Source organism: Ranitomeya imitator, chromosome 4 (genome assembly GCF_032444005.1).
Source record: "Ranitomeya imitator isolate aRanImi1 chromosome 4, aRanImi1.pri, whole genome shotgun sequence".
Classification (NCBI taxonomy): Eukaryota; Metazoa; Chordata; class Amphibia; order Anura; family Dendrobatidae; genus Ranitomeya; species Ranitomeya imitator.
Genome location: NC_091285.1, coordinates 209,714,233 through 209,786,321, shown reverse-complemented (window position 1 = coordinate 209,786,321; position 72,089 = coordinate 209,714,233). Strand labels below are relative to the sequence as shown.

The 72,089-nt window shown below is 44.4% G+C and overlaps 1 protein-coding gene across 1 annotated transcript; it reads left to right on the top strand.

Moving 5' to 3' along the window:
* Nucleotides 1-28,989: 28,989 nt before the first annotated feature.
* On the top strand, nt 28,990-58,092 carry LOC138674037 (uncharacterized). The gene is made up of 4 exons (XM_069762008.1): nt 28,990-29,137; nt 53,372-54,493; nt 57,042-57,347; nt 57,885-58,092. The coding sequence occupies exons 2-3, from the start codon at nt 53,774-53,776 to the stop codon at nt 57,063-57,065; spliced, it is 744 nt and encodes a 247-aa protein (XP_069618109.1). The 5' UTR covers nt 28,990-29,137; nt 53,372-53,773; the 3' UTR covers nt 57,066-57,347; nt 57,885-58,092.
* Nucleotides 58,093-72,089: the final 13,997 nt, after the last annotated feature.

Below are 72,089 nucleotides of genomic sequence, written 5' to 3'. Positions count from 1 at the left end.
TGGCATTGTAAAACATTAAAGCTTACTGAACCTCTGCCTGTGGTGGTTTTATCTAAATCCTTGTGGCTTTTATATTCTAAGGGTTTATGGCCCCTCGTCTGATGACTCCAGGATATCTTAGTTTCGTCCGACCTTGAAAGCTGGCCACTTGAAGGGCTGGGTGAAACTAGAGTTACTACATAGTGTATTTCACTATATAAGACCAGAGAAACATGACTAAGACAGATGCCAAAACTGGGGTACCTGTGCATGTACAGTGTGCTCATACCTGCATAATTGGGGATGCCCATGCAGTGTATGTAATCTCCCAGGGGTTCTCTGACTTGGTGTTGCTTCTCTGATTTTCCAGATGGATGATGTTTAAAAGCCTTTTTGTGATGATGTAAGTACACTGTAAGTAGTTAATCTTTATATATACTTAATCATTATATGTATGTAATACAAATATATATTTAACCTTTGTATGTTAACATATACAAAAGTGTACGCACTCACACTATTCAATCATACTTTTCCTTGAATTTTGTACTTTTAAATAAAATTGTGTTGTATTGCAAGTATTAGCTTTCTTTAAAGCCATATCTGAACCTTAGTGTTAAAAACTTGGCAAATAAAATTACCAAATTTTCCTGTAAATCATTCTGCAAAGAGGGAACCATCATACCATTAAAAAAGACAAATAGTTGATCATCCTTCAATGTAGTGCATCCTGGTCTCAACATATTATCAAGATTCCATTACCCTTTAGAAAAACATGAAAGGGTTTGACAGCTTGAGGTTTCATGGTACACAATTTTTTAGTTTTTTTGTTCAAAGTAACAGTCTCCTATCTCCAATCATTTCATTCAGACTGCATTATTGAGTATTCTCAAAACTGAAAACAGACATCATTTTGTGTCACATTAGTAAACTTTATAGTCTTGCAAGAATTTAAAGTAATCTGTTTCACTCGCTTTTGGACTGATTGGTGATATTTTTTTATCAGCCACAACTCTGAAATGTTGGCAAGTTTTGGTGGAAGAGAAAAAAAATCCTTTCTTGTTTTTCCTTGCAATCAGTTCTCCTTATCTCTGTGTGATTTTATATGTGATTTTTTATTTGAACATTGAGAAATGGATTTGGTAGGGGAAGAACACACTTTTCTGACTTTGAAAAAAAACTTTTGGAACCATGCCTTATTTAACGCCCACCATCTTACAGTGTACGATCTGTGCCTACAGTTTAACAGTCCACTGAATGCTTTTCTTTTCCATCAGAAGACGATTTCAGGGAAGCAACATTATTTTCTTTATCTGATACAATAACAGTCAAAAAAAAATATCATGATCTTCAAGTGTTTCTCAGGAGAAAATGCACACTTTTCGTGGAGGTGTAATTAAATGCCCTTTACTTTTATATGTTGGAAATCTTGCACTGAAGCCACATTAATAATCACTTGGGTAGCTTAAGTTAGACCTTTTATGTCTATCATTGGCGACTTATGGATGTACAAAATGCATATTGTGAAGTGGATTTTCATGGGCCCAGTATGTGGTTTCCAAGGCGTCATGGGGTGCATATGACTGACTATGCAGCAGGGCAGGCCTTGCTGCCAATGTGTAAAACAAAGGAATACGGGAGTACAAAATGCATATTGTGAATTGGATTTTATGGGCCCATCCAGTATGTGGGCTCCAAGGCATAATGAGGTGCATATGACTGACTATGCAGCAGGGCTGGCCTTGCTGCCAATGTGTAAAACAAAGGAATACGGGAGTACAAAATGCATATTGTGAAGTGGATTTTATGGGCCCATCCAGTATGTGGGCTCCAAGGCATAATGAGGTGCATATGACGGACTATGCAGCAGGGCTGGCCTTGCTGTCACTGTGTAAAACAAAGGAGTATGGACTAAAAAATTAATATTGTGAAGTGGATTTTCATGGGTCCATCCAGTATGTGGATTCCAAAGCGTAATGGTGTGCATATGACTATGCAGCACGGCAGACATTGCTGTCACTGTGTAAAACAAAGGAGCACGGGAGTACAAAATTAATATTGTGAAGTGGATTTGGGTCGCCCGCCAGGGCCGTGGGGTACTCAGTACCGGGTCCAGTAGTTAAGGGGACGTGTCACTGCGGCGACCTGGTCCATGGCCCTGGGCGCCCATGTAAAGGTAAAATTGATTAAAGTTTATGTTCGTGATGCCACCTGTGGTATTCGGTCAGTAGGGACCGACGCTGCTTAAAAGGGTCCTCTGGGGTGATGGTATGGCAGCTAGATGGTGTAACTTCCCACAGGTGAAATAGGTCCCCAGGGCTTTCGGTGAGTAAGTGAAGATGGTGCAAGGTGCAGTAAAGAACAAGGACACAGGTTTGCAGTCACTTTACCTGGTTTACTGTAGCTTCAGGCAACCGCAGTCCAGGGCACCAGATCACAGGACAGGCAGGGTCTGGCCGGTTTGGTCCTCACAGCTCCTCTCTGTCCACCATATAGGTTAGGACACAACCCATATGACAGGTGAAGCAGGTCTTTTCACAGAGTCTCTATCACGACTCAGGCCCTATAAGTATCACTGTGTCTCCTGGGTGTAAAGGCACAGATGATTGGCCTCGGGGAGACCAAAACATCCAACACCGCGGAGACACCATCACGTGTTTCTCAACGCAGTGATTCCAGAACACTGCCCCCATCCCTTATGGGAAATATGCAGATGCAAGTAAAGAAGCTGCGGAGACACCATCACGTGTTTCTCGACGCAAGCAGTGAATAGCCAGGCCTTTCCCCGGGAAGGAACAACCACGGGAAGGGCAGCATCCTATGAAGGAAAGCCACCTATGCCAAGCATGGTATCCATCCACAGACAGCTGTTTCGGGGTTTTTGCCCCTCATCAGTGTGGAGTAGGAATCTGGCTATTAGGAGCAGTGCCTAGTAAAAAGGCTATAAAGGTACAGATGATTGGCCTCGGGGAGACCAAAACTTCCAACACCGCGGAGACACCATCACGTGTTTCTCAACGCAGTGATTCCAGAACACTGCCCCCATCCCTTATGGGAAATATGCAGATGCAAGTAAAGAAGCTGCGGAGACACCATCACGTGTTTCTCGACGCAAGCAGTGAATAGCCAGGCCTTTCCCCGGGAAGGAACAACCACGGGAAGGGCAGCATCCTATGAAGGAAAGCCACCTATGCCAAGCATGGTATCCATCCACAGACAGCTGTTTCGGGGTTTTTGCCCCTCATCAGTGTGGAGTAGGAATCTGGCTATTAGGAGCAGTGCCTAGTAAAAAGGCTATAAAGGCACAGATGATTGGCCTCGGGGAGACCAAAACATCCAACACCGCGGAGACACCATCACGTGTTTCTCAACGCAGTGATTCCAGAACACTGCCCCCATCCCTTATGGGAAATATGCAGATGCAAGTAAAGAAGCTGCAGAGACACCATCACGTGTTTCTCGACGCAAGCAGTGAATAGCCAGGCCTTTCCCCGGGAAGGAACAACCACGGAAAGGACAGCATCCTATGAAGGAAAGCCACCTATGCCAAGCATGGTATCCATCCACAGACAGCTGTTTCGGGGTCCTTTTACTAGGCACTGCTCCTAATAGCCAGATTCCTACTCCACACTGATGAGGGGCAAAAACCCCGAAACAGCTGTCTGTGGATGGATACCATGCTTGGCATAGGTGGCTTTCCTTCATAGGATGCTGCCCTTCCCGTGGTTGTTCCTTCCCGGGGAAAGGCCTGGCTATTCACTGCTTGCGTCGAGAAACACGTGATGGTGTCTCCGCAGCTTCTTTACTTGCATCTGCATATTTCCCATAAGGGATGGGGGCAGTGTTCTGGAATCACTGCGTTGAGAAACACGTGATGGTGTCTCCGCGGTGTTGGATGTTTTGGTCTCCCCGAGGCCAATCATCTGTGCCTTTATAGCCTTTTTACTAGGCACTGCTCCTAATAGCCAGATTCCTACTCCACACTGATGAGGGGCAAAAACCCCGAAACAGCTGTCTGTGGATGGATACCATGCTTGGCATAGGTGGCTTTCCTTCATAGGATGCTGCCCTTCCCGTGGTTGTTCCTTCCCGGGGAAAGGCCTGGCTATTCACTGCTTGCGTCGAGAAACACGTGATGGTGTCTCCGCAGCTTCTTTACTTTCCTGGGTGTAAAGGCAGACAGGTAACTTGAAGTTCAGCTGCCCCGCTGGTTTCAGCTATGCCACTTAAAGTTCAGTACGGTCTTCCGGCTACTGGAATCTGCGCCAACCAGGGAGGTAGCTGATTCACTGCTCTGCTCAGCTGGTATCACTCTCCTGTGCCTTTTCTCTCCTGTACAATTTCCACAAGTTGTTCGTTCTTTCTATGTTCTCTTTTCTCCAGGAGCTGAAGTACCTCAGACTATATGGCCCCTTCAGACCTTCTGACACTTATGTTTGTCTGCTCTCTTCTCTGTCCTGTGACAGTCTGACTGAAATCTCCCTTTCCCTCCAGACCAGAATGTATTTATAGGGGAGTATACCCTAAACCAGGCTTAGAGCTCCCCCTTCTGGCCTGGAGTGTGAACGTGATGTGTGTATGTGATTACCTGGAGAAAAATATCTTTCATCGTTTCCAAGAGTGACCTTACTCTCCCCATGGGGAAAGCAATGTCACTGTGACGACCAGGATCCTGGGCCGTCACAGATTTTCATGGGCCCATCTAGTATGTGGGTTCCAAGGAATAATGGGGTGCATATGAATTGGTAGCAGGGCAGGCCTTGCACTCAATGCAACATTTTTTCAGGAGGCCCTCTTGGACATCTTATGAAAGGGGTATTGTGGTGCGTCGTAATTTTTGGCATCCCATCCACTCATAGCATAGGCTTCAACAGTTTAGGAGACCCACAGTTTAATATTGGCCCTTTAAGAAGATTAATGCCGCATGATGCACCAGTAAAAATAGGCTCTGTGACTTTATGAGTCCCTCCTTCATAAATGAAACAAGATGTGTCTGCTTATGTGTCACACACCTCATGGCCAGCTAGGGTTGTTAAATGTTACAATGACATTTCCCTGTGAATGCATTTGTAGTGGTTGAAAGCAATGTTACAGTTTAAAAACGCTTAAAAAACGCTGCGTCTGAACTAAGCCCAAGTGGTGGAGGAATATTTTGGTCTGGGGTTAAATATTTGGCCTTACAGGCAAGTCATTAACCTGCAAAGGATGTATCTTGACATATTTCCCAGCAAAACTCGTTTTGGTTTCGTTTTAATGTGCTTTTGTGGCACCGGGAAAAATGGCATGAATCTCGGAAAAAATGATTAAAGCTGTGAACTAGGGGTCAGGAATGCTTCCAGGGGCGATCCCCATGAGGTCCCTGTGTCATTTGAGCAGTGTTTCCATCATTTTCAGACGTTTTTAGACCTTAAAAGGACCCCCAAGGGGGATCACGGTAAAAATACTCGGGTCTCCCATAGACTTACATTGGGCTAGTTGCTCGGGTAGAGTAAACGAGTATTTCAATTTGCTCGACATGAGCAACGAGCACCCGAGCATTTTAGTGCTCGCTCATCATACTAATGATGTTTGTAATATTTAGTCAAACTTAGTCATCTTTTCATATTTTAACTGTGAATTATTCTCTTGCATGCAGCATTTTGCTCTCTTGCATTACTATCTTGTTATTTATGGGCAGCACGGTGGCCTTGCAGCCCTGGGGTTCTGGATTCATATCCCACCAAGGACAACATCTGCAAGGAGTTTGTATCTTCTCCCCGTGTTTGCGTGGGTTTCTTCCGGTTTCTCCAGTTTCCTGCCACACTCCAAAGACATACTCATAGGGAATTTAAATTGTGAGCCCCAATGGGGACAAGTTTTACAAACACGTGGAAAGCCTGTGTTCACACGATGCATTTTTTGCTGCGTTTTTAAACGCAAATTAAAAGTTGCTTTTTGAAGAACAGACAAAAGCTATGAGATTTCAGAAATCTCAGGCACACACTTTTTTTTGTTCCTGACTGAATTAGCTAGCTACTGCATTTTTTCACACATAGAAATCAGTGGGTAAGTACAAAAAAAGCAGTATAACAACACTGACATCAGTTTTTGCCGCAGTTTTGGTGAAAAAAAAAACGCAGGCACAGTAGGATTTGAAACACATTTATTTTTGTGATTTTTCCCACGTTTAAACTACCATATTTTTTCGGACTATAAGGCCGGCTTCACACTTGCGAGTTTTACGGACGTAAGAGCGCAGAAACTACGTCCGTAAAACTCGCAAAAAATACGGCACAATTATTCTCTATGCCCCTGCTCCTATCTGTCGTATTTTACTGATCAGTATTATACGGCTTTCTACGGCCGTACAAAATCGCAGCATGCTGCGTTTGTCACCGTACTGCGCAAGAAATACGCCAATGAAAGTCTATGGAAGCGTGAAAAATACGGATTTCACACGGACAAGCAGTGTGACTTGCGAGAAATACGCAGCGCTGTTAGAGAGAAAAGCCGGTAATTCAGTGCGGTGTACAGTAAAATCACACTGACAGCTTACAGTCCAATAGGTAGAATAAATGTGTACACATAGAATAGGTATATATATATATATATATGTCAGTGAGACACATATATGTATATATATTACTATTTTTTCCAGCGCTATACAGCTTGAAAGCCGGTAATTCAATTACCGGCTTTTTCTTTCTCCTTCCTAAAAGCCGACATGATTTGAGACATGGTTTACATACAGTAAACCATGTCTTCTCTCCATTTTTTTTGCAGATTCCACACTACTAATGTCAGTAGAGTGTATCTGCAAAATTTGGCCGTTCTAGCTCTTAAAATAAAGGGTTAAATGGCGGAAAAAATTGGCGTGGGCTCCCGTGCAATTTTCTCCGCCAGAGTAGTAAAGCCAGTGACTGAGGGCAGATATTAATAGCCTGGAGAGGGTCCATGGTTATTGGCCCCCCCCTGGCTAAAAATATCTGCCCCCAGCCACCCCAGAAAAGGCACATCTGGAAGATGCGCCTATTCTGGCACTTGGCCACTCTCTTCCCATTCCCGTGTAGCGGTGGGATATGGGGTAATGAAGGGTTAATGCCACCTTGCTATTGTAAGGTGACATTAAGCCTAATTAATAATGGAGAGGCGTCAATTATGACACCTATCCATTATTAATCCAATTGAATGAAAGGGTTAAATAAAACACAAACACATTATTTAAAATTATTTTAATGAAATAAAAACAATGGTTGTTGGAGTATTTTATTCTACGCCCAATCAAATCACTGGAGACCCTCGTTCTGTGAAAGAAAAAACATAATAAACCAACAATATACTTACCCTCCGCAGATCTGTAACGTCCAACGATGTAAATCCTTCTGAAGGGGTTAAAACATTTTGCAGCAAGGAGCTTTGCTAATGCAGGCTGCTCCTCGCTGCAAAACCCTGGGGAATGAGTCTAAATATAGATCAATGAGCTATATTTAGCTTCATTTGCGGTGAGGCGCCCTCTGCTGGATGTTCATAGATCGTGGGAAATTTCCTAGAAAGCTCCCAGGCTTTCTAGGCAAGTTCCCACGATCTATAAACAGACCCTATATTAAGGGTCACCAATCTAACCCAAGAAGAGGTGCGAAACCGGCTAAATAAGATTAAAATAGATAAATCTCCGGGTCCGGATGGCATACACCCACGAGTACTAAGAGAACTAAGTAAAGAATCCTCTTCTATGTTGGTGGAAAAACCTTCTCTCCTCCAGACGCAAAGAATGCCCCCTTGTGCCCGTCACCTTCCTTGGTATAAACAGATCCTCAGCGAGATATTTGTATTGTCCCATTATATACTTATACATGGTTATGAGATCGCCCCTCAGTCGTCTTTTTTCTAGACTAAATAATCCTAATTTCGCTAATCTATCTGGGTATTGTAGTTCTCCCATCCCCTTTATTAATTTTGTTGCCCTCCTTTGTACTCTCTCTAGTTCCATTATATCCTTCATGAGCACCGGTGCCCAAAACTGGACACAGTACTCCATGTGTGGTCTAACTAGGGATTTGTACAGAGGCAGTATAATGCTCTCATCATGTGTATCCAGACCTCTTTTAATGCACCCCATGATCCTGTTTGCCTTGGCAGCTGCTGCCTGGCACTGGCTGCTCCAGGTAAGTTTATCATTAACTAGGATCCCCAAGTCCTTCTCCCTGTCAGATTTACCCAGTGGTTTCCCATTCAGTGTGTAATGGTGATATTGATTCCTTCTTCCCATGTGTATAACCTTACATTTATCATTGTTAAACCTCATCTGCCACCTTTCAGCCCAAGTTTCCAACTTATCCAGATCCATCTGTAGCAGAATACTATCTTCTCTTGTATTAACTGCTTTACATAGTTTTGTATCATCTGTAAATATTGATATTTTACTGTGTAAACCTTCTACCAGATCATTAATGAATATGTTGAAGAGAACAGGTCCCAATACTGACCCCTGCGGTACCCCACTGGTCACAGCGACCCAGTTAGAGACTATACCATTTATAACCACCCTCTGCTTTCTATCACTAAGCCAGTTACTAACCCATTTACACACATTTTCCCCCAGACCAAGCATTCTCATTTTGTGTACCAACCTCTTGTGCGGCACGGTATCAAACGCTTTGGAAAAATCGAGATATACCACGTCCAATGACTCACCGTGGTCCAGCCTATAGCTTACCTCTTCATAAAAACTGATTAGATTGGTTTGACAGGAGCGATTTCTCATAAACCCATGCTGATATGGAGTTAAACAGTTATTCTCATTGAGATAATCCAGAATAACATCCCTCAGAAACCCTTCAAATATTTTACCAACAATAGAGGTTAGACTTACTGGCCTATAATTTCCAGGTTCACTTTTAGAGCCCTTTTTGAATATTGGCACCACATTTGCTATGCGCCAGTCCTGAGTAGGCGCATCTTCCAGATGTGCCTTTTCTGGGGTGGCTGGGGGCAGATATTTTTAGCCAGGGGGGGCCAATAACCATGGACCCTCTCCAGGCTATTAATATCTGCCCTCAGTCACTGGCTTTACTACTCTGGCGGAGAAAATTGTGCGGGAGCCCACGCCAATTTTTTCCGCCAGTTAACCCTTTATTTTAAGAGCTAGAACGGCCAAATTTTGCAGATACACTCTACTGACATTAGTAGTGTGGAATCTGCAAAAAAAATGGAGAGAAGACATGGTTTACTGTATGTAAACCATGTCTCAAATCATGTCGGCTTTTAGGAAGGAGAAAGAAAAAGCCGGTAATTGAATTACCGGCTTTCAAGCTGTATAGCGCTGGAATAAATATTAATATATATACATATATGTGTCTAATGACATATATATATATATATATATATATATATATAGACAGTATATATATATATTTTTTTCTTTTTGGGACACATGGATCATTTCTATAGCGGTATGTTGGTTTTGCAAGCCTGCGAGAAAACCACGCAGTACGGATGCCATACGGATTACATACGGAGGATGCCATGCGCAAAAAACGCTGACACACCCTGCCTACGGAGGAGCTACGCACCACTATTTTCGGGACATTTCAGCGTATTACGGCCGTAATATACGGACCGTATTTTCATACACTGAGTGTGAAGCCGGCCTAAGACGCACTTTTTTCCTCCCAAAACATGGAGGAAAATGGGTGTTAGGACTGGCGAATGCACCGAGTAAATAATAAGGTGCGTTCACAGTCTGGGGTCCACCCAGGAGAGAACCCGCTGCTGGCAAATGGCGGCACTAAATGGCGGTGGAAACTAACTCTGTTACGTCACAGAGCCGTAGTACCGCACCAAAAGTGCAAGCAAGAAGTCACAGAACTCAATTCCAAGACACGGGATTGGGTTCGTCTAGACCACTTGCGCTCGACACTGCAACTGGGTGTCAGAATAAACTAAAGTAATAAGAAGCACAAGAGTGCGAGCAGTGCCGCACTGGCGGACGCCACTAACCACCCAGGCTTGGGTTGGAAAATGCTTTAATAATGCACGGCGCCGCACTGGCGGTCACAGCATTAGACGCTGTAACGTATGTTTTGAGCTGAGACATTGTAAGCTATGCTTAATGCTGATAGCTCAGCCGGGCGCTAGATAGCAGACATCCACCTTTTGCGGACAGTCATACACGAGGGAGGGGATGTTTAAAGAACGACTTGTACTCATCAACACACATACGTTTTCAAATGTACACTAGCGCATGGCCGTGCGGCCATGCAAACCTTTTATAGCTCCAGCAAGTACAGGACCTTCCCAGAAGAAGCAATGGGAGGCTGCCACAAAAGTTGAGCACCTTCAGGACCTTCCTAGAGGACCAATGGGGTTTGCTGCAGTATCTAAGCAGGTGACCCTTGATCTTTAATGGGAGATCTTGCCCTGGGCATGCTCAGAAGGGAAAAAGCAGGACTTAGTCCCAAAAACGTTTGCTCGCCGCTGCCCAGTACTGGCTACAATGGTAGAAGCTAGAAAGGCAGCAGTAACCCTTTTCACAGAGTCAGACTGAGCAAGACGTAGGGACCGACGTCTCCGGTGAGCAGCCTCCACTGCAGCAGGAGAAGAATGGGAGACCGCAGCGGAGATTCCCGCTGTGCAGAAATGGGAACTCGACCCCTAACAATGGTAAGTTGCGTCTTATAGTCTGGATGTACCGGCTCTGGCTGTGAGGAGGTGGGGGAGCGGCAGTGGCGGAGAAGCAGGTCACAGGAGATAGGAGCAGGTGGCTGCGACTAACTCCAGTGCACGCTGCTAAAGAGAAATGATTATTCAATGCATTCCATGCCCATAGAAATAGAGGGCAATGAATACTCATTTCTCTTTAGTAGCATCCTGGCATGCATGGCCCCATCCCCATCCTGGTGTGCATGGTCTGATCCTTACCCTGGAATGATTGGCCCCCATCCCCATCCTCGTATGCAGGACCCCCATCTCTGAACTGGCATGCATTGGCCCATCCTTATCCTGGTATAATTGGCCCCCATCCCCATGCAGGTATGCATGGCCCCATCAGAAAAACATACCATTGCACTTACCTTCCTGCGCTCCCTCGCAGCGTCTCGTTCTCATGCCAGTAGCTGCTTTCTGCTTGTAAGCAGCGCATGGCAGGAACATCATATGCTGCTTACAAGCCGAAAGACACCTGCCGGAATGCTCACTGCTCTGCACACCGGGACTATGTGCGTGGAGGGCAGTGAGTATTCATTGTTTGCTCTTTAGTAGCTTGCACAATGTCAGCTGTCGGCTTACTGCAGCTGCTGGGCGGTCACATGCGCCCGCTAATTAAGAGAAATGAATATACACTGCTCTACACTCCCATGAGCATGGAATGCGGGGAATATTCATTCTCTATAGTAGTGGGGCCACAGCATCGCCTCATGCCTACAGCCACCGCAAGCTTCCTACAACAGCGACTTTGCCACCTGGGAACCTGCTTCACTGGAGTCGCTCCCCCCAGTAAGCTACCGTAAAAGTGGACCATTTTATTAAAAACATTTTTTCTTATTTTACGTCTCAAAAGTTGAAGGGTATCTTATGGTTTGGTGCTTCATTTAATCCACAAAATATGGTACTGATTTGATTTAGATTTCTGTTTCAGTCAAATTGCAGTTTATTATTTGATGCAAATAAATTATTAACATTTCTATTTTGAAAGCATTTCAATTTTACACCATTTTTTTCCACACCTGCGTAAAACATTTGCGCAGTACTGTAAATAATATATAAAATATGCTCAAATAATCCCTCCCAGATCCCGAATAGTCTACCTGCAGTGTCCATGTCTATGTGTAAATGGAACAATTCCTGGATATCACCACACAGCCTGCACCTGGGTGCTGACATCATGTGCATGACCCTGCCATTTTGTAGACTGCAGGCTTCAGTTATTTATTGCTGTGTGCTCCCATATGGCAATAGTTAAAAGATGCCAGCCAATCAAAGGCTGGCAGCTTACTTCAGCGCACACGTCGCCGGTGTATGATGTAATTGTCATTCGCTCGCGCAGACACGCTTGAAATGGATGGAGGGGATGTCGCCGCTTTATCGGGGGCAGGTAAGAAGAAAGTGTTTATTTATTTTTATTGAAAGCGGTAAGCCACAATATGCTTGGACTGCAGGATGGAGACAGATGGGACAGGATCATGAGGCAGGACAGAGACAGATGGGTCAGGATGAAGACTGATGTGTCAGAAACATGGGGCAGGATCAAGGGGAAGGTTGGAGACAGATGGGGCAGGATTGAGACTGATGGGGCAGGATCATGGTGCAGGATGGAGATAGATGGGGCAGGATAGAGACACATGGTGCAGGACCATGGGCAGGATGGAGACAGATGGTGCAGGAGCATGGGACAGGATGGAGACAGATGGGGCAGGATCATGGGGCAGGATGGAGACTCATGGGGCAGGATGGAGACACATGGTGCAGGATCATGGGGCAGGATGTAGACAGCTGGTAAGGGATGGAGACAGATGGGGCAGGAACATGGGGCAGGATGGAGACAGATGGGGCAGGAACATGGGGCAGGATGGAGACAGAGCAGGATCATGGGGCAGGATGGAGACACATGGGGCAGGATGGAGATACATGGTGCAGGATCATGGGGCAGGATGAAGACAGATAGGGAGAGATGAAGACAGATGGAGCAGGATGGAGACAGGTGGGGCAGGATCGTGGTGCAGAATGGAGACAGATGGGACAGGATGGAGATAGGTGGGGCACAGGGCCGGACTGTCATCGGGCACTTCTGACAAATGCCAGAAGGGCCGGTGCCAGTCGTGGGCCGCTCAATCCGCCTCCCACCGCCGCCGACTCACCCCCTGCCGTCGCATTCAACTATACCGGCGTCTATGATGCCGGTACAGTTGAATGCAATGATGGAGGAGAGAGTGTCCGCTGACGCTCCCTCTCCCATCATTCCCCGCTCTGCCTCTGACACTGCAGGTGCGCGATGACGTCATATCATCGCACACCTGCTGTGTCCCGGGCAGACTGCAGCCGCTGAGACAGGAGCAGGAAGCAACGCGGGGCACGAGGAAAGGTGAGGAGAGTGTTTTTGTTTTTTTGTTTTTTGCTGGACTGTGGGGACATTCTCGGGGGGAGGAGGAGAGATGTGGGCTGTGCTGGATATACCACTGTGCGGGCTGTGCTGGATATACCACTGTGCGGGCTGTGCTGGATATACCACTGTGCGGGCTGTGCTGGCTATACCACTGTGCGGGCTGTGCTGGATATACCACTGTGCGGGCTGTGCTAGATATACCACTGTGCGGGCTGTGCTGGATATACCACTGTGTGGGCTGTGCTGGATATACCACTCTGCGGGCTGTGCTGGATATACCACTGTGCGGGCTGTGCTGTATATACCACTGTGCGGGCTGTGCTGGAAATACCACTGTGCGGGCTGTGCTGGATATACCACTGTGCGGGCTGTGCTGGATATACCACTGTGCGGGCTGTGCTGGATATACCACTGTGCGGGCTGTGCTGGAAATACCACTGTGCGGGCTGTGCTGGATATACCACTGTGCGGGCTGTGCTGGATATACCACTGTGCGGGCTGTGCTGTATGTTCCACTGTGCGGGCTGTGCTGTATATAGCACTGTGTAGGCTGTGCTGAATATACCACTGTGCAGGCTGTGCTAGATATACCACTGTGCGGGCTGTGCTGGATATACCACTGTGCGGGCTGTGTTGGATATACCACTGTGCAGGCTGTGCTGTATATACCACTTTGAGGGCTGTGCTGGATATACCACTGTGCGGGCTGTGCTGGATATACCACTGTGCGGGCTGTGCTGGATATACCACTGTGTGGGCTGTGCTGGATATACCACTGTGTGGGCTGTGCTGGATATACCACTGTGCGGGCTGTGCTGGATATACTACTGTGTGGGCTGTGCTGTATACTGCTGTGTGGGCTGTGTTATCTACTATGCGGGCTGTGCTATATACTATGCGGGCTTTGCTATATACTATGGGGAGTATATTATCTTCTATGGGGAGGCCATGTTATGTACTATGTGGCTGTGGTATATACTGTTGTGGGGGTATATTATATTCTATGGGATGGGGGAGGTTTGGTTATATACTATATTATGGGGAGGTGGGCTGTATAATATTCTATGGGGTTACATTATACTCTGTGAGGTGGCTGCATTATACTCTGTGGGGTGGCTGCATTATACTGTGGGGTGGCTGCATTATACTCTGTGGTTGCCGCATTATATTCTGTAGGGTGGTGGCTACATTATACTATATGTGGGCTGCATTATACTGTATCGAGGACTATGGGGAATACGTTATACTATATGAAGAACTATGGGGTGCATTATACTATGAGAAGTGAATTGTACTACATGGATGGCTATGGCGGTGCATTATACTATATGGAGCACTATGAGGAGTGTATTATACTATGTGTAGGACTGAGCAGTGTATTTTAATATATGGAGGACTATAGGGAGTGTATTATACTATATGGAGGACTGTGGGATGTATTTTACTAAACAAGTAAAATGCTGCATATTCAGATTGTTTTTGCCAAAACAAAAATCATTGTTCTCAGCAGCACATTGCCGCTGTAAACTGTAGATGTGCTGCTGATAACATGATACTGTATGGTGATCTGTTAGTGATCTGTTAGTGATCGTTCTGTCCCATCATTCTTTCTCAGACGGGGGAAAGAGGCCGGGAAACAAGTGTTGAAAAACTTCAGTATTGTCGATCAAACTCATTTAGCGGCCTGAACTCAGCGCTTGTAAATACAACCGAAATGCTTTTGTGTGATGTGCAATATGTTAGCATTTTGGGCCCCATTTTAAACTTTGCCTAGGGCCCCACTTTGCCTAAAACCGGCCCTGCCTACAAGTGTACAAAGGTATTATACAGTCACCATGTGACAAGTGGGCCTGTGTAACGTCAAATGCCAGGGCTGAATTTTAGTCCCAGTCCGGCCATGGTGGGGCAGGATGGAGAAAGATAAGGCAGGAAGGAGAGACATGGGGCAGGATGGAGAAACATGGGGCAAGATTAAGTGGCAGAATGGAGACACATGGAGCAAGATGGAGACAGATGGGGCATGGTGGAGACACATGGTGCAGGATCATGGTTTAGGATGGAGACAGATTGGGAGGATGGAGACACATGGTGCAGGATCATGGGGCAGGAAGGACACAGATGGGGAGGATGGAGACAGAAGGGGCAGGAACATGGTGCAGGATGGAGACAGATGATGAGGCAGGATCATGGGGTATGATGGATAAAGATGGGGCAGGATGGAGACAGATGGGGCAGAATGGAGACAGATGGGCAGGAACATGGTGCAGGATGGAGACAGATGGGGCAGGATAGAGACAGATGGGGCAGCAACATGGGGCAGCAACATGGGGCAGGATAGAGACAGATGGTGCAGGATGGAGAATGATAGGGCAGGAACATGGGTCAGAATGGAGAAAGATGGGGCAGAAAGGAGACAGATGGGGCAGTATGGAGACAGATGGGACAGGATCATGGGGCAGGATGGAGACAGATGGGGCAGGATGGAGACATATGGTGCAGGATGGAGACAGATGAGGCAGAAGCATGGGGCAGGATGGAGACAGGTGGGGAAGGATGGAGTCAGATGGTGCAGGATCATTGGACACATGGGGCAGGATCATGGGATGCATTGGGCAGGATCATGGGACAGGGGAGGCAGGATCATGGGACAGATGGGGCAGGATAGAGACAGATGGGGCAGAATGGAAACCAATGGGGCAAGATGGGAGATCACATGGGGGCAGAATGGATATTCATGTAGGCAGGATGGGAGCACATATGGGGTCGGGATGGGAGAGCATATGGCTGGAGCCAGGAATGAGACACTTCCTTTTTTGGAAGTGCATTGAACAGCAAGGTGAATTGCTCATGAGGGAAAAAAGGCAAAAAAATCTCTTTAAATCTTCAGCTTAGCGAGTGTGAACGAGCTGAGTGTGACCTGAGCGTAAGCGCGAACGGCGGTAAGTGTGTGACTTGAGATTCAGTGAAGAGGTATTTGGAAAACCTTTAACAAATACCTGTGTGAATTGGTGTGAGTTGCTGAATTAGGAATAGCTACATTCACAAGGGGTTAATTTAGGGTGGGGGCTCATAATTAAGGGTTTATAAGGGGCAGCTGGTTGGGGCACAAGTCCTTTTTTTGGATTTCAGCTGAGGGGAAAGAGGAAAAAACAATCTCTTTAAATCTTCAGCTTAGTGAGTGTGACCTGAGCATAAGTGCGAATGGCGATAAGTGTGTGACTTTAGATTCAGTGACTTTGGAGTCAGGGAGTTTCCAAGGAAGGAAGTATTGAATTGCTGTCTGTGTTTTATGGATACTTTGCATTTATTTATTTTTTTTGGTTTAACGTTTCTGTCTGGTGCAATCCCCATTAGGAAATGTACTCCACTATTGTTAATGCCATCCAGTGCACATCTTGCCACATGTATGCAATCCTTGAGCAGCCGTTCGAGGGTGCATACTACTGTGCGACATGTGAGCATGTTGTGCATTTGGAAGCCCAGATTCTGAATCTAAATATGCAGCTGGCAACACTGAGATCCATTGACAATATGGAAAGGAGTCTTCTGCTCATTGAGCAGACGCTCAATGGGATAGATGAGGGGGGATGGTAGGATGGAGCTGCAGGACAGTGGAGCAGCAAGCTGGGTGACAGTTAGAAGGCCGGGTAGAGGGAAGAGTGCCAGGGAGGCTAGTCCTGATCTGACACACCCCAATAAGTTTGCTAAGTTGGCAGATGAGGGGGTGCCAGTACAGGAGTAGCACTGCTGCAGCTAGGCATGTCATCTGAAAGCCGGAGGAGTGACTGCTACAGTAAGGTGGGAAATAGGAGAGCAGGGCAGTCCAGACAGGTGCTGGTAGTGGGGGACTCAATTATTAGGGGAACAGATATGGCAATCTGTGTTGTGAATTCTGCTCTTGGGCTCCCTCCGGTGGTTATGAGTGGTAGTGCTGCGGTAGTTGGATCGCAGCATTTATCAGGTGTATCTATTTTTTGCAATTTGGGCTGGGCTATACAGCCTTGCTTGTTCCTTTAGTCAGTGCCAGTTGTCCATTGTTTTTGGAGGATTCACATCTCTTCTGGTCTCTCCTGTTTGCTGTGCTTTTCCTCAAAGATAAGTCCTGGCTTTGTTTTTGCTGTCCACCTGCTGTGGACCTTATAATTCTGTGCATTTTCATGTTTTTGTCTTGTCCAGCTTAGTCTGTGAAGGATTTTTTGCAGCCTAGCTATTTCTCTGGAGATGCAGATATACCCTCCATGTCTTTAGTCAGATGTGGTGTTTTGTATTTTCTGTGGTGGATATTTTCTAGTGTTTTAATACTGACCGCATAGTACTCTGTTCTATTCTTTCTTTTTAGCTAGTATGGCCTCCTATGCTAAATCCTGATTTCATTTCTGCGTATGTTATTTCCCTCTCCTCTCACAGTCAATATTTGTGGGGGGCTGTCTTTCCTTTGGGGATTTTCCCTGAGGCAAGATAGGTTTCCTGTTTCTGTCTTTAGGGGTAGTTAGCTCTTAGGCTGTGTCGAGGGGTCTAGGGAGTGTTAGGTACCCCCCACGGCTACTTCTAGTTGCGCTGTTAAGTTCAGGGTTTGCGGTCAGTACAGGTTCCACCTTCTCCAGAGTACGTCTCATGCTGCTCCAAGGCCACCAGATCATAACAAATCTGTCACAAAGACAGGGATTGTCGAACGGTGTGCTGCCTACCTGGCGCTCGAGTCCGACACATCGCTGATCGGGTTGACAGATTACTTGGAGGGCTTGGTGAGGACCCAGGGGTCATGGTGCACATTGGCACAAATTACAAAGTTAGAGGTAGGTTTAAGGTCCTTAAAAACGATTTCAGGGAATTAAGCTGCAAGCTGAAAGCAAGGACCTCCAACGTGGTATTTTCCGAAATACTGGCTGTACCACGTGCCACGCCAGAGAGGCAACAGGAGATTAGGGAGGTTAAGAATTGGTGTAGGAAGGAGGGGTTTGGGTTCCTGCAGAACTGGGCCAACTTCTCAGTTGGTTGCAGGTTCTACGCTCGGGATGGGCTGCACCTCAATGGGGAAGGTGCAGCTGTGCTGGGGGAGAAAATAGCTAGAAGGTTGGAGGCGTGTTTAAACTAGGGAATGGGTGGAAGGTATTCATTTTATAAGAGGAGAAGATAGTGCAGATAGAGACCTGGACACAAATAAGGAAGTTGGGGGTGGCGGTGGCATGAGGGGTTGGGTTAAAACAATTAATAATTTAAGAAAAAATAGAGTTACAGAGAGATACATAAGGTGTATGTATACTAATGCCAGAAGCCTCACCAACAAAAAAGACGAATTAGAATTAATGTTTTAATACTGACCGCATAGTACTCTGTTCTATTCTTTCTTTTTAGCTAGTATGGCCTCCTATGCTAAATCCTGATTTCATTTCTGCGTATGTTATTTCCCTCTCCTCTCACAGTCAATATTTGTGGGGGGCTGTCTTTCCTTTGGGGATTTTCTCTGAGGCAAGATAGGTTTCCTGTTTCTGTCTTTAGGGGTAGTTAGCTCTTAGGCTGTGTCTAGGGAGTGTTAGGTACCCCCCACGGCTACTTCTAGTTGCGCTGTTAAGTTCAGGGTTTGCGGTCAGTACAGGTTTCACCTTCTCCAGAGTACGTCTCATGCTGCTCCAAGGCCACCAGATCATAACAGTACAACTGGCCAACAATGAGTTAATTGCATCTCAGAAGAAGGGAGGAAAGATTTTGAGCCATTTTTTTTTCCTTAGCCTGTTTGGTCTGTTCCTCCCTCTTAATCTCTGGGTGGCTGCGGAACCTAGTAATAACATGAGTGTTCAGGAGTTAGTTTCTCGTGTGGATCAGCTTGCTGCTAGGGTACAGGGTATTTCAGATTATATTGTTCAGACTCCTGCCTTAGAACCTAGGATTCCCACTCCTGATTTATTCTTTGGTGACAGATCCAAATTTTTGAGTTTCAAAAATAACTGTAAACTGTTTTTTGCATTGAGACCCCGGTCTTCTGGTGATCCCATTCAGCAGGTTAAAATCATCATATCCCTGCTGCGTGGTGACGCACAGGATTGGGCACTTTCCCTGGAAACTGGCAATCCTGCTTTGCTTAATGTTGATTCTTTCTTTCAAGCATTGGGGTTATTGTATGATGAGCCTAATTCTGTGGATCAAGCTGAGAAAATCTTGCTGGACCTGTGTCAAGGTCAGGAAGCGGCAGAATCGTATTGCCAGAAATTTAGAAAGTGGTCTGTACTGACTAAATAGAATGAGGTTGCCATGGCGGCAATTTTCAGAAAGGGTCTTTCTGAATACGTTAAACATGTTATGGTGGGGTTCCCCACGCCTGCTGGTCTGAGTGATTCTATGTCTCTGGCCATTCAGATTGATCGGCGCTTGCGCGAGCGCAGAGTTGTGCACACAGTGGCGTTGTCCTCTGAGCGGAGCCCTGAGCTTATGCAGTGTGATAGGATTTTGTCTAAAGCTGAACGTCAAAGATTCAGGCGTCAGAATAGGTTGTGTTTTTACTGCGGCGATTCTGCTCATATTATTTCTGATTGCCCATAGCATACAAAGCGAATCGCTAGTTCTGTTACCATCAGTACTGTACAACCTAAATTTCTGTTATCTGTGACCTTGATCTGCTCATTATCATCATTTTCTGTTATGGCATTTGTGGATTCAGGCGCCGCTCTGAACTTAATGGACTTAGAATTTGCCAGATGTTGTGGTTTCCCCTTGCAGCCTTTGCAGAACCCTATTCCTTTAAGGGGCATTGATGCTACACCGTTGGCTAAGAATAAACCTCAGTTTTGGACACAGCTGACCATGCGCATGGCACCAGCCCATCAGGAAGATTGTCGTTTTCTGGTGTTGCATAATTTGCATGATGATATTGTGCTGGGTTTTCCATGGCTACAGCTACATAATCTGGTGTTAGATTGGAAATCTATGTATGTGACTAGTTGGGGTTGTCCGGGGGTTCATGGTCACGTTGCTTTGATGTAAGTTTCCTCTTCCCCCTCTTCTGAAATTCCTGAGTTTTTGTCAGATTTCCAGGATGTATTTGATGAGCCCAAATCCAGTTCCCTTCCACCACATAGGGACTGTGATTGTGCTATTGACTTGATTCCAGGTTGTAAGTTCCCTAAGGGCCGACTTTTCAACCTGTCTGTGCCAGAACATGTGGCCATGCAGAGCTATATTAAGGAGTCTTTGGAGAAGGGGCATATTCGGCCATCTTCTTCACCATTGGGAGCAGGTTTTTTTTTTGTTGCCAAGAAGGATGGCTCCTTGAGACCCTGTATTGATTATCGCCTCTTGAATAAGATCACGGTTAAATTTCAATACCCCTTGCCTTTGCTTACTGATTTGTTTGCTAGGATTAAGGGGTCTACCTGGTTTACTAAGATTGACCTTCGAGGGGCATATAATCTTATTCGTATCAAGCAGGGTGACGAATGGAAAACTGCATCTAATACGCCCGAAGGCCATTTTGAATACCTTGTGATGCCATTCGGACTCTCTAATGCTCCATCTGTGTTCCAATCCTTCATGCATGATATCTTTCGGAGTTATCTTGATAAATTCATGGTTGTATATTTGGATGATATTTTGATTTTTTCCGATGATTGGGAGTCTCATGTGAAACAGGTCAGGATGGTATTTCAGATCCTCCGTGATAATGCTTTATTTGTGAAGTGGTCGAAGTGCCTCTTTGGAGTACAGAAGGTTTCTTTTTTGGGCTTCATTTTTTCTCCCACATCTATAGAAATGGATCTGGTAAAGGTTCAGGCCATTCATGATTGGATTCAGCCCATATCTGTGAAGAGCCTTCAGAAATTCTTGGGCTTTGATAATTTTTATCGTCGTTTCATTGCCAACTTCTCCTCCAGTGTGGTTAAACCTCTGACCGATTTGACCAAGAAAGGCGCTGATGTGATGAATTGGTCCTCTGTGGCTGTTTCTGCCTTTCAGGAGCTTAAACGCCGATTTACTTCTGCCCCTGTGTTGCGTCAGCCGGATGTTTCTCTTCCATTTCAGGTTGAGGTTGACGCGTCTGAGATTGGGGCAGGGGCCGTTTTGTCTCAGAGGAATTCTGATGGTTCCTTGATGAAACCGTGTGCCTTCTTTTCTCGGAAGTTTTCGCCTGCGGAACGCAATTATGATGTCGGCAATCGGGAGTTGTTGGCTATGAAGTGGGCATTTGAGGAGTGGCGACATTGGCTTGAGGGGGCCAAGCACCGTATTGTGGTCCTGACCGATCATAAGAATCTGATTTACCTCGAGTCTGCCAAACGGCTGAATCCTAGACAGGCTCGAAGGTCCCTGTTTTTCTCCCATTTTGATTTTGTGGTCTCGTACATTCCTGGTACTAAGAATGTTAAGGCGGATGCCCTCTCTAGGAGTTTTTTTCCTGATTTCCCTGGGGTTCTTGAGCCAGTCGGCATTCTGAAGGAAGGGGTGATTCTTTCTGCCATCTCCCCTGATTTACGACGGGTTCTTCAGGAGTTTCAGGCTGATAAACCTGACCGCTGTCCAGTGGGGAAACTGTTTGTTCCTGATAGATGGACTAGTAAAGTGATTTCTGAGGTTCATTGTTCTGTGTTGGCTGGTCATCCTGGGATTTTTGGTACCAGAGATTTGGTTGGTAGGTCCTTTTGGTGGCCTTCTTTGTCACGGGATGTGCGTTCTTTTGTGCAGTCCTGTGGGATTTGTGCGCGGGCTAAGCCTTGCTGTTTCCGTGCTAGTGGGTTGCATTTGCCTTTGCCGGTCCCTGAAAGACCATGGGCGCATATTTCTATGGATTTTATTTCAGATCTTCCGGTTTCCCAGAGGATGTCGGTTATCTGGGTGGTTTGTGACCAGTTTTCTAAGATGGCTCATTTGGTACCTTTGCCTAAATTGCCTTCCTCTTCTGATTTGGTTCCGTTGTTTTTTCAGCATGTGGTTCGTTTGCATGGCATTCCGGAGAATATTGTGTCCGATAGAGGTTCCCAGTTTGTTTCTAGGTTTTGGCGGGCCTTTTGTGCTAGGCTGGGCATTGATTTGTCTTTTTCTTCCGCATTTCATCCTCAGACAAATGGCCAGACCGAGCGAACTAATCAGACTTTGGAAACTTATTTGAGATGCTTTGTGTCTGCTGATCAGGATGATTGGGTGGCTTTCTTGCCATTGGCCGAGTTTGCCCTTAATAATCGGGCTAGTTCTGCTACCTTGGTTTCGCCTTTTTTTTTGTAATTTTGGTTATCATCCTCGTTTTTCTTCAGGGCAGGTTGAGCCTTCTGATTGTCCTGGTGTTGATTCTGTGGTTGACAGGCTGCAGCAGATTTGGGCTCATGTGGTGGACAATTTGGTGTTGTCTCAGGAGGAGGCTCAACGTTTTGCTAACCGTCGTCGGTGTGTTGGTTCCCGGCTTCGGGTTGGGGATTTGGTCTGGTTGTCTTCCCGTCATATTCCTATGAAGGTTTCTTCCCCTAAGTTCAAGCCTCGGTTTATTGGTCCTTATAGGATTTCTGAGATTATCAATCCAGTGTCTTTTCGTTTGGCCCTTCCAGCCTCTTTTTCCATCCATAATGTGTTCCATAGATCTTTGTTGCGGAAGTATGTAGTGCCCGTTGTTCCCTCTGCTGATCCTCCGGCCCCGGTGTTGATTGATGGGGAGTTGGAGTATGTGGTTGAGAAGATTTTGGATTCTCGTTTTTCAAGGCGGAGGCTTCAGTATCTGGTCAAATGGAAGGGTTATGGCCAGGAGGATAATTCTTGGGTTGTTGCCTACGATGTTCAAGCTGACGATTTGGTTCGTGCCTTTCATTTGGCTCGTCCTGATCGGCCTGGGGGCTCTGGTGAGGGTTCGGTGACCCCTCCTCAAGGGGGGGTACTGTTGTGAATTCTGCTCTTGGGCTCCCTCCGGTGGTTATGAGTGGTAGTGCTGCGGTAGTTGGATCGCAGCATTTATCAGGTGTATCTATTTTTTGCAATTTGGGCTGGGCTATACAGCCTTGCTTGTTCCTTTAGTCAGTGCCAGTTGTCCATTGTTTTTGGAGGATTCACATCTCTTCTGGTCTCTCCTGTTTGCTGTGCTTTTCCTCAAAGATAAGTCCTGGCTTTGTTTTTGCTGTCCACCTGCTGTGGACCTTATAATTCTGTGCATTTTCATGTTTTTGTCTTGTCCAGCTTAGTCTGTGAAGGATTTTTTGCAGCCTAGCTATTTCTCTGGAGATGCAGATATACCCTCCATGTCTTTAGTCAGATGTGGTGTTTTGTATTTTCTGTGGTGGATATTTTCTAGTGTTTTAATACTGACCGCATAGTACTCTGTTCTATTCTTTCTTTTTAGCTAGTATGGCCTCCTATGCTAAATCCTGATTTCATTTCTGCGTATGTTATTTCCCTCTCCTCTCACAGTCAATATTTGTGGGGGGCTGTCTTTCCTTTGGGGATTTTCCCTGAGGCAAGATAGGTTTCCTGTTTCTGTCTTTAGGGGTAGTTAGCTCTTAGGCTGTGTCGAGGGGTCTAGGGAGTGTTAGGTACCCCCCACGGCTACTTCTAGTTGCGCTGTTAAGTTCAGGGTTTGCGGTCAGTACAGGTTCCACCTTCTCCAGAGTACGTCTCATGCTGCTCCAAGGCCACCAGATCATAACAAATCTGTCACAAAGACAGGGATTGTCGAACGGTGTGCTGCCTACCTGGCGCTCGAGTCCGACACATCGCTGATCGGGTTGACAGATTACTTGGAGGGCTTGGTGAGGACCCAGGGGTCATGGTGCACATTGGCACAAATTACAAAGTTAGAGGTAGGTTTAAGGTCCTTAAAAACGATTTCAGGGAATTAAGCTGCAAGCTGAAAGCAAGGACCTCCAACGTGGTATTTTCCGAAATACTGGCTGTACCACGTGCCACGCCAGAGAGGCAACAGGAGATTAGGGAGGTTAAGAATTGGTGTAGGAAGGAGGGGTTTGGGTTCCTGCAGAACTGGGCCAACTTCTCAGTTGGTTGCAGGTTCTACGCTCGGGATGGGCTGCACCTCAATGGGGAAGGTGCAGCTGTGCTGGGGGAGAAAATAGCTAGAAGGTTGGAGGCGTGTTTAAACTAGGGAATGGGTGGAAGGTATTCATTTTATAAGAGGAGAAGATAGTGCAGATAGAGACCTGGACACAAATAAGGAAGTTGGGGGTGGCGGTGGCATGAGGGGTTGGGTTAAAACAATTAATAATTTAAGAAAAAATAGAGTTACAGAGAGATACATAAGGTGTATGTATACTAATGCCAGAAGCCTCACCAACAAAAAAGACGAATTAGAATTAATGTTGTTGGAGCATAATTATGACATGGTGGGGATATCTGAAACATGGCTGGATGAGAGCTATGACTGGGCTGTTAACTTGCAGGGCTATAGTATGTTCAGAAATGACCGAACAGATAAGCGGGGGGGGGGGGAGGTGTGTGTCTATATGTAAAATCATCCTTAAAACCCATCCTGTGCGATAATGTAGGTGAATCTAATGAAACTGTGGAGTCCCTGTGGGTCGAGATAAGGGGAGGGGGAAAAAATAATAAATTACTGATAGGGGTTTGTTATAAGTCTCCAAAAATAATGGAAGCAACGGAAAATATCCTCATAAAGCAAATAGATGAAGCTGCGACTCAAGGAGAAGTCATTATTATGGGGGACTTCAACTACCCTGAAGTAGACTGGGGGACAGAAACCTGCAGTTCCAGCAAAGGTAATCGGTTTTTGACAACTATGAGAAACAATTACCTTTCACAACTGGTTCAGGACCCAACAAGAAGGGGGGCACTGCTAGACCTAATATTAACCAATAGGCCAGACCGCATAGCAAACATAAGGGTTGGGGGTCACTTGGGGAATAGTGATCACAAAATAATAAGTTTTCATGTATTCTTTAATATGATGTGTAGTAGAGGGGTTACAAGGACACTAAACTTCAGGAGGGCAAATTTCCAACGGATGAGAGAGGATCTTGGTGCAATTAACTGGGACGATATCCTGAGACATAAAAATACACAAAGAAAATGGGAGATGTTTATTAGCATCCTGGATAGGACCTGTGCAAAATATATACCGTATGGGACTAAGCATACTAGAAATAGAAGGAAACAAATATGGCTAAATAGTGCTGTAAGGGGCGCAATAAGTGACAAAAAGAAAGCATTTAGAGAATTAAAGGAAGCAGGTAGTGAGGAGGCATTAAATAAATACAGAAAATTAAATAAATTCTGTAAAAAGCAAATCAAGGCAGCAAAGATTGAGACAGAGACTCATTGCCAGAGAGAGTAAAAATAATCCGAAAATATTCATTAACTGTGTAAACAGTAAGAAACTAAAAAATGATAGTGTTGGCCCCCTTAAAAGTAGTCTGGGTGAAATGGTGGATGAGGATGAGGAAAAAGTCAATATGCTAAATGACTTTTTTTCATCAGTAATTACACAAGAAAATTTCATGGCAGACAATATGATCAGTGATAACAAAAATTCCCCATTAAGTGTCACCTGCTTAACCCAGCAGGAAGTATGGCGGCGTCTAAAAAATGACTTAAATTTACAAATCTCCGGGCCCGGATAGGATACACCCCCGAGTACTGCAGGAATTAAGCACAGTCATTGATAGACCATTATGTTTAATCTTTAAAGACTCCATAATAACAGGGTCTGTACCACAGGACTGGCGTATAGCAAATGTGGTGCCAAAATTCAAAAAGTGGACAAAAACTGAACTCGGAAATTATAGGCCAGTAAGCTTAGCCTCTACTGTGGGTAAAATCCTGGAGGGCATTCTAAGGGATGCTATGCTGGAGTATCTGAAGAGGAATAACCTCATGACTAGTGTTGAGCGATACCTTCCGATATTCAAAGGTATCAGTATCGGATGGTATCGGCCGATATCCAAAAAATATCGGATATCGCCGATACCGATACCCGATACCAATGCAAGTCAATGGGACACAAATATCGGAAGGTATCCTGGATGGTTCCCAGGGTCTGAAGGAGAGGAAACTCTCCTTCAGGCCCTGGGATCCATATTCATGTAAAAAATAAAGAATAAAAATAAAAAATATGGATATACTCACCCCTCTGAAGGACCCTGGCTGTCACCGCTGCGAGAGTCTGCTTCCGTCCCTAAGAATGCAGTGAGTGAAGGACCTTCAATGACGTTGCGGTCAGGTGACCGTTCACCTGATCGCTCACCTGACCATGATGTCATCGAAGGTCCTTCACTCACTGCATTCTAAGGAACGGAGGCAGACGCTTGTAGCGGTGACAGCCAGGGTTCGCCGGAGGGGTGAGTATATCCATATTTTTTATTTTTATTCTTTATTTTTTACATGAATATGGATCCCAGGGCCTGAAGGAGAGTTTCCTCTCCTTCAGACCCTGGGAACCATACGCACCGCACACGCCGAAGATGACTGGGAACACTTCCGATTCCGATTTCCGATATCGCAAAAATATCGGAACTCGGTATCGGAATTCCGATACAGCAAATATCGGCCGATACCCGATATTTGCAGTATCGGAATGCTCAACACTACTCATTACCCAATATCAACATGGGTTTACTAGGGACTGTTCCTGTCAGACTAATCTGATCAATTTCAATGAAGAGGTAAGTTCCGGACTGGACCAAGGGAACCCACTGGACATAGTGTATATGGACTTTTCTAAAGCTTTTGATACGGTGCCACACAAAAGGTTGATACATAAAATGAGAAAAATGGGGATAGGGGAAAATATGTGTAAGTGGGTTAAGAGCTGGCTCAGGGATAGGAAACAAAGGGTGGTTATTAATGGAGCACACTCGGACTGGGTCGTGGTTAGCAGTGGGGTACCACAGGGGTCAGTATTGGGCCCTCTTCTTTTTAACATATTTATTAATGACCTTGTAGGGGGCAAGTAGAATTTCAATGTTTTCAGATGACACTAAACTTTGCTGGGTAATCAATACAGAGGAGGACAATTTTATATTACAGGATGATTTATGTAAACTAGAAGCTTGGGCTGATAAATGGCAAATGAGCTTTAATGGGGATAAATGTAAGGTCATGCACTTGGGTAGAAGTAATAAGATGTATAACTATGTGCTTAATTCTAAAACTCTGGGCAAAATAGTCAATGAAAAAGACCTGGGAATATGGGTGGATGACAAACTCACATTTAGTGGCCAGGGTCAGGCAGCTGCTACAAAGGCAAATAAAATAATGGGATACATTAAAAGAGGCATAGATGCTCATGAGGAGAACATAATTTTACTTCTATACAAGTCACTAGTTCGACCACACTTAGAATACTGTGTATAGTTCTGGTCTCCGGTGTATAAGAAAGACATAGCTGAAATAGAGCAGGTGCAGAGAAGAGCGTCCAAGGTTATTAGAGGACTGGGGGGTCTGCAATACCAAGATAGATTATTACACTTTGGGCTATTTAGTTTGGAAAAACAAAGGCTAAGGGGTGATCTTATTTTAATGTGTAAATATATGAGGGGATAGTACAAGACCTTTCTGATGATCTTTTTAATTATAGACCTGAGACAGGGACAAGGGGGCATCCTCTACGTCTGGAGGAAAGAAGGTTTAGGCATAATAACAGACGTGGGTTCTTTACTGTAAGAGCAGTGAGACTATGGAACTCTCTGCCGTATGATGTTGTAATGAGTGATTCATTACTTAAACTTAAAAGGGGTCTGGATGCCGTTCTTGAAAAGTATAATGTTACACGTTATATACACTAGATTCCTTGATAGGGTGTTGATCCAGGGAACTAGTCTGATTGCCGTATGTAGAGTCGGTAAGGAATTTTTTTCCCCAATGTGGAGCTTAGGCCGGCCTCACACTAGCGTGTCTTACGGACGTAAGAGAGGTGCAGAAAATACGGATTGCATACGGTACAATGCTTCTCTATGCCCCAGCTCCTATCAGCCGTATTTTACTGATCCGTATTATACGGTTTTCTACAGCCGTAGAATATCGCAGCATGCTGCGTTTGTCACCGTATTGCGCAAAAAAATCGCCAATGAAAGTCTATGGGGGCGAGAAAAATACGGATTACACACGGACCAACAGTGTGACTTGCGTGAAATACGCCAGACATCTCCAGACATCGCCAGGTGCAAGGAATTGAGCCAAGCCCTCAATCATGAATCTCAGACATGCTAATTAGCTCAAAAAGCCAGACAGACATCCCGGAAGTCTGGTGCTCGCCTCCACAGAGTTCCAAGCATCATGGTCAGCATAATAAATGTGGATATGCTCCTCATCCTGGTCCAAGAAAGGCCAGAAATATGGGACCAGCGGGATCCTAACTACTCAAACTGGGCCAGGAAAGAGGCAGCTTGGAGGGCCATCTGTGGGCTCCTATTCCCTGATTATGCCCAACGGCCACGTGCGGAGCAGACAAGTCTATGTAAGTACACTCATGTATTCACAAGATTGAACTTCACAAGATGCTTTCCCTACATGATTACTTGAGCAATTATTTTTATCTTTATATGTCATTTATGGCCATTTTTGGCAATTTCTAAAGCTGAGTAAAATGCAAAAGTGTTTCTGGACATAGGTAATCTTGATCTTGCCCTGCTAAATTTTTTCTTGGCCTCATACCCCGTCCAGAGGGGTGTTGACCCTTGTCTTATTTTGACATAATTTCGCACATTAGGCTCATTATTGCACAAGGCATTTTCCTTTCCTATCCCAAATCTTACCTAATGTATGTTTGCAAGAACAGGGTTCTCTCCCCTCTCTACTAGTCTGTGACTGTAAAGTTATTAACTGTGGGCGATATATAGACCTCTGCATGTAACCCCTTTGTCATCTGCAGCACAATGGAAATAATGGTGCTAGAAACAAATTTGACAAAAAAAAAAAATATCACTGACAACTGGAATAAGCTATGTTCAGAATGATATTGAACAATATTTCTGACCATGTAATTGCAGTGGATGATGTTATGACACGATGGTGCAGCATCCGGGACCAATACCGGCGGGAAAGACAGCAGCGGGCAAGAAGTGGGTCAGCAGCCCCACTGAAGAAGCGGAATTATATTTACTATGACCGTCTTTCCTTTTTGGATGTCAGTATGGATCTTAGGCAGTAAGTAAAAACCTCTCAACACATGTTTAATGAAACTAAATCTTAGTCAGTTTTGTGGTTTAGGGTTATAACATTGTGAATTACATGTAAGGATGTGTCAATATAGTGCAAACAATAATGTAAACAAGCATAAATTCAAAAAGGGTCCTGGAGGAGAGAGGACCCTGCCTGCAAAGCATCCCAAGCTTCAACAAGGGATGGGTGAGAATGTAGTATGCGAGTTTAGAGATGTTCAGGCAGTGTTTTGTTGGATGGGTTGTTCCTGCAGGTTATCTGATTGTCTGAAGAGGTGGGTCTTCATGGTTTTTGTATAGCTTGAAATGGTATGCGACATTATGATGTGTTGTGATAGTGTTTGGTACATTTGTGTTGATCCCCAAGACAAATCTTTTATATTCTTGTGGGAATATGAGATAAGAGGGGAGTAGAGAAGGAGATGTTGTGCTGATCTGAGGTTGTGTGTGTGTGTTTTTTTTTTTGAAATATTGCTCACAGATGTGTAATTAAACAATGGCCACAAAAAATAACCTTTTATTGTTTTAATAACAGAACACAGTCTAACCTCACAGAGAGGGAAACTGGGTCGGAATCTGAGGCTCTCATAGATCCTGTAAGTGTGGATGAAGAGGTGGCAGGCCCATCTTTGGATTCTTCAGCATCCATCCTTGAGGACCCATCAGCATTAGGGTTGAGCGAAACGGGTCGTTCATTTTCAAAAGTCGCCGACTTTTGGCAAAGTCGGGTTTCATGAAACCCGATCCGACCCCTGTACGGGGTCGGCCATGCGGTACCCGACTTTCGCGCCAAAGTCGCGTTTCAATGACGCGAAAAGCGCCATTTCTCAGCCAATGAAGGTAAACGCAGAGTGTGGGCAGCGTGATGACATAGGTCCTGGTCCCCACCATCTTAGAGAAGGGCATTGCAGTGATTGGCTTGCTGTCCGCGGCGTCACAGGGGCTATAAAGGGGCGTTCCCGCCGACCGCCATGTTACTGCTGCTGATCTGAGCTTAGGGAGAGGTTGCTGCCGCTTCGTCAGAAGCAGGGATAGCGTTAGGCAGGGTCCATTAACCACCAAACCGCTTGTGCTGTAGCGATTTGCACTGTCCAACACCACCTTCGGTGTGCAGGGATAGTGGAAGCTACATTTTTTTTTTTCTCAGCACTGTAGCTCATTGGGCTGCCCTAGAAGGCTCCCTGATAGCTGCATTGTTGTGTGTACGCCGCTGTGCAAACCAACTGCTTTTTTCAAAGCACAAATCCTCTTGTTCCTTCCTTTCTGCACAGCTATCTTGTTTGTTTGTCCACACTTTTTATTTAATTTGTGCATCAGTCCACTCCTTATTGCTGCCTGCCATACCTGGCTGAGATTACTGCAGGGAGATAGTAATTGAAGGACAGTTCCTTTTTTTTTTTTTTTTTTGTGGGAGATTAAGATTGGCATTTCTGCTAGAGTGCCATCCCTGTCTGTGTCATCTCTCACTCAGTGGGCCATAGAAAGCCTATTAATTTTTTTGCTTGATTTGGGTTCTAAAATCTACCTGAAAAAATCACTACATCAATCATTGGGAGAAAAATATTGGCCTCTGGGCTTGTGTGCCACTCCTGACTCCTGTGCGTGTAATCTCTCACTCAGTGGGCCATAGAAAGCCTATTTTTTGTTTTATTTGTTTTCTAAATTCTCCCTGAAGAAATCATTTTATTTTATTTGGTTTCTAAATTCTTCCTGAAAAAATCATTTTATTTTATTTTGTTTCTAAAGTCTCCCTGAAAAAAGAAAAAAAAAACAGTGGGAGATTAATATTACATTTGTGCTTCAGTGACAGTCCTGCGTGTGTGGCATCTCTCTCATTTGGTGCCACCAAAAACAGAGTGTGTAACATTGTGCCTGATTTTCGTTGTGGTCTCACCCACCTGTAAAGGGGTAGCTAAATCATACTGAAGTTATAGCTCACCGTGTAAGTTGTGTGACAGCAACAAATACCGTTAGTTTGGTTACGTTTTTAAAACAATGAGGAAGTCTGGTGGAAGAGGTCGTGGCCGGGGGCGTTCATTGTCAGCTGGTAATGAGGGTAGTGGTAGTGGTGGAGCATCAGGTGGTCGTGGGAAAAAAAATATTGCACCTAAGTCTGGAGCTGTGGAGCCAGGTTCGTCGTCTGGCTACACAAGGCCTCGAACGCTCCCTTTTCTGGGAGTAGGAAAACCGCTTTTAAAGCCGGAGCAACAAGAGCAAGTTTTGGCTTATCTTGCTGACTCAGCCTCTAGCTCTTTTGCCTCCTCTCGTGAAACTGGTAAATGTAAAAGCATCGCGTCGTTTGTGGATGTTCACGGTCAGGGACAAGTCGCTTCCTTGTCCTCTTCAGCAAAAACAACAACAGAGAAGAATGCAGCAGGCGACACAACGGGTTACTCCATGGAGCTCTTTACACATACCGTCCCTGGCTTAGAAAGTGAAGCAGTTAACAGTCAATGCCCATTACAAGTTGAATCTGACATGGAGTGCACTGATGCACAGCCACAGCCAGACTACTATGCTGGTCCTTTGACTCAGACCACAACATTGCCCTCGCAGGGTAATGATCAAGAATCAGACCCTGATGAGACTATGTTGCCCCATCACGAACGCTATACCACCGACCGACACGGTGACACAGACGAAGTTGCACACGAGCTACAAGAAGAGGTAATAGATGACCCAGTTCTTGACCCCGATTGGCAGCCATTGGGGGAACAGGGTGCAGGCGGCAGCAGTTCTGAAGCGGAGGAGGAGGGGCCGCAGCAGGCATCAACATCGCAACAGGTTCCATCTGCCGGGCCCGTATCTTGCCCAAAACGCGTGGCAAAGCCAAAACCTGTTGGAGGACAGCGTGGCCATCCGGTTAAAGCTCAGTCTGCAATGCCTGAAAAGGTATCCGATGCTAGAAAGAGTGCAGTCTGGCATTTTTTTAAACAACATCCAATTGATCAGCGCAAAGTCATCTGTCAAAAATGTTCAACTACCTTAAGCAGAGGGCAGAATCTGAAAAGTCTCAATACAAGTTGCATGCATAGACATTTAACCACCATGCATTTGCAAGCTTGGACTAACTACCAAACGTCCCTTAAGGTTGTAGCACCCTCGGCCAATGAAGCTAGTCATCAACGCAACATCCCTTCCGGCAGTGTAGGGCCACCATTTTCCGCACCACCTGCAGTATCTGTGCAGGTTTCTTTGCCAGGCCAAAGCAGTCAGGGTCAGGGAATCACCAGTTTCGTAGTAGGAAACACTGCATCTAGGGCACCGGCGGCAACAATACCATCTCCCACCGTCTCTCAGTCTGCCATGTCCACCGGCACCCCCGCTAGTTCCACGATCTCCAGCTCTCCAGTCCAGCTCACCCTACATGAGACTATGGTTAGAAAAAGGAAGTACTTAGCCTCGCATCCGCGTACACAGGGTTTGAACGCCCACATAGCTAGACTAATCTCGTTAGAGATGATGCCCTACCGGTTAGTTGAAAGCGAAGCTTTCAAAGCCCTGATGGACTACGCTGTACCACGCTACGAGCTACCCAGTCGACACTTTTTTTCCAGAAAAGCCATCCCAGCCCTCCACCAGCATGTTAAAGAGCGCATCGTCCATGCACTCAGGCAATCTGTGAGCACAAAGGTGCACCTGACAACAGATGCATGGACCAGTAGGCATGGCCAGGGACGTTACGTGTCCATCACGGCACACTGGGTGAATGTTGAGGATGCAGGGTCCACAGGGGACAGCAATTTTGGGACAGTTCTGCCTAGCCCACGGTCTAGGAAACAGTTGGCTGTAGCCGTTCGCACCCCCTCCTCCTCCTCCTCGTCCTACTGCAGAAGCGAGAGCTCGTCCACAGACCGCAGTCGCACAACCACTCCATCCGCAGCTGCCACTGTTGCACACCAGGTCTCCCATTATGGGGCAGCTACTGGCAAACGTCAGCAGGCTGTATTGGCTATGAAGTGTTTTGGCGACAACAGACACACCGCGGAAGTTCTGTCCGAGTTCTTGCAGAAAGAAACGCAGTCGTGGCTGGGCACTGTAGATCTTGAGGCAGGCAAGTTAGTGAGTGATAAAGGAAGGAATTTCATGGCTGCCATCTCCCTTTCCCAACTGAAACACATTCCTTGCCTGGCTCACACCTTAAACCTGGTGGTGCAGTGCTTCCTGAAAAGTTATCCGGGGTTATCCGACCTGCTCCTCAAAGTGCGTGGACTTTGCTCACATATCCGCTGTTCGCCCGTACACTCCAGCCGTATGCAGACCTATCAGCGTTCTTTGAACCTTCCCCAGCATCGCCTAATCATAGACATTGCAACAAGGTGGAACTCAACACTGCACATGCTTCAGAGACTGTGCGAACAGAGGCGGGCTGTTATGTTTTTGTGGGAGGATACACATACACGGGCAGGCAGTAGGATGGCAGACATGGAGTTGTCAGGTGTGCAGTGGTCGAAGATTCAAGACATGTGTCAAGTCCTTCAGTGTTTTGAGGAATGCACACGGCTGGTTAGTGCAGACAACGCCATAATAAGCATGAGCATCCCCCTAATGCGTCTGCTGATGCAAAGTTTGACGCACATAAAGGATCAGGTGTCTGCAGCTGAGGAAGAGGAAAGCCTTGATGACAGTCAGCCATTGTCTGGCCAGGGCAGTGTACAGGACGAGGTAGCGGGCGAAGAGGAGGAGGAGGACGAGGAGGATGATGGGGATGATTATATTTTTAATGAGGAAGCTTTTCCGGGGCCACTGGAAATTGTTGGCGCGGCAAGGCCGGGTTCTGGTTTTTTGAGGGACACAAGTGACGTGGATTTGCCTGAAACTGCCCCTCAACCAAGCACAACCGCAGATTTGAGAACTGGAACTTTGGCCCACATGGCGGATTATGCCTTACGTATCCTCAAAAGGGACACACGCATTACTAAAATGATGAACGATGACGATTACTGGTTGGCCTGCCTCCTTGATCCTCGCTATAAAGGCAAATTGCAAAATATAATGCCACATGAGAACTTGGAACTAATATTAGCAACCAAACAATCAACTCTTGTTGACCATTTGCTTCTGGCATTCCCTGCACACAGCGCCCGTGATCGTTCTCACACGAGCTGCAGGGGCCAGCAGACCAGAGGTGTTAGAGGGGCAGAAATCAGAAGTGGCGTTGGCCAGAGGGGTTTTCTGACCAGGTTGTGGAGTGATTTTGCTATGACCGCAGACAGGACAGGTACTGCAGCATCAATTCAAAGTGACAGGAGACAACATTTGTCCAGTATGGTTACAAACTATTTTTCATCCCTTATCGACGTTCTCCCTCAACCGTCATTCCCATTTGATTACTGGGCATCCAAATTAGACACCTGGCCAGAATTGGCAGAATATGCATTGCAGGAGCTTGCTTGCCCGGCAGCTAGTGTCCTATCAGAAAGAGTATTCAGTGCTGCAGGTTCAATACTAACAGAAAAAAGGACTCGTCTGGCTACCCAAAATGTAGATGATCTAACCTTCATTAAAATGAACCACAACTGGATTTCGAAATCTTTTGCCCCACCTTGCCCGGCACCTAGCTTTCCTTTGAGAAGGTCTTGCCTGTGGACTATTATGAATGACTTTTCCAATATCGTAATTTGCTGCACCTGATTGTCCAGCATACGACATGTTTACACCTCCCTAAATGGCCAAACTCCCCACACGGGGCCGTGGTATCGCCACTTGGCGCCAGCACCCGTGAGAGTGCTGTTTTTTTTCTGAAGAGGTGGGTGTGCCCGCTTTTGGTCGACGGCACTGCCACTGGGTCCCTCATAGTACAATAAAGTGTCTCTGGCGGTGGTGGTGCACACCCAACGTCAGACACACCGTTGTAATATGAGGGGCCCTGGGCCTGTACCGCCGGCCGCAAGACAGTCCCCCCCCCCCAGCTCAAACAGTGCTCTACCACTTGCAAAATTATCTCTCACAGCTCCACCAATGTTTAGTCTATGCGCTGACATCCTTCACTGCCTGGCACTGACAATACCATTGTATTGACATTTTTGTTATGTTAGGCCTTCGAAGCCTGTCTGCGGTCCCTCCTTCCACTAGGCCTCCACTGACCATTGTACTGCTGCCCGTGTACACCTGGAACCAATTTTAAATTGCCAACAGCCCAATTTTGTTATATTAGGCCTTCGAAGCCTGTCTGCAGTCCCTTCTTTCTACTACTACTACACTGACCAGACCACTGCTGCCCGTGTACCCCTGGAACCAATGTTAAATTGCCTGCACCCCTATTTTTGTTATGTTAGGCCTTCGAAGCCTGTCTGCGGTCCCTCCTTCCACTAGTCCTCCACTGACCATTGTACTGCTGCCCGTGTACCCCTGGAACCAATTTTAAATTGCCAACAGCCCAATTTTGTTATGTTAGGCCTTCGAAGCCTGTCTGCAGTCCGTTCTTTCTACTACTACTACACTGACCAGACCACTGCTGCCCGTGTACCCCTGGAACCAATGTTAAATTGCCTGCACCCCTATTTTTGTTATGTTAGGCCTTCGAAGCCTGTCTGCGGTCCCTCCTTCCACTAGTCCTCCACTGACCATTGTACTGCTGCCCGTGTACCCCTGGAACCAATTTTAAATTGCCAACAGCCCAATTTTGTTATGTTAGGCCTTCGAAGCCTGTCTGCAGTCCCTTCTTTCTACTACTACTACACTGACCAGACCACTGCTGCCCGTGTACCCCTGGAACCAATGTTAAATTGCCTGCACCCCTATTTTTGTTATGTTAGGCCTTCGAAGCCTGTCTGCGGTCCCTCCTTCCACTAGTCCTCCACTGACCATTGTACTGCTGCCCGTGTACCCCTGGAACCAATTTTAAATTGCCAACAGCCCAATTTTGTTATGTTAGGCCTTCGAAGCCTGTCTGCGGTCCCTCCTTCCACTAGGCCTCCACTGACCATTGTACTGCTGCCCGTGTACCCCTGGAACCAATTGTAAATTGCCAACAGCCCTATTTTTTTATGTTAGGCCTTCGAAGCCTGTCTGCGGTCCCTCCTTCCACTTGGCCTCCACTGACCATTGTACTGCTGCCCGTGTACCCCTGGAACCAATGTAAAAGTGCCTACAGCCTGTCCAATTTGTTATGTTAGGCCTTCGAAGCCTGTCTGCGGTCCCTTCTTTCTACTACAACTACACTGACCAGACCACTGCCGCCCGTGTACCCCTGTAACCTATTTTAAAGTGCATACAGCCAATTTTTATTCTCTATTTTACAATTATAAAGCCCAGATGGACTATGCTGTACCACGGTAAGAGCTACCCAGTCGTCACTTCTTTTGCAAGAAAAGCCATCCCAGCACTACAGCATCATGTAAAAATCTGCATTGTCCATGCTCTCTGGCTATCTAATAGTAGAAAGGTGCACCTGACAACAGATGCATGGACCAGTAGGCATGTCCACGAAAGGTTAGATGTCCATTACAGCGCACTGGGTTAATGTTGTGGATGCATGGTCCACAGGGGACAGCCTACAAAGTCTGTCTGCAGTCCCAAATATAAATTGTCCTCCGCTTACCACACCAATGCTGCCTGTGTACCCCTGAAACATTTCATAAACTCCATTGACCAAAATTTGGGGTTTACAGCCTACTACCAGTGTCTGCCGCTCCAAGGTGTTCCCCGGATTGCCTTTTCTGAGCTTTGATCTTCAGGCTCTTCTTAAGTAGTTGTTGGAAACAACACTGCATTCGGCCTACAAGTTGGGTCTGGGGTGTAGAGATGGTGTGTTCCACTCCAAGGTGTTCCCCAGGTTTCCTCGCCATTGCTGCGATCTTAATGCTCTCGTTTAGTAGTTGTTGGAAACTACAGTGCATTAGGCCTACAAATTGGGTATGGGGTGTAGAGAGATGGTGTGTTCCACTCCAAGGTGTTCCCCAGGTTTCCTCGCCATTGCTGCGATCTTAATGCTCTCGTTTAGTAGTTGTTGGAAACTACAGTGCATTAGGCCTACAAATTGGGTATGGGGTGTAGAGAGATGGTGTGTTCCACTCCAAGGTGTTCCCCAGGTTTCCTTGCCATTGCTTCGATCTTCCTGCTCTCGTTTAGTAGTTGTTGGAAACTACAGTGCATTAGGCCTACAAATTGGGTATGGGGTGTAGAGAGACGGTGTGTTACACTCCAAGGTGTTCCCCAGGTTTCCTCTCCATTGCTTCGATCTTCCTGCTCTCGTTTAGTAGTTGTTGGAAACTACAGTGCATTAGGCCTACAAATTGGGTATGGGGTGTAGAGAGATGGTGTGTTCCACTCCAAGGTGTTCCCCAGGTTTCCTCGCCATTGCTGCGATCTTAATGCTCTCGTTTAGTAGTTGTTGGAAACTACAGTGCATTAGGCCTACAAATTGGGTATGGGGTGTAGAGAGACGGTGTGTTACACTCCAAGGTGTTCCCCAGGTTTCCTCTCCATTGCTTCGATCTTCCTGCTCTCGTTTAGTAGTTGTTGGAAACTACAGTGCATTAGGCCTACAAATTGGGTATGGGGTGTAGAGAGATGGTGTGTTCCACTCCAAGGTGTTCCCCAGGTTTCCTCGCCATTGCTGCGATCTTAATGCTCTCGTTTAGTAGTTGTTGGAAACTACAGTGCATTAGGCCTACAAATTGGGTATGGGGTGTAGAGAGATGGTGTGTTCCACTCCAAGGTGTTCCCCAGGTTTCCTTGCCATTGCTTCGATCTTCCTGCTCTCGTTTAGTAGTTGTTGGAAACTACAGTGCATTAGGCCTACAAATTGGGTATGGGGTGTAGAGAGACGGTGTGTTACACTCCAAGGTGTTCCCCAGGTTTCCTCTCCATTGCTTCGATCTTCCTGCTCTCGTTTAGTAGTTGTTGGAAACTACAGTGCATTAGGCCTACAAATTGGGTATGGGGTGTAGAGAGATGGTGTGTTCCACTCCAAGGTGTTCCCCAGGTTTCCTCGCTATTGCTGCGATCTTAATGCTCTCGTTTAGTAGTTGTTGGAAACTACACTGCATTAGGCCTACAAATTGGGTATGGGGTGTAGAGAGACGGTGTGTTACACTCCAAGGTGTTCCCCAGGTTTCCTCTCCATTGCTTCGATCTTCCTGCTCTCGTTTAGTAGTTGTTGGAAACTACAGTGCATTAGGCCTACAAATTGGGTATGGGGTGTAGAGAGATGGTGTGTTCCACTCCAAGGTGTTCCCCAGGTTTCCTCGCCATTGCTGCGATCTTAATGCTCTCGTTTAGTAGTTGTTGGAAACTACAGTGCATTAGGCCTACAAATTGGGTATGGGGTGTAGAGAGATGGTGTGTTCCACTCCAAGGTGTTCCCCAGGTTTCCTCGCCATTGCTTCGATCTTCCTGCTCTCGTTTAGTAGTTGTTGGAAACTACAGTGCATTAGGCCTACAAATTGGGTATGGGGTGTAGAGAGACGGTGTGTTACACTCCAAGGTGTTCCCCAGGTTTCCTCTCCATTGCTTCGATCTTCCTGCTCTCGTTTAGTAGTTGTTGGAAACTACAGTGCATTAGGCCTACAAATTGGGTATGGGGTGTAGAGACGGTGTGTTCCACTCCAAGGTGTTCCCCAGGTTTCCTCGCCATTGCTTCGATCTTCCTGCTCTCGTTTAGTAGTTGTTGGAAACTACACTGCATTAGGCCTACAAATTGGGTATGGGGTGTAGAGAGATGGTGTGTTACACTCCAAGGTGTTCCCCAGGTTTCATCCACATTGCTTCGGTCTTCCGACTCTCGTTTAGTAGTTGTTGGAAACTACAGTGTATTAGGCCTACAAATTGGGTATGGGGTGTAGAGAGATGGTGTGTTCCACTCCAAGGTGTTCCCCAGGTTTCCTCGCCATTGCTGCGATCTTAATGCTCTCGTTTAGTAGTTGTTGGAAACTACAGTGCTTTAGGCCTACAAATTGGGTATGGGGTGTAGAGAGATGGTGTGTTCCACTCCAAGGTGTTCCCCAGGTTTCCTCGCCATTGCTTCGATCTTCCTGCTCTCGTTTAGTAGTTGTTGGAAACTACACTGCATTAGGCCTACAAATTGGGTATGGGGTGTAGAGAGATGGTGTGTTACACTCCAAGGTGTTCCCCAGGTTTCCTCGCCATTGCTTCGATCTTCCTGCTCTCGTTTAGTAGTTGTTGGAAACTACAGTGCATTAGGCCTACAAATTGGGTATGGGGTGTAGAGAGATGGTGTGTTACACTCCAAGGTGTTCCCCAGGTTTCATCCACATTGCTTCGGTCTTCCGACTCTCGTTTAGTAGTTGTTGGAAACTACACTGCATTAGGCCTACAAATTGGGTATGGGGTGTAGAGAGATGGTGTGTTCCACTCCAAGGTGTTCCCCAGGTTTCCTCGCCATTGCTGCGATCTTAATGCTCTCGTTTAGTAGTTGTTGGAAACTACAGTGCATTAGGCCTACAAATTGGGTATGGGGTGTAGAGAGATGGTGTGTTCCACTCCAAGGTGTTCCCCAGGTTTCCTCGCCATTGCTTCGATCTTCCTGCTCTCCTTTAGTAGTTGTTGGAAACTACACTGCATTAGGCCTACAAATTTGGTATGGGGTGTAGAGAGATGGTGTGTTACACTACAAGGTGTTCTCCAGGTTGCCTTTCCTGAGCGTCTATGTTCAGGCTCTCATTAAATTGTGGTTAAATGGAACAACTGCATTTGGCGTACTAGTTGGGTTGGGGCCTACTATCGGTGTCTGCCACTCCTTGCTGTTCTCCTGGTTTCCTGTCCTGAAATTCCATTTTCAGGCTCTCGTTAAGTAGTTGCTAATGTTAGACTGCATTTGGCCTACTAGTTGGGTTGGGGCCTACTATCGGTGTCTGCCACTCCTTGCTGTTCTCCTCCACTGAACAAAGCTGTGCCGCCTGTTTACTACGGTTGCCAATTTTGAACTGCATTTCGACTACTTACTGATTTGGGCCTACTCTCTGTGTCAGCCTCTCATTCCAGTTGTCCTCCACTGCAATGCCCCCTGGTTAGTCCTGTGTTACCAATTTTGAACTGCATTTAGCCCACTTTATTCTTTGGGCCTATATCTGTGTTTCCTCCTCATCCTGCCCATTGCCCAGCCAGTGATAGATGAGTCTGCTGGTACATTGACCCATAACGCTAAATTCCCCGTGCACGCTACACAGCAAGATTGTGACCCTGCTGAAAGTCAGGTTCCTCTTCCCGCATACCATACCACCTTACACGGGGACAAAGAGGAAGGTGCAGATGAAAGTGCAGGTTCCTTCATCAGGTGGGGGGAGGAATACTAGTTGGCGACGTCACTGGCACAGGGCCTCTCATAGTACGCAAAAGTGTTGCTGCCGGTGGGAGGCGCCCCCGCCGTGCAAACACACCGCTGTACTTTGAGGGGCCCTGTGCCAGTGCCAGTGCCAACGAGTGGGCCCCCCCTGCTTGCTCAGGATCACAGCACTTGCAAAGTTGAAATACTTTCCTCTCCCTGCTCCACTGCCGTGACGCGTTCCAGATTTCCTGGGCCCACTAATTACTTGAACCAGCCCTACCCCCCACAACTTTAGCCAAATGACCCCCAATTGCAAATGCCTTCCAATTATTATAAGCTAAATTACGATTGACAAGCTTCAGTAAAAAGAATGGATGTTATTGCCATTAAAATGGGCAGTGTAGGTGTTTTCCTGGCCTCCACTCACTGCCGACTATGCTCCCCCATTGACTTGCATTGGGTTTCGTGTTTCGGGCGATACCCGACTTTTCGCGATAATCGGCCGATTCCACTCGACTCGACTTCTAAGATAGTCGGGTTTCGCGAAACACGACTCGACTCTAAAAAGGTCAAGGTCGCTCAACCCTAATCAGCATCATCATCACTGCAGGCAGAAGCAAGTGAGGAAGATGCAGCACCACCACCCTCAGCAGCACATGATGCCGAAAGACTTGAGGAACATGGCCAGAGCAGCAGCCCTACAGGCCCACTGGTCTCATCCCCACAGGCAGCTGGGCCTTTACGGAGATCCCGCCGAAGGAGAGAGCTCGAAGCCAGAAGAACTGATGTTGATGCTGGGGTCCTCAATTATTTGGCCAGGGCAGCCACGGATGATGGAGAGGAGGCCTTTGCCCGCAGCCTTGCCCGTTACCTTAGACCCCTTCCCCGTGAGGTGAGGCTACGTGTGAGAGGGTGTATGCAAATCCTGATTGATTTAAACACCCCTCCAAAAAACCCCTATGAGGTGTTTGAATATCTGGAGCGAAGGCAGCTTGGCCAAACCAACCTCTTGCGCCTTCAATTCCCTCAACAGGAGCAGAATCAATCTGGATTTGCAGCGCCTACTCCACGTATGCCTCCACCTCAACCCCGCCAACCCCAAAATCTACAAAGGCCACCAGACTACCAAATGGCAGGCTACAACCCCCAATCCCAATATGGCCACTTTTCCAGACCCAGTGATGTTGGCTGGTCCCAACCTGGGTTTGGACAACATGGCCATTTTGGGTTGGGGTATGATGCAAGCCAATATGTCCGTCAGCATGAGGCACAGAGACAATTGGCTTATGGTCACCACACAACTGGCCAATATGGACAAGGCCAGTATTCTGGCCCACAAGCCACTGCATCCTCACAGGATGAAGTCCCATCGGCCCAACAAAGGCCCCCTGACCAAGACCCAGAGCTGTCAACATCTCCACCACTAACTTACAGGGATCTGTAAATTTTTATTTTTGGGGGGGCTGCATTATGTTGTTTTTTGTGAGCTGCCTACCATGTTTGTTTTGTGTTTGGGCACCATTTCCACTTTGTCGTGGTTCCTTGTTTGAAATACAAAAAAAAGGTTTAAAAAAACTATATGACAAAAATATGGTTTAAAGTTACCAAAAAAGGCTTGGAAGTAAGAAGTAAGACAGGCAATTAACAGTAAAAAGAAAGCATTTGCACTACTAAAGCAGGATGGCACCATTGAAGCTCTAAAAAACTATAGGGAGAAAAATACTTTATCTAAAAAACTAATTAAAGCTGCCAAAAAGGAAACACAGAAGCACATTGCTAAGGAGAGTAAAACTAATCCCAAACTGTTCTTCAACTATATCAATAGTAAAAGAATAAAAAGTGAAAATGTAGGCCCCTTAAAAAATAGTGAGGAAAGAATGGTTGTAGATGACGAGGAAAAAGCTAACATATTAAACACCTTCTTCTCCACGGTATTCACGGTGGAAAATGAAATGCTAGGTGAAATCCCAAGAAACAATGAAAACCCTATATTAAAGGTCACAAATCTAACCCAAGAAGAGGTGCGAAACCGGCTAAATAAGATTAAAATAGATAAATCTCCGGGTCCGGATGGCATACACCCACGAGTACTAAGAGAACTAAATAATGTAATAGATAAACCATTATTTCTTATTTTTAGGGACTCTATAGCGACGGGGTCTGTTCCGCAGGACTGGCGCATAGCAAATGTGGTGCCAATATTCAAAAAGGGCTCTAAAAGTGAACCTGGAAATTATAGGCCAGTAACTCTAACCTCTATTGTTGGTAAAATATTTGAAGGGTTTCTGAGGGATGTTTTTCTGGATTATCTCAATGAGAATAACTGTTTAACTCCATATCAGCATGGGTTTATTCGGAATCGCTCCTGTCAAATCAATCTAATCAGTTTTTATGAAGAGGTAAGCTATAGGCTGGACCACGGTGAGTCATTGGACGTGGTATATCTCGATTTTTCCAAAGCGTTTGATACCGTGCCGCACAAGAGGTTGGTACACAAAATGAGAATGCTTGGTCTGGGGGAAAATGTGTGTAAATGGGTTAGTAACTGGCTTAGTGATAGAATGCAGAGGGTGGTTATAAATGGTATAGTCTCTAACTGGGTCGCTGTGACCAGTGCGGTACCGCAGGGGTCGGTATTGGGACCTGTTCTCTTCAACATATTCATTAATGATCTGGTAGGAGGTTTACACAGTAGAATATCGATATTTGCAGATGAAACAAAACTATGTAAAGCAGTTAATACAAGAGAAGATAGTATTCTGCTACAGATGGATCTGGATAAGTTGGAAACTTGGGCTGAAAGGTGGCAGATGAGGTTTAACAATGATAAATGTAAGGTTATACACATGGGAAGAAGGAATCAATATCAGAAAAAAGTACAGTCTCCAATAGTCCAAATTAGTATCAAAGAAGAAAAAACCAAAAAACTAATATATACAATAACTTTTATTTCAAAACCAAAGGATTAAAAAATAAGCACGACACCCAAACCCCTGATCATGGGAGTGGGTTAATAAAAATCTGGTCTGGTTAAAGCAGGCAAAAATACAGGGGACAAAAGATAGGGGGAAAAAGGGGAAACGAACGATTCTAAATGCCCCTAAAGATTATTCCCTGCCTGTCTGCGGAGGTTGGCACCCTCTTGAACGCACTATGGCGCCCCCGCTCCACGACGGCTCACCCTGAAAACCCTGTACGTCCCTAAATGTGATGATGTAAGATGCCTAATGATATATATCCAAATGGCCCACAACACCGGGCCCAAAGAAAAATAGAAATAGAACCAGCCTTCATAAACCAAATACCAGATAGTATTTTCACCAACAATAAACAGATCTGACCGCACAGGGCCCTACATCCTAATACACTACGTAAATAGGCTAAAGCTAGTACACCCTATTGAGTCCCTAGCAAAGAGTCCCTGCCTACCAGCGGAGGTTGGCACCCTCTTGAACGCAAAATGGCGCCCCCGCTCCTCGGCGGCTGTCCCTGTTGGCCCTTACATCGTCCCTAAAAATAAGGGACGCCTAGACAGAGATAGTGCCTAAGGGGCTAAAGCGGTGACCCGTATTTCTATGTCCCTCAGCCTTCGGTCAGACCAAAAAATGAGATATGAACTGTATAAAGACACACAAACTGGTGCTAGCTGTAATATATTTTAGATATACATATTTAGATATACACCCTGCACCTTCTAAGGTACTGAATACAAAATGGCTGTTAGACCCTTTAAAGATATATACATAAATGAGGACACACTGGCCTCAATAGTGCAGCCAGAAAAAAATCTCTCCCAACCACGATAGAAAACATTTAACATAAACAATAGAATAAAGTCCTATCGCAGATATTCAGAACACTGATGTCCTATGTGCGCCAATTGTATATCCACAGTATATCCACAGTTGGTGAAAGAATACCAAAGAACAGAAATAATAAAAAACCAGATCCACTTATCTGCGGTCCGGTTTTGCCTCTACGCGTTTCCCCCCCATGATATGGTTCTTCAGGAGGCAAATGGGAAAATAGACTTCCGTGTTTTCATATCACATCGGAGATGCATGCTGTGCCTTGTTGCAGGTGCAGGAAGTACATTGACCAGAACCCCTTTAAATAGCCCCCTCCTTCACAGTAGAAAATACAGGGGCTATAACCCATATAAACGCCCTATTGTTAAAGTTGTCCCATAGATGTAAAGACTTGCAGGGCCTCACGTTTACCTGACTTCATCTTTAGCCGCCATTGCTGCGTGCCCCATCGGCGTCCTCACACCGCGCATGCGCCGATAGTAGGCACTAGAGGTCAAAATGCATAGCCGGCGACTCAGTACACATTACGCCGCCATCTTGCCGTGCACCGCTCCTATTCCATTGCGCATGTGCCGATATTAGGCACTAGAGGTCGCGATGCACGGATAGCGGCTGCGCATGCGTCCAGTCGCCATTTTCTTGTATACAGCCCCTCATAAAAGAAAGGAAGACCACACATACCGCACACCACCAGAATGGAGCTACATACAAACAGGTGCCTACAAAACGTTGTCCTGTCTATATGGTGACCTACAGTGCACCTCGTTTTTCTTGACACACTTTATACCAACTCGACTCTAATTATACGCCAAAATGCACAGCACATACCTGCACACGCATTCCGGCCACCATTCTCTTGTGTGTCATCTCCAAATAGGTAACAACCATACAGGCACCGTATTGTCAGTACTAAGAAACAACACCTAAAACTCTTTATCAATATTTATATGTGATGGTGTATTAACCTGCAGCTAAATATATAGGTATACAAATCTATGTGTCCACAAGAGGATATACTCAGATATACACAAGACCCTCAAATAATGTCCCCCAAAATAATACAATTACATTTGGATATCTCACTGGGATGATTATTCCAAAGCATATTTTCTAGAACTGGGCACACGTGGTCCAATCAATTACATAAGGTCCGGAAAATGTAGATCCATGCTCACAACAACCTAACCCTAAATAGATAGTATATTGATAATTAGGAGTACACATAATTGATAGATAAACATCACACCCCTAAATATATATCATTTTTACTGCAAACCATCTAGTAGGTATGCAGTGCTGTCAAATCAATATCAGGGAAAAAGAAGGGGAACGAAAAACGAAATAGGCGAAAACAGTTCACACAAAGCAACCATAGGTTAACCGCTCGTTCAGTCCTCCAGGGACCACTGACTCCATCCTATATATCCACTGGGTTTCCTTTTGAAGAATAACCCTATCCCAATCACCCCTCCTTCCATTTTGTTTTACCACCTCCAGGACACAGAAGGAAAGGACCTTACTGTCACCCTGGTGTGTCTCCCAAACGTGACGAGCTATTGGGGTATCTCTAGCATTTTTTATATCCCCTAGATGTTCACCGATCCTCCTTCTAAATTCTCTTTTGGTCTTCCCTATGTAATTCTTCGAACATGTACATGTGGCCATATAGACCACACCAATCCAACTGTAAGATGCTCCAATGTTTTTTGAGCACACCAAAAACCCGATTGGACTGGTTATCAAAAGTCCCAATAATCCTCGGAATGTTATCGGCCTCTGGTTTCTCATTAACCTGTAGAAGAGAACTTCTCTCTCTACCCAAGGCATTCCTGAAAGCCGGTTCTAGTACCTCATCCGGGTAACCCCGATCCCGAAACCTCTCCCTCAGATCATATGCCTGTACCCTAAAGGTATCAGGACTGGAGCAATTTCTCCTTGTTCTCAGGTATTGGCCCCGAGGAATACCCCTTTTTAAAGGAACCGGGTGATGGCTCTCCCACCTTAACAGGGCATTGGTGGCTGTTGGTTTTCGGAACAAACTTGTGTCCAACGTCCCATTGGTGTTAATTCTAATCTTTACATCCAAAAAGGGCAGTTCACATCTATCACTCTCTGATGTAAACATAAGACCAAACCCATTGTTATTCAGACCCTGTGCAAAATTCTTAAACTCCGTTTCCGTCCCTCTCCATATGACCAGGACATCGTCTATATATCGGTACCAAGCCGATATCTTGTTGGTCCACCATTCCTCTACTCCAGAAAATACCACGGTTTCCTCCCACCAGCCCAGGAGGAGATTTGCATACGAGGGTGCACAAGAGCAACCCATCGCGGTCCCCCTGAGCTGGTGGAAGTACTTACCGTCAAACAAGAAATAGTTGTGGGTTAGAACGAACTCCATCAACTCCACAACGAATTTGTTGTGTCTCTCAAAGAAAATGGCTCTTGTCCTCAGATAGTACTCGAGAGCTCTCAGGCCCATGGTGTGGGGTATGCTGCTATATAGGGCTTCAACATCTATTGAGCCTAAGATCGTACCCTGTTCCACCACAATGCCATCGATCTTCTGGAGTAGGTCCGACGTGTCCCGTACATATGAGGGTAATGATGTTACAAACGGACGTAAGATGTTGTCTATATAGATACCAACATTCTGACTTAATGAACCAACACCCGAGACTATAGGGCGTCCCTTGAGAGGGGAAAGACCCTTATGAATTTTAGGGAGGGCATAAAAGGTTGGAATCATTGGGGTACGGGGAGTACGGGGAGTACGGGGAGTCAAGAACTTTCAAAAAAATGTCGATATTCGTGTAATCACCAGGGGGGGCATTGTACTGCTTTTTAGTTTAAGGTCAGTCTGTGGACCCAAGCCTCTCCCCCTCTCATTTTCCTCTAGGAGGTCTGTCAATGCATTACTTAATGCATTACTTAATGCATTGACAGACCTCCTATCGACAGTTTTTTGAAAGTGGTCGAGGATGACCTTAGGAAAATTGGCCGAAGAAATGGAGATACACCACCTAATTTGAGTGGTGAGGAATGGGAGGCTTTAGAGAAGTTGGAGAAGAATGACCAAATCATAGTTAAACCATCTGATAAAGGTGGCAATTTGGTCATCCTCGGCCACCAGAGATATGTCGGTATGTGTAAATTAATCCTCAATGATAGAGAGACCTACGGTATACTTGATAGTGATCCCACCGAAAGATTTATTGGGACATTAAGAATGATTTGGGATGCTGGTTTAGAAGATAAACTGATTTCCTACAATGAATACAAGTTCTTGACTCCCCGTACCCCAATGATTCCAACCTTTTATGCACTCCCTAAAATTCATAAGGGTCTTTCCCCTCTCAAGGGACGCCCTATAGTCTCGGGTGTTGGTTCATTAAGTCAGAATGTTGGTATCTATATAGACAACATCTTACGTCCGTTTGTAACATCATTACCCTCATATGTACGGGACACGTCGGACCTACTCCAGAAGATCGATGGCATTGTGGTGGAACAGGGTACGATCTTAGGCTCAATAGATGTTGAAGCCCTATATAGCAGCATACCCCACACCATGGGCCTGAGAGCTCTCGAGTACTATCTGAGGACAAGAGCCATTTTCTTTGAGAGACACAACAAATTCGTTGTGGAGTTGATGGAGTTCGTTCTAACCCACAACTATTTCTTGTTTGACGGTAAGTACTTCCACCAGCTCAGGGGGACCGCGATGGGTTGCTCTTGTGCACCCTCATATGCAAATCTCCTCCTGGGCTGGTGGGAGGAAACCGTGGTATTTTCTGGAGTAGAGGAATGGTGGACCAACAAGATATCGGCTTGGTACCGATATATAGACGATGTCCTGGTCATATGGAGAGGGACGGAAACGGAGTTTAAGAATTTTGCACAGGGTCTGAATAACAACGGGTTTGGTCTTATGTTTACATCAGAGAGTGATAGATGTGAACTGCCCTTTTTGGATGTAAAGATTAGAATTAACACCAATGGGACGTTGGACACAAGTTTGTTCCGAAAACCAACAGCCACCAATGCCCTGTTAAGGTGGGAGAGCCATCACCCGGTTCCTTTAAAAAGGGGTATTCCTCGGGGCCAATACCTGAGAACAAGGAGAAATTGCTCCAGTCCTGATACCTTTAGGGTACAGGTATATGATCTGAGGGAGAGGTTTCGGGATCGGGGTTACCCGGATGAGGTACTAGAACCGGCTTTCAGGAATGCCTTGGGTAGAGAGAGAAGTTCTCTTCTACAGGTTAATGAGAAACCAGAGGCCGATAACATTCCGAGGATTATTGGGACTTTTGATAACCAGTCCAATCGGGTTTTTGGTGTGCTCAAAAAACATTGGAGCATCTTACAGTTGGATGAGACCCTTACAGACTTTATCCCGGATAAACCCCAAATTACCTTCCGTAGAGGACGATCCCTAAAAGATCGACTTGTACACAGTCACTACAAAAGACCTAAACGTGAAGGAACTTGGTTGGACAGACGTATCAATGGTACATTTAGGTGCGGTAACTGTTCCTTCTGTGACTATGTAGCACCTGGCAAGAGTTTTACCAGTGCATTTAATGGAAGACTCTTTTTTTGTAGGGACTTTGCCAACTGTAAGACCATTGGTGTGGTCTATATGGCCACATGTACATGTTCGAAGAATTACATAGGGAAGACCAAAAGAGAATTTAGGAGGAGGATCGGTGAACATCTAGGGGATATAAAAAATGCTAGAGATACCCCAATAGCTCGTCACGTTTGGGAGACACACCAGGGTGACAGTAAGGTCCTTTCCTTCTGTGTCCTGGAGGTGGTAAAACAAAATGGAAGGAGGGGTGATTGGGATAGGGTTATTCTTCAAAAGGAAACCCAGTGGATATATAGGATGGAGTCAGTGGTCCCTGGAGGACTGAACGAGCGGTTAACCTATGGTTGCTTTGTGTGAACTGTTTTCGCCTATTTCGTTTTTCGTTCCCCTTCTTTTTCCCTGATATTGATTTGACAGCACTGCATACCTACTAGATGGTTTGCAGTAAAAATGATATATATTTAGGGGTGTGATGTTTATCTATCAATTATGTGTACTCCTAATTATCAATATACTATCTATTTAGGGTTAGGTTGTTGTGAGCATGGATCTACATTTTCCGGACCTTATGTAATTGATTGGACCATGTGTGCCCAGTTCTAGAAAATATGCTTTGGAATAATCATCCCAGTGAGATATCCAAATGTAATTGTATTATTTTGGGGGACATTATTTGAGGGTCTTGTGTATATCTGAGTATATCCTCTTGTGGACACATAGATTTGTATACCTATATATTTAGCTGCAGGTTAATACACCATCACATATAAATATTGATAAAGAGTTTTAGGTGTTGTTTCTTAGTACTGACAATACGGTGCCTGTATGGTTGTTACCTATTTGGAGATGACACACAAGAGAATGGTGGCCAGAATGCGTGTGCAGGTATGTGCTGTGCATTTTGGCGTATAATTAGAGTCGAGTTGGTATAAAGTGTGTCAAGAAAAACGAGGTGCACTGTAGGTCACCATATAGACAGGACAACGTTTTGTAGGCACCTGTTTGTATGTAGCTCCATTCTGGTGGTGTGCGGTCTGTGTGGTCTTCCTTTCTTTTATGAGGGGCTTTACACAAGAAAATGGCGACTGGACGCATGCGCAGCCGCTATCCTTGCATCGCGACCTCTAGTGCCTAATATCGGCACATGCGCAATGGAATAGGAGCGGTGCACGGCAAGATGGCGGCGTGATGTGTACTGAGTCGCCGGCTATGCATTTTGACCTCTAGTGCCTACTATCGGCGCATGCGCGGTGTGAGGACGCCGATGGGGCACGCAGCAATGGCGGCTAAAGATGAAGTCAGGTAAACGTGAGGCCCTGCAAGTCTTTACATCTATGGGACAACTTTAACAATAGGGCGTTTATATGGGTTATAGCCCCTGTATTTTCTACTGTGAAGGAGGGGGCTATTTAAAGGGGTTCTGGTCAATGTACTTCCTGCACCTGCAACAAGGCACAGCATGCATCTCCGATGTGATATGAAAACACGGAAGTCTATTTTCCCATTTGCCTCCTGAAGAACCATATCATGGGGGGGAAACGCGTAGAGGCAAAACCGGACCGCAGATAAGTGGATCTGGTTTTTTATTATTTCTGTTCTTTGGTATTCTTTCACCAACTGTGGATATACTGTGGATATACAATTGGCGCACATAGGACATCAGTGTTCTGAATATCTGCGATAGGACTTTATTCTATTGTTTATGTTAAATGTTTTCTATCGTGGTTGGGAGAGATTTTTTTCTGGCTGCACTATTGAGGCCAGTGTGTCCTCATTTATGTATATATCTTTAAAGGGTCTAACAGCCATTTTGTATTCAGTACCTTAGAAGGTGCAGGGTGTATATCTAAATATGTATATCTAAAATATATTACAGCTAGCACCAGTTTGTGTGTCTTTATACAGTTCATATCTCATTTTTTGGTCTGACCGAAGGCTGAGGGACATAGAAATACGGGTCACCGCTTTAGCCCCTTAGGCACTATCTCTGTCTAGGCGTCCCTTATTTTTAGGGACGGTGTAAGGGCCAACAGGGACAGCCGCCGAGGAGCGGGGGCGCCATTTTGCGTTCAAGAGGGTGCCAACCTCCGCTGGTAGGCAGGGACTCTTTGCTAGGGACTCAATAGGGTGTACTAGCTTTAGCCTATTTACGTAGTGTATTAGGATGTAGGGCCCTGTGCGGTCAGATCTGTTTATTGTTGGTGAAAATACTATCTGGTATTTGGTTTATGAAGGCTGGTTCTATTTCTATTTTTCTTTGGGCCCGGTGTTGTGGGCCATTTGGATATATATCATTAGGCATCTTACATCATCACATTTAGGGACGTACAGGGTTTTCAGGGTGAGCCGTCGTGGAGCGGGGGCGCCATAGTGCGTTCAAGAGGGTGCCAACCTCCGCAGACAGGCAGGGAATAATCTTTAGGGGCATTTAGAATCGTTCGTTTCCCCTTTTTCCCCCTATCTTTTGTCCCCTGTATTTTTGTCTGCTTTAACCAGACCAGATTTTTATTAACCCACTCCCATGATCAGGGGTTTGGGTGTCGTGCTTATTTTTTAATCCTTTGGTTTTGAAATAAAAGTTATTGTATATATAAGGAATCAATATCACCATTACACACTGAACGGGAAACCACTGGGTAAATCTGACAGGGAGAAGGACTTGGGGATCCTAGTTAATGATAAACTTACCTGGAGCAGCCAGTGCCAGGCAGCAGCTGCCAAGGCAAACAGGATCATGGGGTGAATTAAAAGAGGTCTGGATACACATGATGAGAGCATTATACTGCCTCTGTACAAATCCTTAGTTAGACCGCACATGGAGTACTGTGTCCAGTTTTGGGCACCGGTGCTCAGGAAGGATATAATGGAACTAGAGAGAGTACAAAGGAGGGCAACAAAATTAATAAAGGGGATGGGAGAACTACAATACCCAGATAGATTAGCGAAATTAGGATTATTTAGTCTAGAAAAAAGACGACTGAGGGGCGATCTAATAACCATGTATAAGTATATAAGGGGACAATACAAATATCACGCTGAGGATCTGTTTATACCAAGGAAGGTGACGGGCACAAGGGGGCATTCTTTGCGTCTGGAGGAGAGAAGGTTTTTCCACCAACATAGAAGAGGATTCTTTACTGTTAAGGCAGTGAAAATCTAGAATTGCTTGCCCGAGGAGGTGGTGATGGCGAACTCAGTCGAGGGGTTCAAGAGAGGCCTGGATGTCTTCCTGGAGCAGAACAATATTGTATCTAACAGTTATTAGGTTCTGTAGAAGGACGTAGATCTGGGGATTTATTATGATGGAATATAGGCTGAACTGGATGGACAAATGTCTTTTTTCGGCCTTACTAACTATGTTACTATGTTACTATGTATAAATAGATTAAGGGGTGCTCAACTGCTTAGTTGATAAAAAAGGTGCTCAGGAGAAAAAATGATCCAAAGTCAATAAAAAAAACACGTGAAGAAGTCACTTCCGAAATCACAACACATTAGAATTGACAGGATTGTGTCCAATCCAGACACTCGACGCACTAGACATCATGATATGAATACCAAATTCCAGAATAGAGGGTATCCCCATTCCATACTAGTCGACAGTACTAATGAAAACCGAACATCATTAGATCACAAAATCCCTCGGTTGGCTTTTGTGAGGACATTTCATCCCTTTAATTATCTCCTTAATCATTGTATACTGAAACATTGGAACATCTTACGGAGGGCATACCCTGAAGTTAAAGAATTCCATTCTAATCCCATCATTTGTAATAAAAGGTCCCAGAACTTAAGAAATTTTCTGGTTCGAGCTGACGTAGGTTCACCCAATAGGAGACAAATACAAAAGGTTCTTTCTGCACCACGTAATGGAACCTTTCCATGTTTAAGCTGTCTGCAATGTTCAAATATTACCAAAGGGGATTCCTTTACTCATCCACGGACAGGTAAAAGATATCCCATTAAGGGACATTTCTCCTGTGATTCATCCTATGTGGTGTACCTTATAAAGTGTCCATGCGGTCTCGGATATGTGGGAGAAACTACCCAGCATATCCGAGACCGCATTTCTCAACATAAATCTACCATCAGATGTGGGAGAACACTTCTCCCCATCCCGGCTCATTTTTTAGAACACCATCATGGTATTTCCCAATTACGATATCAAATCATTGGCCACGTTCCTCCATTGAGAAGGGGAGGTGATAGAATTCAGAGACTTAAGGATCGAGAATCCTTTTGGATTCATACACTTCAGACTCTGACTCCTTTGGGTCTCAATAGGGAGTATGAATTCCGTCTTTGAAATGCTAGCCCATTCATCATCTTGACCTCTATATTTTATCATTATTCCTATACATGGTTCCCCGTCGGAATCTCAGTCCTCTGGATACACTTATATGAAAACTAATGTTGTTTCAATATTCTGGACATGATGCATTTAGACTGTCTCTCTTTACCTATATATATTTAGGTTTTTCAAATATATATAATTTTTTATAAGAGGACATATTATGTACATGTATGTTATATAATTATGCACCCCTCCTCTGTTAACTCTTCCTTTTCTCCTTTTTACAGTTCACCAGCGGAGGTCCGAGATAAATGTAGCGCCGCGATCAATCTACGCATGCGCACTCACTATCTTTCTATATTAAGTGGGACTCGGTCTTTTCCGACTTTTTCCGGAGGGTACATGCGCACTAAACTCGGCGTCCCCCTGATTCCGGAAGCACTATCTCACATACGGGCACCGGAAGTATAAAAAGCCGGCCTTGTGCGTCCTCACCACAGGACTCTCTGTTGTCATCACATCCAGCTCCTGCTCTCGGACCGCACAACACGGTGGCACGTTTGGCGACGTTCTTTTCCATCCATACACTGAAGGTAACTCCATCGCAGAGGACCGCTTGTGTATTTGAGTGCCTTGGACATTTTTTTTTTTTTTTTTTTTTTTTTTGGGGTAGCCCCTGCTTGGACATAATGTTTTTTTCCACTTTATCCTATAACCAAGAAGAAGCCTCTTCTATTATTTCACAGATCACCACCCCTGGAACTTTTTTGCACACTCCCTCAGAGGAACTTCGCACCAGGGAATTTGAAAAAGATTTGAGACGGTTTACAGCATTAGACCTTCATAGTATTACCTTGGCGGAATATCACCGGGTACAACGTATCCCAAGAGGCCTAAGAGTACCACTCAGACCTACTTTGTTTCAAGAAAACACAGAATTTTGTACCAAGTTCGAATCTATACTTAATAAATGCTCTATGGATTTGATTGTACTAACAATTGATTTCTTACAGAAAGAGATTTCTGAACTTCAGACCAAGATTACATCATCAGAACAGCAGTTGAAGAGTACTTCTTCACCAGAAGATTTCCAGATTCTGAAGGAGAAAATAGACAAAAATGTTTCGGACTTACGTGACACTCTACAGGCCAGGAAGAGGAATAAGTTCCTGCGAGATACCGAAGATTATAGGAACAATCAAGTCTATTGCTGGCAGTCGACTAGTTCCTTTAGAAACCGGAGACCCATCCGACGGGAATACAGCCCCATTTCCACTAGTTCAGACAGTGATTTCGGCACCACCCGTTCCTCTTTTTTAGAACCATGTCGTGCTCGGGGCAATCGAGGAAGACGAGGAGGGGGAGGAGACTACGGCCAAGATCTACACAGGATGACGACCAGATCTCAGGTACGGACATTTCCTCGAATATTGTCTACAACATCTCCTCATACTGTCTCTCCCCGTCAGAAATGACCATATTACAAAAAGGTTTGAGTTTTTGTCCGGTACCCAGATTTAGCACTTTCCAGCTGGAACAGGAACTTTATCGTTTCTTCAGAAATGTGAGACTTAAAGCGCATTTTTCAAACTCATCCATTTCTACTGCATTGCCTCCTGAGCCTATAGAGAACGTTTTTACTTCTCAAGCGTTAAATTTACGTGTACCGAGTACTTTCCAACCACCACATTTTTATCATCCAGTGGAAACGTATATTGATTTTGTTAAAAAAGACATCCAAGAGGTTCTGGGGTCAATTGTGAGAGGGGATATTCATATTAAAAATAATCTCACCAATGATGAACATAGGGCCTTGCTTACCTTGAAAGAGAATAAGGAGTTAACTATAAAACCGGCGGACAAGGGGGGTGCGATTGTTATATTAGATCGGAGTTACTATATGGACGAGATACGTAATCAGCTTAACGATCTGGACACATATCAACCCGTTAGTTATAACCCTTCCTTTTCCATAGCCAGAGAGATCAAGGAACTTATTACTCATTATAGGGGACTGGGTACTATAGATGAAAAACTGGGGCACTTTTTGATTAATCCACATCCTGTCATACCTGTGTTCTATACTCTTCCTAAAGTACACAAACATCTGACAAAACCCCCCGGACGCCCTATAGTAGCGTCTACCAACTCCATTTTTTCTCCTCTGGCCATCACCCTGGATAAGATTTTGTCCCCCCTTGTACCGCTTATAGTCTCTTTTTTGAAAGATACTACAGACTTTTTGATTTCCCTACAAGGTCTTGGCACTTTACCCAGAGATTGTATATTAGTATCTATGGACGTTAACAGTTTATATACCAGCATTAGACATGTGGATGGTGTGGAGGCAGTTATGCTGTTTCTTTCCCAACATACCAACTTTTCAATTGATCAACTCAATTTCTGTAAAGATTTACTTACACTCATCTTAACAAAAAACTTTTTTCTTTTTGAAGATCAATTTTACATACAAAAGAGGGGGACTGCTATGGGATCTAACGTGGCCCCCCCATATGCAAATATATTTATGGGACAATTTGCGACTTCATACATATATCCACACCCCAGCTTTAAATTACATGTAATTTACTGGAAACGTTTCATAGACGACATTTTTTTCATTTGGACCGGTGATGACAAGACCCTTCTCTCTTTCTATAAGGATCTTAATGAATATGTACCTGGCCTTACCTTCTCAATTAGTCATGATTCGTGTTCGATGAATTTTTTGGATACTACCGTTATTATTAAAGAGGACAGAAATATAGAAACCGATTTATATGTGAAACCTACTGACAAGAACAGTTTGCTGAGATATGACAGTTGTCATCCCAAACACGTGAAGAAGTCACTTCCGAAATCACAACACATTAGAATTGACAGGATTGTGTCCAATCCAGACACTCGACGCACTAGACATCATGATATGAATACCAAATTCCAGAATAGAGGGTATCCCCATTCCATACTAGTCGACAGTACTAATGAAAACCGAACATCATTAGATCACAAAATCCCTCGGTTGGCTTTTGTGAGGACATTTCATCCCTTTAATTATCTCCTTAATCATTGTATACTGAAACATTGGAACATCTTACGGAGGGCATACCCTGAAGTTAAAGAATTCCATTCTAATCCCATCATTTGTAATAAAAGGTCCCAGAACTTAAGAAATTTTCTGGTTCGAGCTGACGTAGGTTCACCCAATAGGAGACAAATACAAAAGGTTCTTTCTGCACCACGTAATGGAACCTTTCCATGTTTAAGCTGTCTGCAATGTTCAAATATTACCAAAGGGGATTCCTTTACTCATCCACGGACAGGTAAAAGATATCCCATTAAGGGACATTTCTCCTGTGATTCATCCTATGTGGTGTACCTTATAAAGTGTCCATGCGGTCTCGGATATGTGGGAGAAACTACCCAGCATATCCGAGACCGCATTTCTCAACATAAATCTACCATCAGATGTGGGAGAACACTTCTCCCCATCCCGGCTCATTTTTTAGAACACCATCATGATATTTCCCAATTACGATATCAAATCATTGACCACGTTCCTCCTTTGAGAAGGGGAGGTGAAAGAATTCAGAGACTTAAGGATCGAGAATCCTTTTGGATTCATACACTTCAGACTCTGACTCCTTTGGGTCTCAATAGGGAGTATGAATTCCGTCTTTGAAATGCTAGCCCATTCATCATCTTGACCTCTATATTTTATCATTATTCCTATACATGGTTCCCCGTCGGAATCTCAGTCCTCTGGATACACTTATATGAAAACTAATGTTGTTTCAATATTCTGGACATGATGCATTTAGACTGTCTCTCTTTACCTATATATATTTAGGTTTTTCAAATATATATAATTTTTTATAAGAGGACATATTATGTACATGTATGTTATATAATTATGCACCCCTCCTCTGTTAACTCTTCCTTTTCTCCTTTTTACAGTTCACCAGCGGAGGTCCGAGATAAATGTAGCGCCGCGATCAATCTACGCATGCGCACTCACTATCTTTCTATATTAAGTGGGACTCGGTCTTTTCCGACTTTTTCCCGAGGGTACATGCGCACTAAACTCGGCGTCCCCCTGATTCCGGAAGCACTATCTCACACACGGGCACCGGAAGTATAAAAAGCCGGCCTTGTGCGTCCTCACCACAGGACTCTCTGTTGTCATCACATCCAGCTCCTGCTCTCGGACCGCACAACACGGTGGCACGTTTGGCGACGTTCTTTTCCATCCATACACTGAAGGTAACTCCATCGCAGAGGACCGCTTGTGTATTTGAGTGCCTCGGACATTTTTTTTTTTTTTTCCACCCTTTTTTTCCACCCTCTTTTGTTTTTTACCTTTTCCCCTCCCCTTTTATGAGGTTATATGAAGTTTTTTTCTATACTTACAGCGCTGCGTGATATTTTTCCCTTGAGGAAATTGTTTCAAGTAAGACCTTTATATACTGGGTGATTCAATTAACACTATATATCCATTATACCTTCTGGTATTGCTTATAGTCACGGGTGTAGACGTACTTTTCTCTGCTGATCTGACTTTATTTTAGTGTTTTGAGGAGGCCTCTCTTTATAGGATGTTATTTTGGGTTATGCCCATTTCATATGTTCTATTGTTTATATCTCTACATCAGATGTCCTATAGACCTGGTTAGATTAATGTATAGTAATCATTTTCTTGGATTGGGAACTCCAACCGACTTTTTTTTGTGTTTTCGTTTTTTCCTTTTTTTCTTTCTACACATGTTTTTTACTTATATTTTGTTCTTATATATGTTTCAGCTACAGATGTTTCTTGAGGAAGGCTATTTGGCCGAAACGTTGAACTACATGTCTGTATATAGAATCCTATACCTATGAAATATTTATGTGGGGATTATCGCTTCACGGACAAATTGGAGTCCTGAATCATTTATGTTTATAAGGAACATATGCATATGGAAATTTTTGGTTATACAAATTTCTTTTGGATAAGGAGTCCCATCTTTTGGACACTTCATGTTTGAATTAAAAATTTTATGTTACTATGTATGTTACTGAAAAGTTATCACAAAAGCCAATTGATGTTTGTGGATTAATCATTTTTGCATCACACACATATTCCGAAAACATAAACATATGGTCATTAAGGAAACACAACACACACACAGTACTGTTTCAGTGGATGAAAATAGTATATTTCTCAAAGATATCTTGAAAATAATGAAATCACAACTGAGAAATAGCATAATCTTGCCAGGGAGTAGAACCCTGAGCAGAAACAAAAAAATTGGTCAAAACATCCCTAACTTTTAGGCCAGAAAAGGGACGGCGCGGAGGAGGGCCATGTGGTGTTGGCCTAATTACACTATGCAACATGTGTTCATCATTACCATCTGAGAAGCAATCATGTATGCGGGTATAGTTGTGCAAAATTACTGATACTTTGATAACTTAATTTACTGTAGCCTCACTGAGCTGTATGGCAGCCTGTAGGACACGCCATTTGGCCACCAGAATACCAAAGGCGCACTCCACCAGTCTCCGCGCCCTAGAAAGGCGCAAGTTAAATATCCTCCGACGGTGGTCCAGGTTGCGCCGGGGATAAGGCCTCATGACGTGTCTGGCGAGTTGGAACGCCTCATCTCCCACAAAAAAAAAGGTAGTGCTTCTGCAGTGGAGCCTGGGAGTTGTTGTGGTGGTGGGAGATGTAACTGGTTGTCACGTAGCCGCCGACCCATTATAGATGAATTGAAGACCCTAGAGTCTCCAGTTCGGCCATAGGCCCCAATGTCTACAATTATAAACCTGTAGTTACTGTCAACTACAGCTAACAGAACTAAAGAGAAAAACTGCTTATAATTGTAGAATTGGGAGCCAGAGTTCGGCGGCTTACGAACCCTGATATGTTTTCCATCCACCGCTCCAATGCAGTTTGGGAAGTCACAATTGACCTGGAACCCACAGGCTATTTTGAGCCAATCAGCCTGTTTTGGCTCAGGCATCACAAGGTCCTTGAGTCTATCCCATATTTGCCAGAAATTGTGGACCGGCCAATCAAAAATTCCAGGTGGAGTCCCGCAAAGGACAATCCAGTGGACAGGAATCTGAAAGTGAAACAAAAAAAAAAAAAAGGTATGTTTCAAGAGTGAACACAAAACATGAATAAGCACAATCATATGTGCATTTTTCTGATACTAGATTAACACTGGAAAGGGAAAAATGTCCTTAAGGTGCTTAACTATAACAGTTACGTCACTTTGACACATCTGCTTGGGACATAATTTACACATATTCCGGCCAAAAACAGATTGAAAAAAAAAAATAACAGAAAAAAGATCATCAACATACAGTATGTGAGGATGTAGAATACATATCGTAACATAAGGAGAAGACGCTCCTCGGCGGAGATGGCTTTGCGCATCCTTGTGTCCTGAAATGTGATTCCTGGGCGTAATATCGCCAACAATCTGTCAAATGTTTGGATTGTCATGCGACAGTAGAGATAAAACTTTTCTGGATGTTCCCGCAGAGCTGTATAGAGCCTATGAAAATGGCCTTTAGTGAGGCGTTTAGTCAAAAGAGGATGCACCCACATTCTTCTCCTCCTCCTTCGCGGATCCACAATCACAGGGTATGGGTGCCCATACCGACGAGACAATAGCCAGTTAAACAAAACCCACTGCGTTGGGGTGAACTGGAGGTGGTCAGACATGGTACAAATGTTACCACAACACTACAACAGATGTCAAACCACAAAATGACCATATGGGAGTGAGCCACCTGTTGTAGAGGCCTTAAATAGGGTTGATGAGGGTAATTTAAATCAATTTCACCTTCCAAAACCGTTAAATGTCCATTTTGTCAGGTTGCGTGAAAAATACGCATTACGGTGGGCATACGGATTACATACGCAACATTACATGCGCAAAATACGTGACCACACCTTGCCTACGGAGTACTTACGGATCACCGTATTTTGAATTTTGAGGCGTATTACGACCGTAGAATACGGACCGTATTTTTATACGCTGAGTGTGAGGCCGGCCTTACTCTTTGCCACATGGGTTTTTTTTGCCTTCCTCTGGATCAACATGTTAGGGCATGTTAGGTTAGGCTATGGGTTGAACTAAATGGACTTAAAGTCTTCCTTCTACCTTAATAACTATGTTACAAAGGGGCCTGGATGGGGGACATTATTACTGTGGGGCTAATTAAGGGATAATGTTACTGAAGTGATGTAGTTTATTTTTTGAGGATACTGTTTTCAATGGGGAGGTCCTGTTACTGTGCAGAGCGACACTGTCACCTTTTTTCTTTTTTTATATCATCTGGTGTAGTGTGGAAGTTGGGAAAAAATTAAGTAATGTGCTCTGCAAGCAGTGCTCTCGATAACTCTGGTATTTCCTGCAGAGATGAGTCCTGGCTGGAAGAAGTAAAGGAAATCTGTGCTGGATGAAGATGAAAAGCGAAGATAAAGGACTTCACCTGGAGATGTCACTGGTGAGTTAATGTATTACATGTTCATGCGCACTATACACTATATACTGTGTACAGAGCTCCTGTGTATAATGTTACCGGTGATCACTGTATTACCTGTTCACTGACACTATATACAGAGCTCCTGTGTATAAAGTCACTGGTGATCACTCTATTTACTATACATTGACACTATACACTATATACAGAGCTCCTGTGTACAATGTCTCCGGTGATTACTGTATTACCTGTACACGGACACTGTATACTAAGTACAGATCTCCTGTGTATAGTAGCACTTATGGTGAGATTAGTGTTGTGTTTTTTTTTTAATGATTAGTATTGTGGTATTCGGTCACTATGTGGTGGCAATATGTGATCTGGTCATGGTGCGGTGGTATTTGTTCCGTGTTTGTGGTATCATTAGGTCACTGTGGTGGTGTTATGTGGTCTGGTCATGGTGTGGTTGTTTTTGACCCTTGTATGTAAAATTATTTGTCATTTTAAAAATTTAAAAATAAATAAAAATATAGCTAAAGAGTATTGGATATTATAACAAATATTTAATAAATAACAGAAGATTAGTGGCCTGCCAAAAGAGTCTACCTTGTGGTGGCGGATTAAAAAATCTTTTTGGCCAAAACAAAGCTGCTGGCTATGTATATGTTTTGGTGATGGGAACTGTTAATGTGTGATTGGTGGGGATGTGGCGCAGATGTGGAGTTTTTCCAAGAGAGGATGATGGGACTGTTGATGGTTCAAGGGGTGGAGACCAGGCTGGGGTGGAGCCTGGGAGAATCTCAAGTGGGCTCCAAAATGTTTCAAGTATGGGGCCCTGAAATTCCTAGTGGCAGCCCTGCTTGTGAACCACCAAGAGTGTGTATCTTTCTGAAGAGAAGCCAGTAAAGTTCACATTTGACTGGAAAAGTTATTATTTCACCTTTTCCCGTAACCTAGAACCATCATTGTAAATACCACTCAGTGACTCAGCTGTACTTTATTCAACTCTGGATATAAAAATTCACATATAGAGTAAATTTACATAAAAGTTGAGTAACTGTTTGTACACACTATGAAATTACAGTTTAAATATAAACATGCAGAGTAATTGGCAGTTATGTATCCAAAAGAACTATCAAAACCTATACATATGATACGCAGCTAATTAGAATGCGAAACAATTGCTTTTATTAATTCATTTGTACAAACAATGATAATTTTTTTTCTTTTTTTGTGTGAAACTTTTTCCCTTTCCCTTAAACTTTTTATCATTGTTTGTTCAGATGAATAAAAGCAATTTTTTTTCTCGCATTCTTTGAAATTATGCTTATAAGTGCACATATCCTTTAAAGTTGCTATCCAGGATGGAACTGTTCTGATTCCGGGCGCCCCACTAATTAGCTGAAAACCGATTTGGCAGCAGCCAGAACTAAGCAACATATGTACACAAATCAACATTACTTGGTAGCGGAGTATTGCATTTTATCTCCCATTCAAATGACACTTTACTATGAAAAGTCACCTGAAAAGAAAGATACACTTAAAGATTTGGTGTTTGCATGTCCAAACCAGTAGTGTCTTCAAAAACACAGAACAGGTGAATATATTTTACAAATAGTTTTTCTCAGTTAGTTCCACTCCTGATTTTGGCTTACAAACACTGATGCAAAATGCTGACCAAATACTGCTAGTGTGAATAAGCACTAAATCTGAGGAAAAATGTGTCACTGCATTAATTAAGTTAATCAAGGGCTTGCTCACACTGGCGTATAAATTGGATGAGTGCAATGCAAGGAAACATCGCATTGCACTCTGACTAATGTTAGTAAATGAGGCAGTGTTAATCTGTGAGTTTTTTCTTAGCACTGATTAGACTGAGAAGATATCACAGCATGCTGCGATTATCTGCGAGAATCGGATCGCACCAGCCAATGCAAGTCAATGGGTGTAAAAAAAAAAAATCACATGGCACACGGATCAAGCGTGTGCTATTTGATTTTTACATACACATGTGAGCAGGTTACAGGATGCAGTGAGGCACAAGAGGCAGAGCAAGGGTTAGTGACTTTAATTGAGCAGGGGATACTCCACGCAGGGAGATTAGCAGTTTAAATGGGGGAAATAGGTGATTATATGCAGTATTAAAGAACAGTGAATGCAACAACAGCAGTTCTCTTGGTTAACTTATCGTGTGGATTGGTCCTCAGGTCGTGGATGTTGCTGGGCCGAAGATGGTACCCAAAACGACGGCGCGATGCTGGTCTGTTGAGGTATTATGGGTAACGAGGATTCGTCTTCTGGTGGCAGCAGTTGGTCTCCACATTTTCACACTGGCAACAGGAGCTTTTTTATACTCATACTTCCTCTTACTTCAGAAAGCGTTCACAGGAGTTTTCTTTTCAGCAGAGGCAGGTATATAATGGCACATAACACCTCTCTATACACAGCTGATAACAGGATCTACCATTTATAATAGACGATGTCACAGCTGATTCTGCGCCCCCTCATTCACAATGACCTTTGCCCAGGTTCATTGGACACTTCAATAGTATAGATAGATAGATTGAGTCTAAGAAAGCCACAGTAAAAATTTAAATACAATTATTTTAACCCTTTATCCCATATGACGTACTATCCCGCCGAGGTGACCTGGGACTTAAGTTCCAGTGACGGGATAGAACGTCATATGCGATCGGCCGCGCTCATGGGGGGAGCGCGGCCGATCGCAGCCGGGTGTCAGCAAACTATCACAGCTGACATCCGGCACTATATGCCAGGAGCGGTCACGGACCGCTCCTGGCACAATAACCCCTGGAACACTGTGATCAAACATGATCGCAGCGTTCCGGCAGCATAGGGGAGCATTGTGCAGGGAGGGGGCTCCCTGCATGCTTCAGTGAGACCCTCAGAGCAACGCAATGTGATTGCGTTGCTCCGAGGGTCTCCTACCTCCTTCTCCCTGGAGGCCCGGATCCAAAATGGCTGCGGGGCTGCTTCCGGGTCCTGCAGGGAGGTGGCTTACCAACGCCTTCTCTGAGCAGGCACTGGTAAGCCTGCAGCCCTGAGTGTCAGATCACTGGTCTGACACAGTGCTCTGCAAAGTGTCTGATCAGCGATCTGACCCTATAACATGATGCCCCCCCAGGGCAATGTTATAACGTTAAAAAAAATATTCACATGTGTAAATAAAAAGAAGAAAAAAATTCCTAAATAAACAAACAAACAAAAATATTGTTCCCATAAATATATTTCTTTATCTAAATAAATAATAAAAAAAACAATAAAAGTACACATACTTAGTATCGCCGCATCCGTAATGACCCGACCTATAAAACTGTCCCACTATTTATCCCTTTCAGTGAACACCGTAAAAAAAAAGAAAACGAGGCAAAAAACAACGCTTTATTATCATACCGCCGAACAAAAAGTGGAATATATATGATATTGATAACTTAGAAGCATATATACTGTAGATAAACTATAAAGCCAAATTAGTCGTGGATTAGAGAAATACACATGTAGGCCAGTTTTACACGTCAGTGGCTCCGGTATGTGTGGTGATAGTTTCCTCACATACCGGATGCACTGACACACGTAGACACATTAAAATAAATGTATCTCTGCAGATGTCAGCATGTTTTCACGGACCGTGTGTCCGTGTGCAAAACACGGAGACATGTCAGTGTTCGTGGGAGAGCACGGATCACACGAACCCATTAAAGTCAATGGGTGCATGTAAACACGTACCGCACACGGATGCCGTCCGTGTGCTGTCCGTGTGCTTTTCTTAAAGCCATAGGGTTAAAATTGAAACAATTTGTTTCAATACACGGACACGGACACACAGACAGCACACGGATGACACATGGATGGACTACGTGCACACACGGACACACGGACATGGATAGCTCCGGGACCATTTCTTCTGGTACCGGAAATATCTGGACGTGTGAGACTGGCCTTATAGAATTGTATGTGCATATACAAAATAGCTATGCACAATAATAAAAAAAACAAACAGATCAATACTGGATCAGAAAAAATAGAACCAAATAAAAACCAGTTTATAGTGTTGTACATATACTATATATTGACCCCAGGTGATACCACATGGCCTATGTATTCCTGAGATGCCCTTAAAATAACTCTGCCTGACAGCGGAGTTTGGCACTCTAGTTGCAAGCTTTTTGGCACCCCCACTCCACGGCGTCTCTCCTTAGATATCCCTATATGTCCCTTTTATAATGCAAATTCGTAGGATATCCTATCATAGACATAGTCCAACTATCTCGTAGGGAAGAAAAAGGGAGAGCAATACATGTGATGTTCATAGGGTATAGATAGATTCCATGCCTCTGCTTCAATGTGTTTGGCTACTTTCACACTGGCGTTTTTTGCAATATGTCGCAATGCGTCGTTTAGGGGAAAAACGCATCCTGCAAAGTTGTTTGCAGGATGCGTTTTTGCCCCATAGATTAACATTAGCGACGCATTGCGACGCATTGACACACGTTGCAACCGTCGTGCAACGGTTGCGCCGTGTTGTGGCGGACCGCCGGAAGCAAAAAACATTACATTTAACGTTTTTTGCTGCTGACGGACCGCTTTTTACGACCGCGCATGCGCGGCCGGAACTCCACCTCCACCTCCCCGCACCTTACAATGGGGCAGCGGATGCGCAGGAAAAATGCATCCGCTGCCTCCGTTGTGCCTCCGTTTCACTGCTAGCGTCGGAACCTCGGCCCGACGCACTGCGACGGGCCGAGTCCGACGCTAGTATGAAAGTAGCCTTTCCCCAATGCGGGTTATCAGAGGCCCAGTTTTTGTGAGGTACAGATCCTCAGATAAGCATAGATCCATGTGGTAGGCAAAAGCCACAGTTGGCAGTATGAAAATTGTAAGATTACTAATTCTTATATTTAATACAGATTAGGCTATCTAAAAAAAATATTTCCATCTAAAAAATAATATTTTACAAAAATCTGAATTATTCAATAGATAATTTTCTGGTATGGTTTCTCTCTAACCCCTTACCGATAGCCGCTGTACACTCCCAGGGCTCTGCTCCATCGCTGCTCCACGGACCGCAGTTCTCAGCGCTCTTCCATTGCAACTTTGTTGCCTCTACCCCATGCGCTTTATGTGCTACGCGGTACCAAGCAGCTGTTCAGCTTATACCAATTATTGCAGGCTCAGTGCCCTGATGCACCTTTGCGTATAAGGTAGTTCCTTCACATCCAGCTCATGTTTAGAATTGATCTGATGAAGGTCCAATGTCGGACCGAAAACGTTCATAACATTTTTTTGGATGCATAATAAAAGAACCTCTGCTTTTCAAGTACCGAGTGCCAAGTTTGTTACATTTCACAAATGGCACACGTTGGTATTGGGTATATGGATCAGGCTCACGGGATGAGCTCTCCCCATACCTGTCAAGTGATGGCTGTGTTACAGTCAGGAGCTCCATCTAATCTCTTAAATGCCACTCTGACAGTAGCATTAACAGGGCATGTAATTTCATGTGTCCATCGGCAATCCCACGAAGCAGTCGCAGGTTGACAGCAGGGTGTCTGTTCAAGACCTCCATGTCTGTCTTTACGGAGCTCCCTCGAAAACCCAGCTTCAATGGAGACTGCGATTTTTAATGCATGAAGAAATACTGTGGTATCGCTGTATAAAAAAAACCTAGGATAAAAACAATGAGCAAATACCCTGTAATAACTAAATAAATAGTTCTTGTTGGCTAAAGTGCTGCATTGCTGTATATGGCACAAGCTATCATATAACTGCAGGTTCCGGTTCCATAAGGGGATCAATAAATAGAGTGAAATGCTAAAGAAAACAAATCCCATAAAAGTTGAAATCACTCCACTTTTGCCTCCTTTAAAAATATAGATATTAAAAAAATAAAAACTACAGAATCCCCATGTCCAGAAAGTTCCGATCTGTTAAAATATAAAAATAATTAACCTGATTGGTAAACACTGTAAGCAGAAAACAATTCTAAATACCAAAATTGTTTTTTTTTTGTTCACTGCAATAACGTAAAACATGCTGCAAGAAACAATAAAGATGTCATATCTATCTTAAAATAGTATGTATAAAAATTGGAAAAGCTGCACTCCAAATACAAAAAAAAGAAAGCTGTTTATTCGCCCAACATGCTCAATTTTTGGTTCATGTGTAAACCTTTCTCAAGCTTGTGTTGCATCTCATTTTGTCTTTCTATAATGGCATCAATAAAAATGCCGTCTCACCCCTCAAGAAACGAGTTAAAAAACAGATCCATTGACAAAAAAATGAAAGCACTACACGTCTTGGAAAATGTCAACAGAGTAAAAACAAATATGTTTTCTTCAAATTTCTGATTTATTTTCAGCACCAAAATAAAACAAAAATGAGAGCAGTTTGGCATTTCTGTAATCATACTGATGAGGAGAATCATATTGCCAGGTCACTTTTACAACACAATGTATGCCATAAAAATGATTCCCCAAAAACTGGGTGAGGATATTTTTTTTTAAGCAATGTCACTGCACTTGGATTTTTTTTCCCATTTTTCAGTAGACTATGTGATAAAATGAATAGTGTAATTCAAAAGTGTAACTCATCTCACAAAAAACAAACCCTCATGCATCTTTAATGGGGTGTGCTGTAGAAGATGTAGTTCCTCAACGTTCTCTAGCAGTTGTGACCAAATGTTGCCATCTACTGTCCAAACTGAATAAGGTGGAACCAAAAAGATGGAAAAATTGTTTCTGGAAGGATGAATCTAAAGAGAACACTGGGTCAGGTGGTAGCTGTGGCACAGTTATCCAATATAAAAGGCTGGAGTGACAAGGCGGGAGAGCAGTTGGCGTCAATCAGCGAAACCAGGACATTGAGTGGAAGGATGCAGTCGTCGAGTTACCGGTGTGCGCTTGGGGACCGAGACAGGCAGGATGTTGTGAGGCAAGCATCGAGGTCCAGACTACGATAGTCAATGACTGGGATCCAGACTCCACCTTCAACACATGGAGCCCAACCTTCATCAGTCGAGACTTGATAGCCGGTCATTGCAGGTCAAGCTAACTAGGAGTGGACATCAGCTGTTATGACAAACAGGCATGATTGAACCGGGCCATTACTTTCAACGCCAATATACAGGGTTTGGTCCAGGACTGTGCAACAGAAGTGCAGGGACCGGCCGGACAATACAAAGGTGACATCAACCCCACATATATTACACCACTTGCCACCGCTACATGGCAAGTAGGGTAATGCACTACAATTACGGGATCTAACAGATGTGCCTTTTCTAGGGAGGCTGCAGGCTGCTATTTTTAGGCCCTTTACCAGACTGAGAATATCATCCCCCAGCTGTCTGTTAATTAAAAAACAGCGTGGGAACCCCTCTTGATAACCAGTCTCAGCTGTCAGTTTTGCCTGGCTGGTTATCAAAAATACAGGGGAACCCATGCTGTTTTTTTTAAATTATTTATTTAGAGCACAGATGCCGACTGATGAATACCCCCATATCTTTAGCCTGCTCTCACTGTTATTAAAGTCAGCAGGTGTAGGCTGATGGCTGTAGTAGTCCCATCTCGCTGTTATTAGCAGCAGCAAATGTCAACTGATGGGAGCAGTAGTTCCATCAGCTGAAGCCAGTGACCGGAGATAAACCTTTTACCTCCGATCACAGCTGTGCACTCATGCTGTCTTTTATAATTAGGAAAACCCGGCACACAACCTTAAAGAAAATACATATAGGGGGTGCATTTAGTAGAAAAACAGCAATGGAAAATAGCAGAGAAAAAAGACACTACTATAATATGCACACCACCAAATAATAGTATAACAGAAAAAATCCACTTTATTGGCACACATATTAAAACATAATTAAATTAACCACACTACTATAATCATCCCGGGTACATAAAATGGACCCCAATAAATCCCTGTATACAGCCTGGTATATAGGAGCAAAGATATGCACAATATTGTACCACCCTTCCTAACGGCTCATGGGGTATCTAAGACTACACATAAGACATGGTCAGTAAATAGGGCACTGAAAAATCAGTCACCACACAACCACCCATTTGATATGGTAACCAAAGGCCCCTAAACACCAGCATGAGACCCATGCATTGGTATAGAAGAGGAACTGTTACCTAATCGAAACCACCATTAAGAGACACCAGGCTGGGGGAACCGAGGAGGATCAGCAGGTAATGGCCCCACGCGTATCGCCTCCTGAATGAGGCTTCGTCAGGGGAAGTACTTAATTAAACTATATGGTAAAATAGGAAAAAAAATTGAAAGGCCATAATTGCATTTTTTCACTCACTAGAAGATGCGATCAAAACAGTTTACCCCAAAATGGTATTAAATATGTCAGTTTGCCATGCAAAAACAACTCCTCAAAACTGCAACATCAAAGTAAAATGAAAATCTTATGGTTCTCAGAAAATGGTAACGCAACTTTAATTTGACAAATTTCCATTTTTTTTTCACCGATTTAATTTGAAAAAACTATACAAGTTTGCCATCACCATAATTGTACTGACATGTGGAATCACATGGCCAACTCCTTTTTACCACACAATGAATGCCGTAAAAACAAAATCCAAAAAACAATAGCAGTAGTGATTCTTTTTTTGCAATTTAACTCCTCTTTGAATATTCATATAAAATAAAAATATTACAAAAATATAAAACATTAAATAAGCTACGGTTCTGGGAAGGTGGGCAGGAAACATGAAGGGAGCTATAATAAGTTGTTGTGGTATGTAAGGAATTAATATGCGGAATAGCATTGGAAATGTTACAGGGGGTGCAGAGGTAGCAATTGCACATAGTTTCATGGTTCTTGGAGGTCCGAAGGCCACCCTGCCACAAAAAGACACCAGTATAATAAATGGCACATTGTGGATGTGGAGGCCCTTACAGATATTGAATTTTGTCCCCAAGCTTCAAGTTAAGCCTTGAGCATGTAGCCAGAGCACATATCTTCAAGATGGGATTAAGGACTGATGGTCACAATACTATGCTGCCTGATTCCAAGAGGCATAAACCGACACCAATTGAGCAGACTGATATCTGAGTCTGCTGTATTCTTTATTGACTCTTATTCGCCAAATAAAAAAGTATTATATGATCTTTGCTGCAGTGGATATGACTTCATAGAATATAGCTTTTACACAGCTCAGCATAGTATGCTGACAGGTGTACTGGAATAACTAGACACCTGCAGAGGGCCGCCTTAGGCTAGGTTCACATTGCATTAGTGCAATCCGTTTAACGCATACGCTAACAGAATGCGCTAACGCAATGTTCAAAAAGGGATTGCATTTAGCGATCCCGCTAGCGCAGATGCCCGATCTGCGCTAGCGAGAAACGGAAAATGGCATACGTTAGCGATGCGTTCAATACATTGCGGTCAATGGGTGCGCTAACAGATCTGTTACATAGCGTTAATTGCGCCATGTAACGGATTCCGTCAGAGGACACCCACTAACGCAATGTGAACCCAGCCTTACTTTCACAAAATGCCATGAATTAATCATTTAATAAGAAAAGGTAAATATAAATATGTATATATGCCCTCAACAGTGTTTCACATAAATATCCAGAGTGCAGGAGTTTGTCTCTGATTCACGTTGCCCGCAGTTCAGGCAGTATGAATTAGCTAACAGGTTCCCTTTAAAATGGTCAGTGTCATATAATGCATAGCACATCATGTGAAAGACAATGAGGCAGGTTTATTACGCTAAATGCCCAAGATTTATGGTGAACTTTCAGCACAGTTACTATTGTTTTAGACACTTTCTTGCACCTTGTCCAACAAGAGGACATGGGTTCATTGGAAGGGGTGTGATCTAAAATGTAACACCATCTCCCAACAAATTAGGCAAAATTTTATAACAAAGAAAGTGATGTAAAAAAAAAAACACCCGACAAACGAAATGGAAATAGACAATAATTAAGTTATCAATTTCATACTTTTTACTAAATTATGCATAAAACACAAATGTTCACAAAATACACATAATTAGGTTAATAGGTGGAGTTAATTTAGCCTAGAGAGTGTAACGAAGCACCACATTTAACAGAAAAAATGTGAACTTCTGTCATAAATAGTGTTGAGCATTCCGCTACCGCAAGTATCGGGTATCGGCCGATACTTGCGGTATCGGAATTCCGATACGGAGTTCCGATATTTTTGCGTTATCGGGAATCGGTATCGGGAAGAAGAATCATATGTAAAATAAAGAATAAAAATAAAAAATATTGATATACTCACCCTCAGACGCGCCCTGGTTGTAACCGCTGCAACCACCATGCTTCCCTTCCTAAGAATGAGCGCGTAAAGGACCTGCGATGACGTCGCGGCTTGTGATTGGTCGCGTGAGCGGTCACATGAGCGGTCACGTGACCAATCACAAGCCGCGACGTCATCGAAGGTCCTTCACATGCTCATTCTTAGGAAGGGAAGCATGGCGGTTGCAGCGGTTACAACCAGGGCGCGTCCGAGGGTGAGTATATCAATATTTTTTTTTTTATTCTTTATTTTACACATGAATATGGATCCCAGGGCCTGAAGGAGAGTTTCCTCTCCTTCAGACCCTGGGAACCATCCAGGATACCTTCCGATATTTGTGTCCCATTGACTTGTATTGGTATCGGATATCGGTATCGGCGATATCCGATATTTTTCGGATATCAGCCGATGCAATCCGATACCGATACTTTCAAATATCGGAAGGTATCGCTCAATACTAGTCATAAATTTGTTTGATTTATCACATTAACATTGTTGATAAATATCTCCCAATACCTTCATTTTCAATACAAAAAGGTGTTATAGAGAGGCTTTTCAAATATGATTTATTGATAACGCAACAGAACAAAGATTAATAGATGGCACTATCCAGCTTCTGAAGCTTCAGTGCATTAATGTCATGTTCTTTCCGTGCCTGACATCACCACGCATCTCTCGTATTACCAATTGCACAATCTCATTAAGCATCTTTGGCTCAAAAACCATTTAGCCTATTCCAAAGATAAACAAATTCCTATGCTTATCTAAATTTATGTCTTGCTGCTTGTGTACATTTTGTTCTGCCGAGAATTGGATATAAATACCAAAGGAGCAAGGTAAGGTTACATTTCACTGTGCATTCATCAGTAGTGTATTATATCCCATTTCTTTTTTATCCTCCATAAATGTACTGCTTATGTGCTTTTCTTTTCTTTTTTTTTTACAGAACTTGAAATATAGAATATTTTTTTTCCCTAGAACACCATTCCCCAAGCAAGCCCTCAAGAGATCCTAACAGGTCATATAATTATCTTTAATGATCACTTTCTATCAGAGTGTTGTGTTTCTGGAAAACCAATGAAACCTTCCATTAGGATGTCCAAAGGCATCCCCTGATTCCCCCCAGAATAGCGTTTCTGGGCTTCCCCTCTCTCACCACCTCACTTGCCACAGCAGCTATGGACACACGCAGAGTTGGCTTGGTTGGCCTCTTTGATGGTGCAGTT

Coding starts and splice junctions, on each gene's coding strand:
- LOC138674037 (XM_069762008.1), top strand. CDS start 53,774: ATGTTTTTTTCCACTTTATCCTATAACCAAGAAGAAGCCTCTTCTATT. Junction 54,494..57,041: donor GGATGACGACCAGATCTCAG/GTACGGACATTT, acceptor TCCTTTTTACAG/TTCACCAGCGGAGGTCCGAG.